Genomic DNA, 72,089 nt, shown 5'->3' on the forward strand with positions numbered 1-72,089 from the left:
TTAAAAAGAAAACTATACATACAAAAACTGCTACAAATAATTTAAATTTGTATAAAATAAATAATACAAAAATATAAAATAAGGCAAATTGGTATTGAAATACATATACAAATATACATGCGTAAAATAATGTAAATTTGTTTTAAAATATATAAAACAAATACATTAAATAACGTAATGTATAAAAAATAAATACAAAAACACAAATAGAATAATGTAAAATCGTATCAAAATAAATATACTGAATATTAATAAAATAATGTAAATTTAAGGAAAATAAAGATGCAAATACCTATAAAATCACGCATTTTTTTATAAAAATATATATACAAAAATACACATAAAAAAATTAATTTGTATTAAAATAAATATACAAATACACATACACAATAAGGTAAATCTGTATTGAAAATAGATATGCAAAATACATATAAAACAATGTAAATTTGTTTCAAAAATATATATACGAATACACATAAAATAACGTAGATTTGTATAAAATATATATACAAAATACATAAATATGAAGTAAATACTAAGAAAAATGTATAAAATATACATAAAATAATGTAAATTGCATCAAAATAAATAAACAAAATACTAATAAAGAATGTGTATTTGTATAAATATAAATATACAAAATACATAAAATAACGTGTAAATTTGTATAAAATTATATACAAAATACACAGAAATTATTAAATTGTATGAAAATAGATATACAAAATACAGATAAAATAAGCTAAATTTGAATTGAAATGTATATAGAAATACATAAAATAATGTAAATTTGTATCAAAATATTTATAAAATACATATAATAACGTAAATTTGTTTAAAATATATAAACAAAATATACATTAAGTAATGTAAATACGTATAAAAATATGTACAAAATACACATATAATCATGTAATTGTATCAAATTAAATAAAACAAAATATAAATAAAATAATGTAAATTGTAAGGAGAAAACATATACAAATACATATAAAAATAACGCTAATTTCTATAAAATATATGTCCAAAAATGAACGTAAAATAAATTAACTTTGGATAAAAATATATACATACAAAACACACATTAAATAATGTAAATGTACATAAATAAATCCTAAATTTGTATAAAACTATATACAAAATACACAAAATAATTTAAATTTGTATGAAAGAAATATACGAATACACATAAAATTAGGTTAATTTGTATTGAAATACATATACAAAATACATATAAAATAATGTAAATTTGAAAGAAAATATATAAACAAATACACATATAATAACGTAAATTTGTATGAAATATATAATCAAAATACATTAAATAATGTAAATATGTATAAAAAATATATACAAAACACAAATAGAATAATATAAAATGTATCAAAATATATACACAGAATATTAATAAAATAATGTAAATTTGTATGAAAATTAAGATGCAAAATACCTATAAAATAACGTATTTTTATAAAAATATTGATACTAAAATACACATAAAATATTTGAATTTGTATCAAAATAAATATACAAAATGCACATACAATAAGGTAAATTTGTATTGAAATAGATATGCAAAATACATATAAAATAATGTAAATTTGTTTCAAAATATATATCGAATACACATAAAAAACGTAGATTTCTAAATACATACAAAATACATAAAATTAAGTAAATACGTATAAAAAATGTATAAAATACACATAAAATAATGTAAATTGAATAAAGGTAAATAAACAATATAATAATAAAAGAATGTATTTGTATAAATATAATATACAAAATGCAAAAATAAAATAACGTAAATTTATATAAAACTATATACATAAAATAACGCAAATTTCTATAAAATATAAGTACAAAATGAATATTAGATAAATTTGCATAAAAATATATATACAAAACACACATTAGATAATGTAAATGAGTATAAAATACACATAAAATACCTATGAAATAATCTAAATTGTATCGAATTAAATTAAAAATACTAATAAAATAATGTACTTGGATGAAAATATATATAAAATACACATAAAATAACCTAAATACAAATACAAATATACACATAAAATAATTTAAAATTGAATGAAATAAATATGCAAAATAAACATAAAATAAGGTAAATTTGTAAATGAAATATAAAATACACATATATAAATAATGTAAATTTGTATGAAATATATATACAAATACACATTAAATAACATGAATTTGTATAAAATTTGTATCAAAATATACTTATACACACAATAAAATAACGTAATTTTTTATGAAATGTATATACAAAATACACATAAAATAATTAAATACGTAGAAAATATATATACAAAAAACATAAAATAGTGTAAATATATGAAAATATATAAACAAATACACATAAAATAATGTAAATTTAGATAAAAATATATACAAAATTAATATTAAATAATGTAAATATATATATAAAAAAAATATACACAAAACACATAGAATAATGTTAAATCGTATCAAAATAAATAAAGAGAATATCAATAAAATAATGTAAATTTGTATGAAAATAAAGATGCAAAATATCCATATAACGCATATTTGCATAAAAATATATAAAATACATACAAAAATAATTAAATTTGTATTAAAATAAATATACAAAATGCACGTACAATAAAGTAAATTTATTGAAATAGATATGCAAAATACATTAATAATGTAAATTTGTATCAAAAAATATATATGAATACTATAAATAGAGTAAATTTCTATGAAAATATACATACAAAATAGATATACAAAATACATATAACTAGTTAAATTTGTATTTAAATACATGTACAAAAACTCATAAAATAATGTATATTTGTATGAAATGAAAACAAATACATTTTATATAAAATATATATACAAAATACATATATAATAATTTAAAATCATATCAAATAAATACACAGAATATCAATAAAATAATGTAAATTTGTATGAAAATAAAGATGCAAAATACCCATAAAATATAGCATATTTTTATAAAAATACATATACAAAACACACATAGATTAATCAAATTTGTATTAAAATTAATATACAAAATGCACATACAATAAGGTAAATTTGTATTAAAAAATATGCAAAATACATATAAAACAATGTAAATTTGTTTCAAAATATATATACGAATACACACAAAATAACGCAGACTTCTATAGAAATATATATACAAAATACACTTTGAAATAATGTAAATATGTATAAAAATATATATACAAAATACACATTAAATAATGTTAATTGTGTCAAAATAAATAAACAAAATATCATAAAAGAATGTGTATTTGTATGAAAATAGATATACAAAATACACATAAAATAACCTAAATTTGTATAAAACTATATACAAAAATACACAAAATAATTTAAACTTGTATGAAAATAAATATACAAAAACATAAAATTAAAATAAGTTATTAATTTTATGTGTATTTTGTATATATATTTTTATAGAAATTATTTTTTATTTGTATTCGTATATATATTTGAAAAAATTTACATTCTTTTATATGTATTTTGCATATCTTTCAATACAAATTTACCTTATTGTATGTGCATTTTGTATATTTATTTCAAAGCAAATTGAAATATTTTTTCTGTATTTTGGTATATATTTTTTTATAAGATTACGAAAATTTGAATAAAAATATATACGAAAAAACAAAAAAATATATTTCAATTTGTATTAAAATAGATATACAAAATACACATATAATTAGTTAAATTTGTATTTAAATACATGTACAAAAATACATAAAATAATGTAAATTTGTATGAAATGAAAACAAATTCATATAAAATTTGCGTAAAAATAAATAAACAAAATATCAATAAAAGAATGTGTATCTGTATGAAAATAGATATACAAAATACACATAAAATAACCTAAATTTGTATCAAACTGTATACAGAAATACACAAAAATATTTTAAATTTGTATGAAAATAAATATACAAAATACACATAAAATTAGGTAAATTTGTATTGAAATACATACACAAAATTACATAAAATAATGTAAATTTGAATGAAAATACATAAACAAATACACTTAAAATAACGTAAATTTGTATAAAAAATATGTACAAAACACAAATAGAATAATGTAAAATCGTATCAAAATAAATACACAGAATATTAATAAAATAATGTAGATTTTTATATATATAAAGAAGCAAAATACAAATAAAATTACTCATTTATAAAAATATATATACCAAAATACAAATCAAAAAATTAAATTTGTATTAAAATAAATATACAAAATACACATACAATAATGTAAATTTGTATTGAACTAGATATGCAAAATACATACAAAACAATGTAAATTTGTTTCAAAATATATATACGAATACACATAAAATAACGTAGATTTCTATAAAAATATATACAAAATACATTTTATGTATTGTATGTATTGAAAGAGATTTTTTATGTATTGAAAGAGATATTCAAAAATACATATAAAACAATGTAAATCTGTTTCAAAATATATATACGAATACACATAAAATAAAGTAGATTTTATAGAAATATATATACAAAATACATATGAAATTATGAAAATAGTATAAAAATATATATACAAAATACATATCAAATAATGTAAAAAGTCAAAATATATAAACAAAATATCATGAAAAGAATGTATTTGTATGAAAATAGATAATAGATAATAAATTTGTATAAAATATATATGCAAGAAACACATTAAATAATGTAAATATGTATAAAAAGTATATACAAAAACAAATAGAATAATGTAACATCGTATCAAAATAAATACACTGAATATTAATAAAATTATGTAAATTTGTAAGAAAATAAAATGCAAATTTACAAAATAGCGCATTTATAAAATATATATACCAAAATACACATAAAATATTTAAATTTGCATTGAAATAAATATACAAAATGCACATACAATACGGTAAATTTGTATTGAAAGAGATATGCAAAAATACATATAAAACAATGTAAATTTGTTTCAAAATATATATACGAATGCAAATAAAAAACGTAGATTTCTATAAAATATATATACAAAATACACATAAAATTAAGTAAATACGTATAAAAATGTATACAAAATACACATAAAATAATGTAATTTGAATTAAAATTAATGTAAATTTTAATTAAAATATAAAAACAAATACACTTGAAATAACGTAAATTTGTATAAAATATATATGCAAGATACACATTAATTAATGTAAATGTGTATAAAAAAAATATATCTACAAAAAACAAATAGAATAATGTAAAATCGTATCAAAATATATACACAGAATATCAATAAAATAATGTAAATTTGTATGAAAATAAAGATGCAAAATTCAAAATTATCGTATTTTTATAAAAATATATATACCAAAATACACATAAAATATTTAAATTTGTATTGAAATAAATATACAAAATGCATATACAGTAAGGTAAATTTGTATTAAAAGAGATATTCAAAATACATATAAAACAATGTAAATTTGTTTCAAAATATATATACGAATACATAAAATAAAGTAGATTTCTATAGAAATATATATACAAAAACATATGAAATTATGTAAATACGTATAAAAATATATATACAAAATACATATCAAATAATGTAAATTGTGTCAAAATAAATAAACAAAATATCATGTAAAGAATGTATTTGTATAAAATAGATAATAGATAATAAATTTGTATAAAATATATATGCAAGATACTATTAAATAATGTAAATATGTATAAAAAAGTATATACAAAAACAAATAGAATAATGTAAATTGTATCAAAATAAATACACTGAATATTAATAAAAATGTAAATTTGTATGAAAATAAAGATGCAAAATTCTACAAAATAGCGTATTTTATAAAAATATATATACCAAAATACACATAATATATTTAAATTTGTATTGAAATAAATATACAAATGCACATACAATAAGGTAAATTTGTATTGAAAGAGATATGCAAAATACATATAAAACAATGTAAATTTGTTTCAAAATATATATACGAATACAAATAAAAACGTAGATTTCTATAAAAATATATATACAAAATACATAAAATTAAGTAAATACGTATAAAAAATGTGTATTTGTAAAATTATATTTATACAAAATACACATAAAATATCGTAAATTTGTATACAACTGTATACAAAAATACACAGAAGTAATTAAATTTGTATGAAATTATATATACAAAATACAGCTAAAATTAGCTAAATTGGAATTGAAATGTAAGGACCAACTACAGAAAATAATGTAAATCTGTATCAAAATATTTATACAAATACATATAATAACGTAGATTTGTTTAAAAATAAACAAACACACATTAAGTAATGTAAATACGTATAAAAATATGTACAAAATACATATAATCATGTAACTGTATCAAAATTAATAAACAAAATAGCAATAAAATAATGTAAATTTGTATGAGAAAACATATACAAATAACGCAAATTTCTATAAAAATATATATACAAAATGCACATAAATATATATATATATATATATATATATATATATATATATATATATATATATATATATATATATATATATATATATATATATATATATATATATATATATATATATATACAAAATAGACACTAAATATTGTAAATGGGTACATAAAATAAAATAAATTTGTATATAAATATATACAAAAATACACACAAATAATTTAAATTCGTTTGAAAAGAAATGTACAAAGTACACATAAAAATAGGTAAATTTGTATTGAAATACATATACAAAATACACATCAAATAATGTAAATTTGAATGAAAATATATAAACAAATACACTTAAAATAACGTAAATTTGTATAAAATATATATGCAAGAAACACATTAAATAATGTAAATTTGTATAAAAAAATATACAAAAACAAATAGAATAATGTAAAATCGTATCAAAATAAATACACAGAATATCAATAAAATAATGTAAATTTGTATGAAAATAAAGATGCAAAATTTCCAAAAATTATCGCATTTTTTATAAAAATATATTTACCAAAATACACATAAAATATTTAAATTTGTATTGAAATAAATATACAAAATGCATATACAGTAAGGTAAATTTGTATTGAAAGAGATATTCAAAATTACATATAAAACAATGTAAATTGTTTCAAAATATATATACGAATACACATAAATAAAGTAGATTTCTATAGAAATATATATACAAAATACATATGAAATTATGTAAATACGTATAAAAATATATATACAAAATACATATCAAATAAAGTAAATTGTGTCAAAATAAATAAACAAAATATCATGAAAAGAATGTATTTGTATGAAAATAGATAATAGATAATAAATTTGTATAAAATATATATGCAAGATACACATTAAATAATGTAAATATGTATAAAAAGTATATACAAAAACAAATAGAATAATGTAACATCGTATCAAAATAAATACACTGAATATTATTAAAATAATGTAAATTTGTATGAAAATAAAGATGCAAAATTCTACAAAATAGCGCATTTCTTATAAAAATATATATATCAAAATACACATAAAATATTTAAATTTGCATTGAAATAAATATACAAAATGCACATACAATAAGGTAAATTTGTATTGAAAGAGATATGCAAAAATACATATAAGACAATGTAAATTTGTTTCAAAATATATATACGAATTCAAATAAAAAAAAATGGATTTCTATAAAAAATATATATACAAAATACACATAAAATTAAGTAAATACGTATAAAAAAATGTATACAAAATACACATAAAATCATGTAATTTCGAATTAAAATAAATGTAAATTTGAATGAAAATATAAAAACAAATACACTTAAAATAACGTAAATTTGTATAAAATATATATGCAAGATACATATTAAATAATGTAAATGTGTATAAAAAAATATATACAAAAAACAAATAGACTAATGTAAAATCATATCAAAATAAATACACAGAATATCAATAAAATAATGTAAATTTGTATTAAAATAAATATTCAAAATTACAAAAAAATATAATTTTTTATAAAAATATATATAAAAAAATAAAAATAAAATATTTAAATTTTTATTTAAATAAATATAAAAAATGCATATACAGTAAGGTAAATTTGTATTAAAAGAGATATTCAAAAATACATATAAAACAATGTAAATTTGTTTCAAAATATATATACGAATACACATAAAATAAAGTAGATTTCTATAGAAATATATATACAAAATACATATGAAATTATGTAAATACGTATAAAAATATATATACAAAATACATATCAAATAATGTAAATTCGTGTCAAAATAAATAAACAAAATATCATGAAAAGAATGTGTATTTGTATAAAAATAGATAATAGATAATAAATTTGTATAAAATATATATGCAAGATACTATTAAATAATGTAAATATGTATAAAAAGTGTATATAAAAACAAATAGAATAATGTAAACTGTATCAAAATAAATACACTGAATATTAATAAAATAATGTAAATTTGTATGAAAATAAAGATGAAAATTCTATAAAATAGCGCATTTTATAAAAATATATATATACCAAAATACACATAAAATATTTAAATTTGTATTGAAATAAATATACAAAATGCACATACAATAAGGTAAATTTGTATTGAAAGAGATATGCAAAATACATATAAAACAATGTAAATTTGTTCCAAATATATATACGAATACAAAAAAAAAGTAGATTTCTATAAAAATATATATACAAAATACACATAAAATTAAGTAAATACGTATAAAAAATGTATACAAAATACACATAAAATAATGTAAATTGATTTAAAATAAATAAACAAAATACTAATACAAGAATGTGTATTTGGATAAATATAAATATACAAAATACATATACAAAATAAACATAAAATAAGGTAGATTTGTAATAAAATATATGTACAAAATACACATAAAATAATGTAAATTTATATGAAAATATATATACAAATACACATAAAATACCATGAATTTGTATAAAATATATATTCAAAATAAATATTAAATGATGGAAAAGCGTATAAAATATATATACAAAGTACATATAAAACAATGTAAATTGTATCAATATAAATCAACAAAATATTAATATATATATATATATATAATATATATATATATATATATATATATATATATGAAAATAAATTTACAAAATACACATAATATAACTAAAATATGTATTAAAATATATACAAAATACATAGAAATAATTTGAGTTTGTATGAAAATAGATATTCAAAATACACATAAAACTAGGTAAATTTCTTTTGAAATGTATATACAAAATAAGCTAAAATATTGTAAATTTGTGTCAAAATATATAAACAAATACACATAAAATAACGTAAATTTGTATGAAAATATATACAAAATACACATAGAATAATGTCAATTGTATCAAAATGAATGAGCAGAATATCAATAAAATAATGTATATTTGTATGAAAATAAAGATCCAAAATACCCTAAAAATAAAGCATATGTTTATAAAAATACTGATACAAAAATACATATCGAATAATTAAATTTGTATTAAAATTAATATACAAAATGCGTATATAATAAGGTAAATTTGTATTAAAAAATTATGCAACATACATGTTTACTCACACAAATTTATATTATTTCATTGGTATTTTGTTTATTTATTTTGATACGAATTACATGATTATATGTCTATTTTGTACATATTTTTTATACGTATTTACATCATTTAATGTGTATTTTGTTTATATATTTTTATACAAAATTACGTTATTATATGTGTATTTGTATAAATATTTTGATACAAATTTATTTTATTTCATGTATTTTGTATATATATTTCAATTCAAATTTAGTTTATTTTGTGTGTATTTTGTATATATTTTCACAAATTTAATTACTTCTGTGTATTTATGTATATAGTTTTACGTTTATTATTTATGTATTTTGTATATTTATATTTATACAAATTCACATTCTTTTATTGGTATTTTGTTTATTTATTTTGATACGAATTTACATTATTTTATGTATTTTGTATACATTTTTATATGTATTTACTTAATTTTATGTGTATTTTGTATATATATTTATAGAAATTACGTTATTTTATGTGTATTCGTATATATTTTGAAACAAATTTATATTACTTTATATGTATTTTGCGTATCTATTTCAATACAAATTTAACTTATTGTAAGTTTTTTTTATATTTTTATTTTAATACAAATCTTAAAATACAAAAATGAGTTATTTTAAGGGTATTTTGCCTCTTTATTTTCATACAAATTTACATTATTTTATTAATATTCTGTGTATTTATTTTGATACGATTTTACATTATTCTATTTGTGTTTTGTATATATTTTTTATCCAAATTTACGTTATTTTAAGTGTATTTGTTTATGTATTTTCATTCAAATTTACATTATTTTATGTGTATTTTGTATATGTATTTTAAAAACAAATTTACCTAATTTTATGTGTATTTTGTATATTTATTTTCATACAAATTTAAAATATTTTTGTGTATTTTTGTATATAGTTTGATACAAATTTAGGTTATTTTATATGCTTTTTGAATATCTATTAAATATATATACAAAATACATATGAAATTATGTAAATACGTATAAAAATATATATACAAAATACATATCAAATAATGTAAATTCGTGTCAAAATAAATAAACAAAATATCATGAAAAGAATGTGTATTTGTATGAAAATAGATAATAGATAATAAATTTGTATAAAATATATATGCAAGATACACATTAAATAATGTAAATATGTATAAAAAAGTATATACAAAAAACAAATAGAATAATGTAAAATCGTATCAAAATAAATACACCGAATATTAATAAAATAATGTAAATTTGTAGGAAAATAAAGATGCAAAATTCCCATAAAGTAGCGCATTTCTTATAAAAATATATATACCAAAATACACATAAAATTTTTAAATTTGTATTGAAATAAATATACAAAATGCATATATAATAAGGTAAATTTGTATTGAAAGAGATATGCAAAAATACATATAAAACAATGTAAATTTGTTTCTAAATATATATACGAATACAAAAAAACGTAGATTTCTATAAAAATATATATACAAAATACACATAAAATTGAGTAAATACGTATAAAAAAATGTATTCAAAATACACATAAAATAATGTAAATTCGAATTAAAATAAATAAACAAAATACCAATAAAAGAATGTGTATTTGGATAAATATAAATATACAAAATACACATACAAAATAAACATAAAATAAGGTAGATTTGTAATAAAATATATGTACAAAATACACATACAATAATGTAAATTTATATGAAAATATATATACAAATACACATAAAATACCATGAATTTGTATAAAAATATATATTCAAAATAAATATTAAATAATGTAAGAGCGTATAAAAAAATATATACAAAGTACAGGTAAATTTGTATGAAAATTAAGATGCAAAATACCTATAAAATAACGCATTTTTTTTTAAATTATTGATACCAAAATACACATAAAATATTTGAACTTGTATTAAAATAAATATACAAAATGCACATACAATAAGGTAAATTTGTATTGAAATAGATATGCAAAATACATATAAAATAATGTAAATTTGTTTCAAAATATATATACGAATACACATAAAATAACGTAGATTTCTATAAAAATACATATACAAAATACATATAAAATTAAGTAAATACGTATAAAAAAATGTATACAAAATACACATAAAATAATGTAAACTTGCAAAAATGAAAATAAACAATATACCAATAAAAGAATGTGTATTTGTATAAATATAAATATACAAACTGCACATAAAATAACGTAAATTTATATAAAACTATATACATAAAATAACGCAAATTTCTATAAAAATATATGTACAAAATGAACATAAAATAAATTTTCATAAAAATCTATATAAAAAAAAAACATTAGATAATTTATAGGAGTATAAAAATATGTATACAAAATAACTATGAAATAATCTAAATTAGTATCGAATTAAATTAAGAAATACAAATAAAATAATGTAATTTTGGATGAAAATATATATACAAAATACACATAAAATAACCTAAATACAAATACAAATATACACATAAAATAATTTAAAATTGAATGAAATAAATATACAAAATAAACATAAAATAAGGTAAATTTGTAATGAAATATATGAAAAAATACACATAAAATAATATAAATAATATGAATTTGTATAAAATTTGTATCAAAATATATGTTTATACACACAATAAAATAACGTAATTTTTTTTATGAAAATGTATATAAAAAATACACATAAAATAATTTAAATACGTAGAAAAATATATATACAAAAAACACATAAAATAATGTAAATTTGTATGAAAATATATAAACAAATACACATAAAATAATGTAAATTTGGATAAAATATATATATAAAATGAACATTAAATAATGTAAATAAGTATAAAAAATATATATACAAAATACACATAGAATAATGTGAAATCGTATCAAAATAAATAAAGAGAATATCAATAAAATAATGTAAATTTGTATGAAAATAAAGATGCAAAATATCCATATAATAACGCATATTTGCATAAAAATATATATACAAAAATACATATAAAATAATTAAATTTGTATTAAAATAAATATACAAAATGCACGTACAATAAAGTAAATTTGTATTGAAATAGATATGCAAAATACACATTAATAATGTAAATTTGTATCAAAATATATATACGAATACTAATAAAATAGAGTAAATTTCTATGAAAATATACATACAAAATAGATATACAAAATACACATATAACTAGTTAAATTTGTATTTAAATACATGTACAAAAAACACATAATATAATGTAGATTTGTATGAAATGAAAACAAATACATTTTATATAAAATATATATACAAAATACACATAGAATAATGTAAAAACATATCAAAATAAATACACAGAATATCAATAAAATAATGTAAATTTGTATGAAAATAAAGATGCAAAATACCCATAAAATAAAGCATATTTTTATAAAAATACATATACAAAAATACACATAGATTAATCAAATTTGTATTAAAATTAATATACAAAATGCACATACAATAAGGTAAATTTGTATTTGAAAAATATGCAAAATACACATAAAAACAATGTAAATTTGTTTCAAAATATATATACGAATACACATAAAATAACGCAGATTTCTATAGAAATATATATACAAAATACACTTGAAATAATGTAAATACGTATAAAAATATATATACAAAATACACATTAAATAATGTTAATTCGTGTCAAAGTAAATAAACAAAATTTCATGAAAAGAATGTGTATTTGTATGAAAACTATATACAAAAATACACAAAAATAATTTAAACTTGTATGAAAATAAATATACAAAAAACATATAAAAATAGGTAAATTTGTATTGAAATACATATACAAAATACACATAAAATAATGTAAATTTGAATGAAAATACATAAACAAATACACTTAAAATAACGTAAATTTGTATAAAAATATATATATACAAAACACAAATAGAATAATGTAAAATCGTATCAAAATAAATACACAGAATATTAATAAAATAATGTAAATTTGTATGAAAATAAAGAAGCAAAATACCCATAAAATAACGCATTTTTTTTAAATATATATACAAAAATACACAAAAAATTTATTTGTATTAAAATAAATATACAAAATACACATACAATAAGGTAAATCTGTATTGAAATAGATATGCAAAATACATATAAAACAATGTAAATTTGTTTCAAAATATATATACGAATACACATAAAATAACGTAGATTTGTATAAAATATATATACAAAATACACATAAAATGAAGTAAATACGTATAAAAAAATGTATACAAAATACATAAAATAATGTAAATTGTATCAAAATAAATAAACAAAATAATTAAAAGAATGTGTATTTGTATAAATATAAATACACAAAATACACATAAAATAACGTAAATTTGTATAAAACTATATACAAAAATACACAGAAGTAATTAAATTCGTACGAAAATAGATATACAAAATACAGATAAAATAAGCTAAATTTGAATTGAAATGTATATACAAAATACATAAAATAATGTAAATTTGTATCAAAATATTTATAAAAATACATATAATAACGTAAATTTGTTTAAAAATATATAAACAAAATACACATTAAGTAATGTAAATACGTATAAAAAATATGTACAAAATACACATATAATCATGTAATTCGTATCAAACTAAATAAACAAAATAGCAATATAATAATGTAAATTTGTATGAGTAAACATATACAAATACATATAAAATAACGCTAATGTCTAAAAAATATATGTCCAAAAATGAACGTCAAATAAATTAACTTTGGATAAAAATATATATACAAAACACACATTAAATAATGTAAATGCGTACATAAAATAACCTAAATTTGTATAAAACTATATACAAAAATACACAAAAAATAATTTAAATTTGTATGAAAAGAAATATACAAAATACACATAAAATTAGGTTAATTTCTATTGAAATACATATACAAAATACACATAAAATAATGTAAATTTGAAAGAAAATATATAAACAAATACACATATAATAACGTAAATTTGTATGAAATATATATACAAAATACACATTAAATAATGTAAATATGTATAAAAAATATATACAAAACACAAATAGAATAATGTAAAATCGTATCAAAATATATACACAGAATATTAATAAAATAATGTAAATTTGTATGAAAATTAAGATGCAAAATACCTATAAAATAACGCATTTTTTATAAAATTATTGATACCAAAATACACATAAAATATTTGAATTTGTATCAAAATAAATATACAAAATGCACATACAATAAGGTAAATTTGTATTGAAATAGATATGCAAAATACATATAAAATAATGTAAATTTGTTTCAAAATATATACGAATACACATAAAATAACGTAGATTTCTATAAAATACATATACAAAAACACATAAAATTAAGTAAATACGTATAAAAAATGTATACAAAATACACATAAAATAATGTAAATTGTATAAATATAAATAAACAATATAGTAATAAAAGAATGTGTATTTGTATAAATATAAATATACAAAATGCACATAAAATAACGTAAATTTATATAAAACTATATACATGAAATAACGCAAATTTCTATAAAATATATGTACAAAATGAACATAAAATGAATTTGCATAAAAATATATATACAAAACACACATTAGATAATGTAAATGAGTATAAAAATATGTATACAAAATACCTATGAAATAATCTAAATTCGTATCGAATTAAATTGAGAAAATACTAATATAATAATGTAATTTTGGATGAAAATATATATACAAAAAACACATAAAATAACCTAAATACAAATACAAATATACACAAAATAATTTAAAATTGAATGAAATAAATATACAAAATAAACATAAAATAAGGTAAATTTGTAATGAAATATATGAAAAAATACACATAAAATAATATAAATTTGTATAAAAATATATATACAAATACACATTAAATAACATGAATTTGTATAAAATTTGTATCAAAATATATACTTATACACACAATAAAGTAACGTAATTTTTTATGAAAATGTATATACAAAATACACATAAAATAATTTAAATACGTAGAAAAATATATATACAAAAAACACATAAAATAATGTAAATATGTATGAAAATATATAAACAAATACACATAAAATAATGTAAATTTGGATAAAATATATATACAAAATGAACATTAAATAATGTAAATATGTATAAAAAAATATATACAAAAAACACATAGAATAATGTTAAATCGTATCAAAATAAATAAAGAGAATATCAATAAAATAATGTAAATTTGTATGAAAATAAAGATGCAAAATATCCATATAATAACGCATATTTGCATAAAAATATATATACAAATCACATATAAAATAATTAAATTTGTATTAAAATAAATATACAAAATGCACGTACAATAAAGTAAATTTGTATTGAAATAGATATGCAAAATACACATTAATAATGTAAATTTGTATCAAAATATATATACGAATACGAATAGTGTAAATTTCTATGAAAATATACATACAAAATAGATATACAAAATACACATATAACTAGTTAAATTTGTATTTAAATACATGTACAAAAAACACATAAAATAATGTAGATTTGTATGAAATGAAAACAAATACATTTTTTAAAAATATATATACAAAATACACATAGAATAACTATAAATCCTATCAAAATAAATACACAGAATATCAATAAAGAAGAAAATAAAGATGCAAAATACCCATAAAATAAAGCTTATGTTTATAAAAATATATATACAAAAATACACATAGATTAATCAAATTTGTATTAAAATTAATATACAAAATGCACATACAATAAGGTAAATTTGTATTGAAAAAATATGCAAAATACACATAAAACAATGTAAATTTGTTTCAAAATATATATACGAATACACATAAAAAACGCAGATTTCTATAGAAATATATATACAAAATACACTTGAAATAATATAAATACGTATAAAAATATATATACAAAATACACATTAAATAATGTTAATTCGTGTCAAAATAAATAAACAAAATATCATGAAAAGAATGTGTATTTGTATGAAAATAGATATACAAAATATACATAAAATAACCTAAATTTGTATAAAAATATATACAAAAATACACAAAAATAATTTAAACTTGTAAAATAGGTAAATTTGTATTGAAATACATATACAAAATACACATAAAATAATGTAAATTTGAATGAAAATATATAAACATATAGACTTAAAATAACGTAAATTTGTATCAAATATATATACAAAAAAACATTAAATAATGTAAATATGTATAAAAAAAATATATACAAAACACAAATAAAATAATGTAAAATCGTATCAAAATAAATACAGAAAATATTAATAAAATAATGTAAATTTGTATGAAAATTAAGATGCAAAATACCCATAAAATAACGCATTTTTTATAAAAATATATATACGAAAAAACATAAAATATTTGATTTTGTATTAAAATAAATAGATACACAAAATACACATAAAATAAGCTAAATTTGAATTGAAATATATATAAAATACATAAAATAATGTAAATTTGTATCAAAATACTTATACAAATACACATATAATAACGTAAATTTGTATAAAAATATATAAACAAAATACACATTAAATAATGTAAATACGTATAAAAAATGTACAAAATACACAAATAATCATGTAATTCGTATCAAAATAAATAGACAAAATACCAATAAAATAATGTAAATTTCTATGAGAAAACATATACAAAATATACATAAATAACGTAAATATCAATAAAAATATATATAATATAATATATTTTTATACATATTTAAAATATTTAATGTATATTTTGTATATATATTTTATCCAAATTTACGTTATTTTATATGTATTTGTTTATATATTTTAATACAAATTTACATTATTTTATGTGAGTTTTGTATATGTATTTCAATACAAATTTGCCTAACTTTATGTGTATTTTGCATATCTATTTTCAAACAAATTTAAATTATTTTTGTGTATTTTTGTATATATTTTTATACAAATTTTAGTTATTTTATTTGTTTTTTGTATATATATTTTCCTACAAATATACATTCTTTTATTGGAATTTTGTGTATTTAATTTTTTACGAATTTACATTATTTTATGTGTATTTTGTATATATATTTTTCTACGTATTTAAATTATTTTATGTGTATTTTATATATACATTTTCATAAAAATTTACGTTATTTTATTGTGTGTATTCGTATATATTTTGAAACAAATTTTATACAAATTCATGTTATTTTATGTATTTGTATATATATTTTCATACAAATTTATATTATTTTATGTGTATTCTTACATATATTTTATTACAAATTTACCTTATTTTATGTTTATTTTGTATATTTATTTCATTTAATATAATCAAATTTAAATTTATTGTATATGCATTTTGTATATTAATTTTAATACAAATTTAATTATTCTATGTGTATTTTTCCATATGTATTTTTATAAAAATATGCTTTATTTTATGGGTATTTTGCATCTTTATTTTCATACAAATTTACGTTATTTTATTGATATTCTGCTCATTCATTTTGATACGATTTGACATTATTCTATGTGTATTTTGTATATATTTTTCATACAAATTTACGTTATTTTATGTGTATTTGTTTATATATTTTGATACAAATTTACAATATTTTATGGGTATTTTGTATATATATTTCAAAAGAAATTTACCTAGTTTTATGTGTATTTTGAATATCTATTTTCATACAAACTCAAATTATTTTTATGTATTTTTTATATATTTCAATACAAATTTTAGTTAGGTTATGTGTATTTTGTAAATCTATTTTCATTCAAATATATATTATTTTATTGGTATTTTGTTCATTTATATTGATACGAATTTACATTATTTTATATGTACTTCGTATATATATTTTAATACGCATTTACGTTATTTAATATTTATTTTGAATATATAATTTTATACAAATTCATGGTACTTTATGTGTATTTGTATATATTTTCATATAAATTTACATTATTTTATGTGTATTTTGTTCATATATTTCATTACAAATTTACCTTTATTTTATGTTTATTTTGTATGTGTATTTTGTACATTTATATTTATACAATACACGTTTTTATTGGTATTTTGTTTATTTATTTTGTTTCGAATTTACATTATTTTATGTGTATTTTGTTTACATTTTTATACGTATTTACTTAATTTTATGTATTTTGTATATATATTTTATAGAAATCGTTATTTGATTTGTATTCGCATATATTTTGAAACAAATTTACATTGTTTATATGTACAATAAGGTAAATTTGTATTGAAATAGATATGCAAAATACATATAAAGCAATGTAAATTTGTTTCAAAATATGTATACGAATACACATAAAATAACGTAGATTTCTATAAAATATATATACAAAATACACTAAAATGAAGTAAATACGTATAAAAAATGTATGCAAAATACACATAGAATAATGTAAAATTGTTTAAAAAAAAAATAAACAGAATATAAATAAAAGAATGTGTATTTGTATAAATATAAATATACAAAATACACATAAAATAACGTAAATTTATATAAAACTATATACAAAAATACACAAAAGTAATTAAATTTGTATGAAAATATATTCAAAATACACAAAATAAGCTAAATTTGAATTGAAATATATAGACAAAATACATGAAATAAAGTAAATTTGTATCAAAATATTTATACAAATACACATATAATAACGTAAATTTGTATGAAAATATATAAACAAAATACACATTAAATAATGTAAATACGTATAAAATGTGTACAAAATACACATATAATCATGTAATTGTATCAAAATAAATAAACAAAATACCAATAAAATAATATAAATTTGTATGAGTAAACGTATAAAAATAAATGTACAAAATACACATACAAAATAAACATAAAATAAGGTAAATTTGTAATGAAATATATGTACAAAATACATAAAATAATGTAAATTTATATGAAAATATATATACAAATACACATAAAATATGAATTTGTATAAAATTATACATTCAAAATAAATATTAAATAATGTAAATGCGTATAAAATATATATAAAAGTACATAAAATAATGTAAATTGTATCAATATAAATCAACAAAATAATAAAATAATATATATTTGAATGAAAATAGATTTACAAAATACACATAACATAACTAAAATTTGTATTGAAATATATACAAAATACATATAAATAATTTGAGTTTGTATGAATAGATATTCAAAATACACATAAAACTAGGTAAATTTCTTTTGAAATATATATACAAAATACCTATAAATATTGTAATTTGTGTCAAAATATATAAACAATACACAAAATAACGTAATTTGTATGAAAATATATACAAAATACACATAGAATAATGTCAAATCGTATCAAATGAATGAGCAGAATATCAATAAAATAACGTAAATTTGTATGAAAATAAAGATGCAAAATACCCATAAAATAAAGATATTTTTATAAAATACATATACAAAAATTTACATTATTTGATATGTATTTTGTATATATATTTTATACGTATTTACATAATTTCATATGTATTTTGTATATATATTTCAATAGAAATCTACTTATTTTATGTGTATTCGTATATATATTTTGAAACAAATTTACATTGTTTTATATGTATTTTGAATATCTCTTTAATACAAATTTACCTTTACTGTATATGCATTTTGTATATTTATTTCAATACAAATTTAAATATTTTATGTGTATTTTGGTATATATATTTTATAAAAATGCGAAAATTTTGGGAATTTTGCATCTTTATTTTCATACAAATTTACATTATTTTATTGATATTCTGTGTATTTATTTTGATACGATTTTACATTATTCTATTTGTTTTTGTATATATTTTTTATACACATTTACATTATTTAATGTGTATCTTGCATATATATTTTATACAAATTTACGTTATTTTAAGTGTATTTGTTTTATATTTTCATTCAAATTTACATTTATTTTATTCGAAATTACATTATTTTATGTGTATTTTGTATACATTTTTTATACGTATTTACTTAATTTTATGTGTATTTTGTATATATATTTTATAGAAATCTACGTTTTTTTATTTGTATTCGTATATATATTTTGAAACAAATTTACATTGTTTTATATGTATTTTTGCATATCTCTCTCAATACAAATTTACCTTATTGTATGTGCATTTTGTATATTTATTTCAATGCAAATTTAAATATTTTATGTGTATTTTGGTATATATATTTTTATAAGAAATGCGCTATTTAATGGGAATTTTGCATCTTTATTTTCATACAAATTTACATTATTTTATTAATATTCGGTGTATTTATTTTGATACGATGTTACATTATTCTATTTGTTTCTTGTATATACTTTTTTATACATATTTACATTATTTAAAGTGTATCTTGTATATATATTTTATACAAATTTATTATCTATTATCTATTTTCATACAAATACACATTCTTTTCATGATATTTTGTTTATTTATTTTGACACGAATTTACATTATTTGATATGTATTTTGTATATATATTTTATACGTATTTACATAATTTCATATGTATTTTGAATATATATTTCTATAGAAATCTACTTTATTTTATGTGTATTCGTATATATATTTTGAAACAAATTTACATTGTTTTATATGTATTTTTGAATATCTCTTTCAATACAAATTTACCTTACTGTATATGCATTTTGTATATTTATTTCAATACAAATTTAAATATTTTATGTGTATTTTGGTAAATATATTTTTTTAAAAAATGCGATAATTTTTTGGGAATTTTGTATCTATATTTTCATACAAATTTACATTATTTTATTGATATTCTGTGTATTTATTTTGATACGATTTTACATTATTCTATTTGTTTTTGTATATATTTTTTATACACATTTACATTATTTAATGTGTATCTTGCATATATATTTTATACAAATTTACGTTATTTTAAGTGTATTTGTTTATATATTTTCATTCAAATTTACATTATTTGATGTGTATTTTGTATATGTATTTCATACAAATTTACCTAATTTTATGTGTATTTTGTATATTTCTTTTCAAACAAATTTAAATTATTTTGTGTATTTTGTATATAGTTTTATACAAATTTAGGTTATTTTATGTACGCATTTACTTTATTTAGTGTGTGTTTTGTATATATATTTTATGCAAATTTACTTTATTTTATGTGCATTTTGTATATATTTTATAGAAATTTGCGTTATTTGTATATGTTTTCATACAAATTTACATTATTTTATTGCTATTTTGTTTATTTATTTTGATACGAATTACATGATTATATGTGTATTTTGTACATATTTTTTATACGTATTTACATTACTTAATGTGTATTTTGTTTATATATTTTTAAACAAATCTACGTTATTATATGTATTTGTATAAATATTTTGATACAGATTTACATTATTTTATGTATTTTGTATGTACATTTCAATTCAAATTTAGCTTATTTTAGCTGTATTTTGTATATATATTTTCACAAATTTAATAACTTCGTGTATTTTTGTATATAGTTTTATACAAATTTACGATATTTTGTGAATTTTGTATATTTATATTTATACAAATACACTTTCTTTTACTAGTATTTTGTTTATTTATTTTGATACGATTTTTATGTGTATTTTGTATTCATTTTTTTATACGTATTTACTTCATTTTATGTGTATTTTGTATATATATTTATAGAAATCAACGTTATTTTATGTGTATTCGTATATATATTTTGAAACAAATTTACATTGTTTTATATGTATTTTGCATATATATTTCAATACAAATTTACCTTATTGTATGTGCATTTTGTATACTTATTTTAATACAAATTTTAATATTTTATGTGTATTTTGGTATATATATTTTATAAAAATGCGTTATTTTATGGAATTTTGCATCTTATTTTCACACAAATTTACATTATTTTATTAATATTCGTGTATTTATTTTGATACGAATTTACATTATTCTATTTGTGTTTTGTATATATATTTTTCATACATATTTACATTATTTAATGTGTATTTTGTATATATATTTGATACAAATTTACGTTATTTTAAGTGTATATGTTTATATATTTTCATTCAAATTTATATTATTTTATGTGTATTTTGTATATGTATTTCAGTACAAATTTATTTAATTTTATATGTATTTTGTATATTTATTTACATACAAATTTAAACTATTTTTGTGTATTTTTTATATATTTTTACAGGAATATGAATTTTATATTATGTAAATTTGTATATATAAATATATATACAAAATGAACATTAAATAATGTAAATATATATATAAAAATATATATACAAAAAACACATAGAATAATGTTAAATCGTATCAAAATAAATAAAGAGAATATCAATAAAATAATGTAAATTTGTATGAAAATAAAGATGCAAAATATCCATATAATATCGCATATTTGCATAAAAATATATACAAAAATACATATAAAATAATTAATTTTGTATTAAAATAAATATACAAAATGCACGTACAATAAAGTAAATTTATATTGAAATAGATATGCAAAATACACATTAATAATGTAAATTTGTATCAAAATATATATACGAATACTCATAAAATAGAGTAAATTTCTATGAAAATATACATACAAAATAGATATACAAAATACACATATAACTAGTTAAATTTGTATTTAAATACATGTCCAAAAACACATAAAATAATGTAGATTTGTATGAAATGAAAACAAATACATTTTATATAAAATATATATACAAAATACATTAAATAATGTAAAATCATATCAAAATAAATACACAGAATATCAATAAAATAATGTAAATTTTTATAAAAATAAAGATGCAAAATACCCATAAAATAAAGCATATTTTTATAAAAATACATATACAAAAATACACATAGATTAATCATATTTGTATTAAAATTAATATACAAAATGCACATACAATAAGGTAAATTTGTATTGAAAAAATATGCAAAATACACATAAAACAATGTAAATTTGTTTCAAAATATATATACGAATACACATAAAATAACGCAGATTTCTATAGAAATATATATTCAAAATACACTTGAAATAATGTAAATACGTATAAAAATATATATACAAAATACACATTAAATAATGTTAATTCTTGTCAAAATAAATAAACAAAATATCATGAAGAGAATGTGTATTTGTATGAAAATAGATATAGAAAATACACATAAAATAACCTAAATTTGTATAAAACTATATACAAAAATACACAAAAATACTTTAAACTTGTATGAAAATAAATATACAAAAAACATATAAAATTAGGTAAATTTGTATTGAAATACATATACAAAATACACTGAAAATAATGTAAATTTGAATGAAAATATATAAACATATAGACTTAAAATAACGTAAATTTGTATCAAATATATATACAAAAAAAACATTAAATAATGTAAATATGTATAAAAAAATATATACAAAACACAAATAAAATAATGTAAAATCGTATCAAAATAAATACAGAAAATATTAATAAAATAATGTAAATTTGTATGAAAATTAAGATGCAAAATACCCATAAAATAATGCATTTTTTTTAAATATATATACGAAAAAACATAAAATATTTGATTTTGTATTAAAATAAATAGATATACAAAATACTCATAAAATAAGCTAAATTTGAATTGAAATATATATACAAAATACATAAAATAATGTAAATTTGTATCAAAATACTTTTACAAATACACATATAATAACGTAAATTTGTATAAAAATATATAAACAAAATACTCATTAAATAATGTAAATACGTATAAAAAAAATGTACAAAATACACAAATAATCATGTAATTCGTATCAAAATAAATAGACAAAATACCAATAAAATAATGTAAATTTCTATGAGAAAACATATACAAATACACATAAATAACGCAAATATCAATAAAAATATATATAATATAATATATTTTTAAACATATTTAAAATATTTAATGTATATTTTGTATATATATTTTATCCAAATATACGTTATTTTATATGTATTTGTTTATATATTTTCATACAAATTTACATTATTTTATGTGAGTTTTGTGTATGTATTTCAATACAAATTTGCCTAACTTTATGTGTATTTTGCATATCTATTTTCAAACAAATTTAAATTATTTTTGTGTATTTTTGTATATATTTTGATACAAATTTTAGTTATTTTATTTGTTTTTTGTATATATATTTTCCTACAAATATACATTCTTTTATTGGAATTTTGTTTATTTAATTTTTTACGAATTTACATTATTTTATGTGTATTTTGTATATATATTTTTCTACGTATTTAAATTATTTTATGTGTATTTTATATATACATTTTCATACAAATTTACGTTATTTTATGTGTATTTGTTTATATATTTTGACACAAATTTACAATATTTTACGGGTATTTTGTATATATATTTCAAAAGAAATTTACCTAGTTTTATGTGTATTGTGAATATCTATTTTCATTCAAACTCAAATTATTTTTATGTATTTTTGTATGTATTTCAATACAAATTTTAGTTAGGTTATATGTATTTTGTAAATCTATTTTCATTCAAATATATATTATTTTATTGGTATTTTGTTGATTTATATTGATACGAATTTACATTTTTTATATGTACTTTGTATATATATTTTTATACGCATTTACATTATTTAATATTTATTTTGAGTATATAATTTTATACAAATTCATGGTATTTTATGTGTATTTGTATATATATTTTCATATAAATTTACATTATTTTATGTGTATTTTGTACATATATTTCATTACAAATTTACCTTATTTTGTTTATTTTGTATGTGTATTTTGTACATTTATATTTATACAAATACACATTCTTTTATTGGTATTTTGTTTATTTATTTTGTTTCGAATTTACATTATTTTATGTGTATTTTGTTTACATTTTTTTATACGTATTTACTTAATTTTAAGTGTATTTTGTATATATATTTTTATAGAAATCTACGTTATTTTATGTGTATTCGTACATATATTTTGAAACAAATTTACATTGTTTTATATGTACAATAAGGTAAATTTGTATTGAAATAGATATGCAAAATACATATAAAGCAATGTAAATTTGTTTCAAAATATGTATACGAATACACATAAAATAACGTAGATTTCTATAAAAATATATATACAAAATACACATAAAATGAAGTAAATACGTATAAAAAATGTATACAAAATACACATAAAATAATGTAAATTCGTATCAAAATAAATAAACAAAATACCAATAAAAGAATGTGTATTTGTATAAATATAAATATACAAAATACACATAAAATAACGTAAATGTATATAAAACTATATAAAAAATACACAAGTAATTAAATTTGTATGAAAATATATACAAAACACACACAAAATAAGCTAAATTTGTATTGAAATAAAGTAAATTGGTATCAAAATATTTATGCAAATACACATATAATAACGTAAATTTGTATGAAAATATATAAACAAAATACACATTAAATAATGTAAATAGTATAAAAAAATGTGTACAAAATACACATATAATCATGTAATTCGTATCAAAATAAATAAACAAAATACCAATAAAATAATATAAATTTGCATGAGTAAACGTGTATAAATATAAATGTACAAAATACACATACAAAATAAACATAAAATAAGGTAAATTTGTAATGAAATATATGTACAAAATACTCATAAAATAATGTAAATTTATATGAAAATATATATACAAATACACATAAAATACCATGAATTTGTATAAAATTATATATTCAAAATAAATATTAAATAATGTAAATGCGTATAAAAATATATATAAAAAGTACATATAAAATAATGTAAATTCGTATCAATATAAATCAACAAAATACCAATAAAATAATATATTTTTGAATGAAAATAGATTTACAAAATACACATAACATAGCTAAAATTTGTATTGAAATATATACAAAAATATATAAAAATAATTTGAGTTTGTATGAAAATAGATATTCAAAATACACATAAAACTAGGTAAATTTCTTTTGAAATATATATATACAAAATACCCATAAAATATTGTAAATTTGTGTCAAAATATATAAACAAATACACATAAAAGAATGTCAAATCGTATCAAAATGAATGAGCAGCATATCAATAAAATAACGTAAATTTGTATGAAAATAAAGATGCAAAATACCCATAAAATAAAGCATATTTTTATAAAATACATATACAAAAATACACATAGAATAATTAAATTTGTATTAAAATTAATATACAAAATGCATATACAATAAGGTAAATTTGTATGTATTGAAAAATATGCAAAATACACATAAAAGTGTAAATTTGTTAAAAATCTATATACGAATACACATAATATAACGTAGATTTCTATAGAAATATATATACAAAATACACATGAAATGATGTAAATACGTATAAAAATATATATACTAAATACACATTAAATAATTTAAATTCTCGTCAAAATAAATAAACAAAATATCAATAAAAGAATGTGTATTTGTATGAAAATAGATATACAAAATACTCATAAAATAACCTAAGTTTGTATAAAACTATATAAAAAAATACACAAAAATAATTTAAATTTGTATGAAAATAAATATACAAAATACACATAAAATTAGGTAAATTTGTATTGAAATACATATACAAAATACACATAAAATAATGGAAGTTTGAATGAAAATATATAAACATATACACTTAAAATAACGTAAATTTGTATCAAATATATATACAAAATACTAATTAAATAATGTAAATATGTATAAAAAAATATATTCAAAACACAAATAAAATAATGTAAAATCGTATCAAAATAAATACACAGAATATTAATAAAATAATGTAAATTTGTATGAAAATAAAGATGCAAAATAGCCATAAAATAACGCATTTTTTATAAAAATATATATACCAAAATACACATAAAATATTAAAATTTGTATTAAAATAAATATAAAAAATGCACATACTGTAAGGTAAATTTGTATTGAAATATATATGCAAAATACATATAAAACAATGTAAATTTGTTTCAAAATATATATACTAATACACATAAAATAACGTTGATTTCTATAAAAATATATACAAAATACACATAAAATGAAGTAAATACGTATAAAAAAATTAATACAAAATACACATAAAAATCGTATCAAAATAAATAAACAAAATACTAGTAAAAGAAAGTGTATTTGTATAAATATAAATATACAAAATTCACATAAAATATCGTAAATTTGTATAAAACTATATACAAAAACACACAGAAGTTATTAAATTTGTATGAAAATATATATACAAAATACAGCTAAAATAAGCTAAATTTGAATTGAAATGTACATACAAAATACATAAAATAATGTAAATCTGTATCAAAATATTTATACAAATACATATAATAACGTAGATTTGTTTAAAAATATATAAACAAAATACACATTAAGTAATGTAAATACGTATAAAAAATATGTACAGAATACACATATAATCATGTAATTCGTATCAAAATAAATAAACATAATAGCAATAAAATAATGTAAATTTGTATGAGAAAACATATAAATAACGCAAATTTCTATAAAAATATATGTACAAAAATGCACATAAAATAAAGTAAATTAGCATAAAAATATATATACAAAACACACACTAAATAAAGTAAATGCGTACATAAAATAACCTAAATTTGTATAAAACTATATACAAAAAAACACAAAAATAATTTAAATTTGTTTGAAAAGAAATATACAAAATACACATAAAATTAGGTAAATTTGTATGAAATACATATACAAAATACACATCAAATAATGTAAATTTGAATGAAAATATATAAACAAATACACTTAAAATAACGTAAATTTGTATAAAATATGTATGCAAGATACACATTAAATAATGTAAATGTGTATAAAAAAATATATACAAAAAACAAATAGAATAATGTAAAATCGTATCAAAATAAATACACAGAATATCAATAAAATAATGTAAATTTGTATGAAAATATAGATACAAAATTCCCAAAAATTATCGCATTTTTTATTTAAATACATTTACCAAAATACACATAAAATATTTAAATTTGTATTGAAATAAATATACAAAATGCATATACAGTAAGGTAAATTTGTATTGAAAGAGATATTCAAAAATACATATAAAACATTGTAAATTTGTTTCAAAATATATATACGAATACACATAAAATAAAGCAGATTTCTATAGAAATATATATACAAAATACATATAAAATTATGTAAATACGTATAAAAATATATATACAAAATACATATCAAATAATGTAAATTCGTGTCAAAATAAATAAACAAAATATCATGAAAAGAATGTGTATTTGTATGAAAATAGATAATAGATAATAAATTTGTATAAAATATATATGCAAGATACACATTAAATAATGTAAATATGTATAAAAAAGTATATACAAAAAACAAATAGGATAACGTAACATCGTATCAAAATAAATACACCGAATATTAATAAAATAATGTAAATTTGTATGAAAATAAAGATGCAAAATTCCCATAAAATAGCGCATTTCTTATAAAAATATATATACCAAAATACACATAAAATATTTAAATTTGCATTGAAATAAATATACAAAATGCACACACAATAAGGTAAATTTGTATTGAAAGAGATATGCAAAAATACATATAAAACAATGTAAATTTGTTTAAAAATATATATACGAATACAAATAAAAAAAAAGTACATAACTATAAAAAAATATAAAAAAAATACACATAAAATTAAGTAAAAACTTAAAAAAATAGTATAAAAAATACACAAAAAATAATGTAATTTCGAATAAAATAAATGTAAATTTGAATGAAAATATAAAACAAATACACTTAAAATAACGTAAATTTGTATAAAATATATATGCAAGATACACATTAAATAATGTAAATGTATAAAAATATATACAAAATAATAGAATAATGTAAAATAGTATGAAAATAAATACACAGAATATCAATAAAATTATGTAAATTTGTATGAAAATAAAGATGCAAAATTCGAATAAATTTTTGCATTTTTTTTAAAAATATATATACCAAAATACACATAAATATTAAAATTTGTATTGAAATAAATATACAAAATGCATATACAGTAAGGTAAATTTGTATTAAAAGAGATATTCAAAAATACATATAAAACAATGTAAATTTGTTTCAAAATATATATACTAATACACATAAAATAAATAATATATCTATTCAAATATATAAACAAAACATATGAAATTATGTAAATACGTATAAAATATATATAAAATACATATCATATTTTTTTAATTTTTGTATATGTATTTTTATATAATTATTCTTTTTTTTATTGGTATTTTTCATATTTATTTTTATTAATATTTACGTTATTTTATTTTTTTTATGCTCATTCATTTTGACCCGTTTTGACATTATTCTATGTGTATTTTGTATATATTTTCATACAATTTAAGTTATTTTATGTGTATTTGTTTATATATTTTGACACAAATTTACAATATTTTATGGGTATTTTGTATATATATTTCAAAAGAAATTTACCTAGTTTTATGTGTATTTTGAATATCTATTTTCATACAAACTCAAATTATTTATATGTATTTTGTATATATTTCAATACAAATTTTAGTTATGTTATGTGTATTTTGTAAATCTATTTTCATTCAAATATATATTATTTTATTGGTATTTTGTTGATTTATATTGATACGAATTTACATTATTTTATATGTACTTTTATATATTTTTATACGCATTTACATTATTTAATATTTATTTTGAATGTATAATTTTATACAAATTCATGGTATTTTATGTGTATTTGTATATATATTTTCATATAAATTTACATTATTTTATGTGTATTTTGTACATATATTTCATTACAAATTTACCTTATTTTATGTTTATTTTGTATGTGTATTTTGTACATTTATATTTATACACGTTTACTCATACAAATTTATATTATTTTATTGGTATTTTGTTTATTTATTTTGATACGAATTACATGATTATATGTGTATTTTGTACACATTTTTATACGTATTTACATTATTTAATGTGTATTTTGTTTATATATTTTCATACAAATTTACGTTATTATATGTGTATTTGTATAAATATTTTGATACAAATTTACTTTATTTCATATATTTTGTCTATATATTTCAATTCAAATTTAGCTTATTTTGTGTGTATTTTGTATATATTTTCATACAAATTTAATTACTTCTGTGTATTTTTGTATATAGTTTTATATAAATTTACGTTATTTTAAGTGTATTTTGTATATTTATATTTATACAAATACACATTCTTTTATTTATATTATGTTTATTTATTTTGATACGAATTTACATTATTCTATGTGTATTTTGCATACATTTTTTATACGTATTTACTTCATTTTAGGTGTATTTTGTATATATATTTTTTATAGAAATCTACGTTATTTTATGTGTATTCGTATACATATTTTGAAACAAATTTACATTGCTTTATATGTATTTTGCATATCTATTTCAATACAAATTTACCTTATTGTACATATAAGACAATGTAAATTTGTTTCAAAATATATGTACGAATACAAATCAAATAACGTCGATTTCTATAAAAATATATATACAAAATACACATAAAATTAAGTAAATACGTATAAAAAAATGTAAACAAAATACACATAAAATAATGTAAATTCGAAACAAAATAAATAAACAAAATACCAATAAAAAACGTGTATATGTATAAATATAAATGTACAAAATACACATACAAAATAAACATAAAATACGGTAAATTTGTAATGAAATATATGAACAAAATACACATAAAATAAAGTAAATTTATATGAAAATATATATACAAATACACATAAAATACCATGAATTTGTATAAAATTATATATTCAAAATAAATATTAAATAACGTAAATGCGTATAAAAATATATATACAAAGTACATATAAAATAATGTAAATTCGTATCAATATAAATGAACAAAATACCAATAAAATAATATATATTTGAATGAAAATAGATTTACAAAATACACATAACCTAACTAAAATTTGTATTGAAATATATACAAAAATACATAAAAATAATTTGTGTTTGTATGAAAATAGATATTCAAAATACATATAAAACTAGGTAAATTTCTTTTAAAATATATATACAAAATACCCATAAAATATTGTAAATTTGTATCAAAATATATAAACAAATACACATAAAATAACGTAAATTTGTATGAAAAATATATACAAAATACACATAGAATAATGTCAAATCGTATCAAATGAATGAGCAGAATATCAATAAAATAACGTAAATTTGTATGAAAATAAAGATGCAAAATACGCATAAAATAAAGCATATTTTTATAAAAATACATATGGAAAAATACACATAGAATAATTAAATTTGTATTAAAATTAATATACAAAATGAATATACAATAAATTTAAATTTGATTATATTAAATGAAATAAATACAAAATAAACATAAAAAAAGGTAAATTTGTAATAAAATATATGTAAGAATACACATAAAATAATATAAATTTGTATGAAAATATATATACGAATACACATAAAATAACATGAATTTGTATAAAATTTGTTTCAAAATATATACGAATACACACAATAAAATAACGTAAATTTTTATGAAAATGTATATATAAAATACACATAAAATAATTTAAATACGTAGAAAAATATATATTCAAAATACACATAAAATAATGTAAATTCGTAAAAAATTAAATACACAAAATTCCAATAAAAGAATGTATATTTGTAGGAAAATATGTATACAAAAAACAAATAAAATAACTAGAATTTGTATAAAAATATATACAAAAATACACAAAAATAATTTAAATTTGTTTGAAAATAGATATGCAAAATACACATAAAGTTAGGCAAATTTGTATTGAAATACATATACAAAACTCACATAAAATAATGTAAATTTGTATTAAAATATATAAACAAATACATATAAAATAACGTAAATTTGGATAAAATATATATACAAAATATACATTAAATATTTTAAATATGTATAAAAATATATTATATTATATATATTTTTATTGATGTTTGCGTTATTTATGTATATTTTGTATATGTTTTCTCATAGAAATTTACATTATTTTATTGGTATTTTGTCTATTTATTTTGACACGAATTACATGATTATTTGTGTATTTTGTACATTTTTTTTATACGTATTTACATTATTTAATGTGTATTTTGTTTACATATTTTTATACAAATTTACGTTATTATATGTGTATTTGTATAAGTATTTTGATACAAATTTACATTATTTTATGTATTTTGTATATATATTTCAATTCAAATTTATCTTATTTTATGTGTATTTTGTAAATCTATTTATTTTAATACAAAATCAAATATTTTATGTTTTTTCGTATATATATTTTTATAAAAAATGCGTTATTTTATGGGTATTTTGCATCTTAATTTTCATACAAATTTACATAATTTTATTAATATTTTCTGTTTTTATTTTGATACGATTTTACATTATTTTATTTGTGTTTTGTATATATTTTTTTATACATATTTACATTATTTAATGTTTTTTTGTATATATATTTGATACAAATTTACGTTATTTTAAGTCTATATGTTTATATATTTTCATTCAAATTTACATTATTTTATTTGTATTTTGTATATGTATTTCAATACAAATTTACCTATTTTTATATGTTTTTTGTATATTTATTTTCATACAAGTTTAAATTATTTGTGTATTTTTGTATATAGTTTTATACAAATTTAGGTTATTTTATGTGTATTTTGTATATCTATTTTCATACAAATACACATTCTTTTCATGATATTTTGTTTATTTACTTTGACACGAATTAACATTATTTAATGTGTATTTTGTATATATATTTTTATACGTATTTACATTATTTCAAGTGTATTTTGTATATATATTTCTATAGAAATCTGCGTTATTTTATGTGTATTCGTATATATATTTTGAAACAAATTTACATTGTTTTATGTGTATTTTGCATATTTTTCAATACAAATTTACCTTATTGTATGTGCATTTTGTATATTAATTTTAATACAAATTTGATTAATCTATGTGTATTTTTGTATATGTATTTTCATAAAAATATGCTTTATTTTATGGGTATTTTGCATCTTTATTGTCATACAAATTTACATTATTTTATTGATATTCTGTGTATTTATTTTGATATGTTTTTACATTATTCTATGTGTATTTTGTATATATATTTTATATAAAATGTATTTGTTTTCATTTCATACAAATCTACATTATTTTATGTGTTTTTTGTACATGTATTTAAATACAAATTTAACTAGTTATATGTGTATTTTGTATATCTAATTTGTATGTATATTTTCATAGAAATTTACTCTATTTTATGAGTATTCGTATATATGTTTTGATACAAATTTACATTATTAATGTGTATTTTGCATATCTATTTCAATACAAATTTACTTTATTGTACGTGCATTTTGTATATTTATTTTAATACAAATTTAATTATTTTATATGTATTTTTGTATATATATTTTTATGCAAATATGCGTTATTATATGGATATTTTGCATCTTTATTTTCATACAAATTTACATTATTTTATTGATATTCTCTTTATTTATTTTGATACGATTTAACATTATTCTATGTGTTTTTTGTATATATTTTTTTTATACATATTTACATTATTTAATGTTCATTTTGTATATATATTTTATCCAAATTTACATTATTTTATGTGTATTTGTTTATATATTTTCATACATATCTACATTATTTTATGTGTTTTTTGTATATATATTTTTCTACGTATTTAAATTATTTTATGTGTATTTTGTATATACATTTTCATAAAAAAATTACGTTATTTTATTGTGTGTATAAGTATATATTTTGATACAAATTTTATACAAATTCATGTTATTTAATGTGTATTTGTATATATATTTTCATACAAATTTATATTATTTTATGTGTATTTTTTCATATATTTCATTACAAATTTACCTTTTTTTATGTTGATTTTGTATATTTATTTCATTCAATTTTAAATTATTTTATGTGTATATTTGTATTTGTATTTAGGTTATTTTATGTGTATTTTGTATATATATTTTCATCCAAAATTACATTATTATATTGGTATTTTCTTAATTTAATTCGATACGAATTTAGATTATTTCATAGGTATTTTGTATACATATTTTTATACTCATTTACATTATCTAATGTGTGTTTTGTATATATATTTTATGCAAATTTATTTTATGTTCATTTTGTTCATATATTTTTATAGAAATTTGCGTTATTTCATGTATATAGTTTTATATAAATTTACGTTATTTTATTTGCATTTTGTATATTTATATTTTTACATATTCACATTCTTTTATTGATATATTGTTTATTTATATTTATACAATTTACATTATTTTATGTGTATTTTGTATACATTTTTTTATACGTATTTACTTAATTTTATGTGTTTTTTGTATATATATTTTTATAGAAATCTACGTTATTTTATGTGTATTCGCATATATATTTTGAAACAAATTTATATTATTTTATATGTATTTTGCATATCTATTTCAATACAAATTTACCTTATTGTATGTGCATTTTGTATATTTATCTTGATACAAATTCAAATATTTTATGTGTATTTTGGTATCAATAGTTTTATAAAAAATGCGTTATTTTATAGGTATTTTGCATCTTAATTTTCATACAAATTTACATTATTTTATTAATATTCTGTGTATATATTTTGATACGATTTTACATTATTCTATTTGTGTTTTGTATATATTTTTTATATACATATTTACATTATTTAATGTGTATTTTGTATATATATTTCATACAAATTTACGTTATTATATGTGTATTTGTTTATATATTTTCTTTCAAATTTACATTATTTTATTTGTATTTTGTATATGTATTTCAATACAAATTAACCTAATCTTACGTGTTTTTTGTATATTTTTTTTCATACAAATTTAAATTATTTTTGTATATTTTTGTATATAGTTTTATACAAATTTAGGTTATTTTATGTACGCATTTACATTATTTAATGTGTGTTTTGTATATATATTTTTATCCAAAGTTAATTTATTTTACGTTCATTTTTGGACATATATTTTTATAGAAATTAGCGTTATTTTATATGTATTTGTATATGTTTACTCATACAAATTTACATTATTATATTGCTATTTTGTTTATTTAGTTTGATACGAATTACATGATTATATGTGTATTTTGTACATATTTTTTATACGTATTTACATTACTTAATGTGTATTTTGTTTATATATTTTTAAACAAATTTACGTTATTATATGTATTTTTATAAATATTTTGATACAAATTTACATTATTTTATGTATTTTGTATGTACTTTTCAATTCAAATTTTGCTTATTTTAGCTGTATTTTGTATATCTATTTTCATACGAATTTAATTACTTCTGTGTATTTTTGTTTATAGTTTTATACAAATTTACATTATTTTATGTGTATTTTGTATATTTATATTTATACAAATACACATTCTTTTATTGGTATTTTGTTTATTTATTTTGATACGAATTTACATTATTTTATGTGTATTTTGTATACATTTTTTTATACTTATTTACTTCATTTTACGTGTATTTTGTATATATATTTTTATACAAATCTACGTTATTTTATGTGTATTCGTATATATATTTTGAAACAAATTTACATTGTTTTATATGTATTTTGCATATCTATTTCAATACAGATTTACCTTATTGTATGTGTATTTCGTATATATATTTTAATGCAAATAATTTTTTTTGTGTATTTTTGTATATATATTAAAAAAAATGCGTTATTTTATGGGAATTTTGCTTCTTTATTTTCATACAAATTTACATTATTTTATCAATATTCTGTGTATTTATTTTGATACGATTTTACATTATTCTATTTGTGTTTTGTATATATTTTTTTATACAAATTTGCGTTATTTTAAGTATATTTGTTTATGTATTTTCATTCAAATTTACATTATTTTATGTGTATTTTGTATATGTATTTCAATACAAATTTACCTATTTCTATATGTTTTTTGTATATTTATTTTCATACAAGTTTAAATTATTTTTGTGTATTTTTGTATATAGTTTTATACAAATTTAGGTTATTTTATGTGTATTTTGTATATATATTTTCATACAAATACACATTCTTTTCATGATATTTTGTTTATTTACTTTGACACGAATTAACATTATTTAATGTGTATTTTGTATATATATTTTTATACGTATTTACATTATTTCAAGTGTATTTTGTATATATATTTCTATAGAAATCTGCGTTATTTTATGTGTATTCGTATATATATTTTGAAACAAATTTACATTGTTTTATGTGTATTTTGCATATTTTTTAAATACAAATTTACCTTATTGTATGTGCATTTTGTATATTAATTTTAATACAAATTTGATTAATCTATGTGTATTTGTGTATATGTATTTTTATAAAAATATGCTTTATTTTATGGGTATTTTGCATCTTTATTTTCATACAAATTTACATTATTTTATTGATATTCTGTGTATTTATTTTGATATGTTTTTACATTATTCTATGTGTATTTTGTATATATATTTTATATAAAATGTATTTGTTTTCATTTCATACAAATCTACATTATTTTATGTGTTTTTTGTACATGTATTTAAATACAAATTTAACTAGTTATATGTGGATTTTGTATATCTATTTTGTATGTATATTTTCATAGAAATTTACTCTATTTTATGAGTATTCGTATATATATTTTGAATCAAATTTACATTATTAATGTGTATTTTGCATATCTATTTCAATACAAATTTACTTTATTGTACGTGCATTTTGTATATTTATTTTAATACAAATTTAATTGTTTTATATGTATTTTTGTACAAATTTTTATGCAAATATGCGTTATTATATGGATATTTTGCATCTTTATTTTCATACAAATTTACATTATTTTATTGATATTCTCTTTATTTATTTTGATACGATTTAACATTATTCTATGTGTTTTTTGTATATATATTTTTTATACATATTTACATTGTTTAATGTTCATTTTGTATATATATTTTATCCAAATTTACATTATTTTATGTGTATTTGTTTATATATTTTCATACAAATTTACATTATTTTATGTGTGTTTTGTATATATATATTTCTACAATTTAAGTTATTTTATGTGTATTTTGTATATACATTTTCATAAAAAAATTACGTTATTTTATTGTGTGTATAAGTATATATTTTGATACAAATTTTATACAAATTCATGTTATTTAATGTGTATTTTTTCATATATTTCATTACAAATTTACCTTATTTTATGTTTATTTTGTATATTTATTTCATTCAATTTTAAATTATTTTATGTGTATACTTGTATTTGTATTTAGGTTATTTTATGTGTATTTTGTATATATATTTTCATCCAAAATTACATTATTTTATTGGTATTTCTTAATTTAACTCGATACGAATTTAGATTATTTCATAGGTATTTTGTATACATATTTTTATATTCATTTACATTATCTAAAGTTTGTTTTGTATATATATTTTTATGCAAATTTATTTTATGTTTATTTTTGTACATATATTTTTATAGAAATTTGCGTTATTTTATGTATATAGTTTTATATAAATCTACGTTATTTTATGTGCATTTTGTATATTTATATTTATACAAATACACATTCTTTTATTGGTATATTGTTTATTTACATTTATACGAATTTACATCATTTTATGTGTATTTTGTATACATTTTTTTATACGTATTTACTTAATATTATGTGTATTTTGAATATGTATTTTTATAGAAATCTACGTTATTTTATGTGTATTCGTATATATATTTTGAAACAAATTTACATTATTTTATATGCATTTTGCATATCTATTTCAATACAAATTTACCTTATTGTATGTGCATTTTGTATATTTATTTTAATACAAGTTCAAATATTTTATGTGTATTTTGGTATCAATAATTTAAAAAAAAAATGCGTTATTTTATAGGTATTTTGCATCTTAATTTTCATTTTATATGTACTTTGTATATATATTTTTATACGCTCTTACATTATTTAATATTTATTTTGAATATATATTTTTATACAAATTCATGGTATTTTATGTGTATTTGTATATATATTTTCATATAAATTTACATTATTGTATGTGTATTTTGTACATATATTTTATCACAAATCTACCTTATTTTATGTTTATTTTGTATGTGTATTTTGTATATTTATATTTATCCAAAAACACATTCTTTTATTGGTATTTTGTTTATTTATTTTAACTCGAATTTATATTATTTTATGTGTATTTTGAATACATTTTTTTATACGTATTTACTTAATTTTATGTGTATTTTGTATATATATTTTTATAGAAATCTACGTTTTTTTTTTGTATTCGTATATATATTTTGAAACAAACTTACATTGTTTTATATGTATTTTTGCATATCTCTTTCAATACAAATTTACCTTATTGTATATGCATTTTGTATATTTATTTCAATACAAATTTAAAAATTTTATGTGTATTTTGGTATATATATTTTTATAAGAAATGCGCTATTTTATGGGAATTTTGCATCTCTATTTTCATACAAATTTACATTATTTGATTAATATTCGGTGTATTTATTTTGATACGATTTTACATTACTCTATTTGTTTTTTGTATATACTTTTTTATACATATTTACATTATTTAATGTGTATCTTGCATATATATTTTATACAAATTTATTATCTATTATCTATTTTCATACAAATACACATTCTTTTCATGATATTTTGTTTATTTATTTTGACACGAATTTACATTATTTGATATGTATTTTGTATATATATTTTTATACGTATTTACATAATTTCATATGTATTTTGTATATATATTTAATAGATATTCAAAAAGCATATAAAATAACCTAAATTTGTATCAAACTATATACAAAAATACACAAAAATATTTTAAATTTGTATGAAAATAAATATACAAAATACACATAAAATTAGGTAAATTTGTATGGAAATACATATACAAAATACACATAAAATAATGTAAATTTGAATGAAAATACATAAACAAATACACTTAAAATAACGTAAATTTGGATAAAAAAATATATACAAAACACAAATAGAATAATGTAAAATCGTATCAAAATAAATACACAGAATATTAATAAAATAATGTAAATTTGTATGAAAATAAAGAGGGAAAATACCCGTAAAATAACTCATTTTTGTATTGTAAGATTTGTATTAAAATAAAAATATAAAAAACACTTACAATAAGGTAAATTTGTATTGAAATAGATACGCAAAATACATATAAAGTAATGTAAATTTGTTTAAAAATATGTATACGAATACACATAAAATAACGTAGATTTCTATAAATAAATATATACAAAATACACATAAAATTAAGTAAATACATATAAAAAAATGTATACAAAATACACATAAAATAATGTAAATTCGTATCAAAATAAATAAACAAAATACCAATAAAAGAATGTGTATTTGTATAAATATAAATATACAAAATACACATAAAATAACGTAAATTTATATAAACTATATACATAAATAAACATAAGTAATTAAATTTGTATGAAATATATACAAAATACACACAAAATAATCTAAATTTGAATTTAAATATATATATACAAAATAAATCAAATAAATTAAATTTGTATCAAAATATATTAAACAAATTTACATATAATAAATTAAATTTTTATTAAAATATATAAACAAAATACAAATTAAATAATTTAAATACGTATAAAAAAATTTGTACAAAATACACATATAATCATGTAATTCGTATCAAAATAAATAAACAAAATACCAATAAAATAATATAAATTTGTATGAGTAAACGTGTATGTTGCATATTTTTTCAATACAAATTTACCTTATTATATACGCATTATGTATATTAATTTTAATACAAATTTAATTATTCGATGTGTATTTTTGTATCTGTAATTTTATAAACATATGCTTTATTTTTTGGGTATTTTGCATCTTTATTTTCATACAAATATACATTATTTTATTGATATTCTGCTCATTCATTTTGATACGAATTGACATTATTCTATGTGTATTTTGTATATATTTTTCATACAAATTTACGTTATTTTATGTGTATTTGTTTATATATTTTGACACAAATTTACAATATTTTATGGCTATTTTGTATATACATTTCAAAAGAAATTTACCTAGTTTTATGTGTATTTTGAATATCTATTTTCATACAAACTCAAATTATTTCTATGTATTTTTGTATATATTTTAATACATATTTTAGTTATGTTATGTGTATTTTGTAAATTTATTTTCATTCATATATATATATATATATATATATATATATATATATATTATTTTATTGGTGTTTTGTTGATTTATATTGATACGAATTTACATTATTTTATATGTACTTTGTATATATATTTTTATACGCTTTTCCATCATTTAATATTTATTTTGAATATATATTTTTATACAAATTCATGGTATTTTATGTGTATTTGTATATATATTTTCATATAAATTTACATTATTTTATGTGTATTTTGTACATATATTTTATTACAAATCTACCTTATTTTATGTTTATTTTGTATATGTATTTTGTATATTTATATTTATCCAAATACACATTCTTGTATTGGTATTTTGTTTATTTATTTTAAATCGTATTTACATTATTTTATGTGTATTTTGTTTACATTTTTGTATACGTATTTACTTAATTTTATGTGTATTTTGTATATATATTTTTATAGAAATCTTTTTTTATTTGTATTCGTATATATATTTGGAACAAATTTACATTGTTTTATATGTATTCTGCATATCTCTTTCAATACAAATTTACCTTATTGTATGTGCATTTTGTATATTTATTTCAATACAAATTTAAATATTTTATGTGTATTTTGGTATATATATATTTTTATAAGAAATGCGCTATTTTATGGGAATTTTTCATCTTTATTTTCATACAAATTTACATTATTTTATTAATATTCGGTGTATTTATTTTGATACGAGTTTACATTATTCTATTTGTTTTTTATATACACTTTTTTATACATATTTACATTATTTAATGAGTATCTCGCATATATGTTTTATACAAATTTATTATATATTATCTTTTTTCTACTATTAAACTTTCTTTTCATGATATTTTGTTTATTTATTTTGACACGAATTTATATTATTTGATATGTATTTTGTATATATATTTTTATACGTATTTACATAATTTCATATGTATTTTGTATATATATTTCTATAGAAATCTACTTTATTTTATGTGTATTCGAATATATATTTTGAAACAAATTTACATTGTTTTATATGTATTTTTGAATATCTTTTAATACAAATTTACCTTACTGTATATGCATTTTGTATATTTATTTCAATATAAATTTAAATATTTTATGTGTATTTTGGTATATATATTTTTATAAAAAATGCGATAATTTTTTGGGAATTTTGCATCTTTATTTTCATACAAATTTACATTATTTTATTGATATTCTGTGTATTTATTTTGATACGATTTTACATTATTCTATTTGTTTTTTGTATATATTTTTTTATACACATTTACATTATTTAATGTGTATCTTGCATATATATTTTATACAAATTTACGTTATTTTAAGTGTATTTGTTTTTATATTTTCATTCAAATTTACATTTATTTTAATTCGAAATTACATGATTTTATGTGTATTTTGTATACATTTTTTTATACGTATTTACTTAATTTTATGTGTATTTTGTATATATATTTTTTATAGAAATCCATTTTTTTTTATTTAAATTCGTATATATATTTTGAAACAAATTTACATTGTCTTATATGTATTTTTGCATATCTCTTTCAATACAAATTTACCTTATTGTATTTCCATTTTGTATATTTATTTCAATGCAAATTTAAATATTTTATGTGTATTTTGGTATATATATTTTTATAAGAAATGCACTATTTTATGGGAATTTTGCATCTTTATTTTCATACAAATTTACATTATTTTAATAATATTCGGTGTATTTATTTTGATACGATGTTACATTATTCTATTTGTTTTTTGTATATACTTTTTTATACATATTTACATTATTTAATGTGTATCTTGCATATATATTTTATACAAATTTGTTATCTATTATCTATTTTCATACAAATACACATTCTTTTCATGATATTTTGTTTATTTATTTTGACACGAATTTACTTTATTTGATATGTATTTTGTATATATATTTTTATACGTATTTACATAATTTCATATGTATTTTGTATATATATTTCTATAGAAATCTACTTTATTTTATGTGTATTCGTATATATATTTTGAAACAGATTTACATTGTTTTATATGTATTTTTGAATATCTCTTTCAATACAAATTTACCTTACTGTATATGCATTTTGTATATTTATTTCAATAGAAATTTAAATATTTTATGTGCGATAATTTTTGGAAATTTTGCATCTTTATTTTCATACAAATTTACATTATTTTATTGATATTCTGTGTATTTATTTTGATACGATTTTACATTATTCTATTTGTTTTTTGTATATATTTTTTTATACACATTTACATTATTTAATGTGTTTCTTGCATATATATTTTATACAAATTTACGTTATTTTAAGTGTATTTGTTTATATATTTTCATTCAAATTTACATTATTTGATGTGTATTTTGTATATGTATTTCAATACAAATTTACCTCATTTTATGTGTATTTTGTATATTTCTTTTCAAACAAATTTAAATTATTTTTGTGTATTTTTGTATATAGTTTTATACAAATTTAGGTTATTTTATGTACGCATTTACATTATTTAGTGTGTGTTTTGTATATATATATATATATATATATATATATATATATATATATATATATATATATATATATATATATATATATATATATATATATATATATATATATATATATATATATATATATATATATTTATGCAAATTTACTTTATTTTATGTGCATTTTTGTACATATATTTTTATAGAAATTTGCGTTATTTGTATATGTTTTCTCATACAAATTTACATTATTTTATTGCTATTTTGTTTATTAATTTTGATACGAGTTACATGATTATATGTGTATTTTGTACATATTTTTTATACGTATTTACATTACTTAATGTGTGTTTTGTTTACATATTTTTAAACAAATCTACGTTATTATATGTATTTGTATAAATATTTTGATACAGATTTACATTATTTTATGTATTTTGTACGTACATTTCAATTCAAATTTAGCTTATTTTAGCTGTATTTTGTATATATATTTTCATACAAATTTAATTACTTCTGTGTATTTTTGTATACAGTTTTATACAAATTTACGATATTTTATGTGTATTTTGTATAAATATAATTTTACAAATACACATTTTTTTATACGTATTTACTTAATTTTATGTGTATTTTGTATATATATTTTTATAGAAATCTACGTTTTTTTATTTGTATTCGTATATATATTTTGAAACAAATTTACATTGTTTTATATGTATTTTTGCATATCTCTTTCAATACAAATTTACCTTATTGTATGTGCATTTTGTATATTTATTTCAATACAAATTTAAATATATTATGTGTATTTTGGTATATATATTTTTATAAGAAATGCGCTATTTTATGGGAATTTTGCATCTTTATTTTCATACAAATTTACATTTTTTATTAATATTCGGTGTATTTATTTTGATACGAATTTACATTATTCTATTTGTTTTTTGTATATACTTTTTTATACATATTTACATTATTTAATGAGTATCTTGCATATATATTTTATACAAATTTATTATCTATTATCTATTTTTATACAAATACACATTCTTTACATGATATTTTGTTTATTTATTTTGACACGAATTTACATTATTTGATATGTATTTTGTATATATATTTTTATACGTATTTACATAATTTCATATGTTTTTTGTATATATATTTCTATAGAAATCTACTTTATTTTATGTGTATTCGTATATATATTTTGAAACAAATTTACATTGTTTTATATGTATTTTTGAATATCTCTTTTAATACAAATTTACCTTACTGTATATGCATTTTGTATATTTATTTCAATACAAATTTAAATATTTTATGTGTATTTTGGTATATATATTTTTATAAAAAATGCGATAATTTTTGGGAATTTTGCATCTTTATTTTCATACAAATTTACATTATTTTATTGATATTCTGTGTATATATTTTGATACGATTTTACATTATTCTATTTGTTTTTTGTATATATTTTTTATACACATTTACATTATTTAATGTGTATCTTGCATATATATTTTATACAAATTTACGTTATTTTAAGTGTATTTGTTTTTATATTTTCATTCAAATTTACATTTATTTTAATTCGAAATTACATTATTTTATGTGTATTTTGTATACATTTTTTTATGCGTATTTACTTAATTTTATGTGTATTTTGTATATATAATTTTATAGAAATCTACGTTTTTTTATTTGTATTCGTATATATATTTTGAAACAAATTTACATTGTTTTATATGTATTTTTGCATATCTCTTTCAATACAAATTTACCTTATTGTATGTGCATTTTGTATATTTATTTCAATGCAAATTTAAATATTTTATGTGTATTTTGGTATATATATTTTTATAAGAAATGCGCTATTTTATGGGAATTTTGCATTTTTATTTTCTTACAAATTTACATAATTTTATTAATATTCGGTGTATTTATTTTGATACGATGTTACATTATTCTATTTGTTTTTTGTATATACTTTTTTATACATATTTACATTATTTAATGTGTTTCTTGCATATATATTTTATACAAATTTATTATCTATTATCTATTTTCATACAAATACACATTCTTTTCATGATATTTTGTTTATATATTTTGACACGAATTTACATTATTTGATATGTATTTTGTATATATATTTTTATACGTATTTTCATAATTTCATATGTATTTTGTATATATATTTCTATAGAAATCTACTTTATTTTATGTGTATTCGTATATATATTTTGAAACAGATTTACATTGTTTTATATGTATTTTTGAATATCTCTTTCAATACATAAAAAATCTCTTTCAATACATACAATACATAAAATGTATTTTGTATATATATTTTTATAGAAATCTACGTTATTTTATGTGTATTCGTATATATATTTTGAAACAAATTTACATTGTTTTATATGTATTTTGCATATCTATTTCAATACAAATTTACCTTATTGTATGTGTTTTTTGTATATTTATTTTAATACAAATTTAATTTTTTGATGTTTATTTTGGTATATATATTTTTATAAATGCGTTATTTTATGGGTATTTTGCTTCTTTATTTTGATACAAATCTACATTATTTTATTAATATTCTGTGTATTTATTTTGATACGATTTTACATTATTCTATTTGTGTTTTGTACATATTTTTTTTATACAAATTTACGTTATTTTAAGTGTATTTGTTTATGTATTTTCATTCAAATTTACATTATTTTATGTGAATTTTGTGTATGTATTTCAATACAAATTTACCTAATTTTATGTGTATTTTGTATATTTATTTTCATACAAATTTAAAATATTTTTGTGTATTTTTGTATATAGTTTGATACAAATTTAGGTTATTTTATGTGTATTTTGTATATCTATTTTCATACAAATACACATTCTTTTATTGATATTTTGTTTATTTATTTTGACGCGAATTTTCTGTGAATTTGTTTTCATTTCATACAAATTTACATTATTTTATGTGTATTTTGTACATGTATTTAAATACAAATTTAACTAATTATATGTGTATTTTGTATATCTATTTTCATACAAATTGAAATTTTTTTTTTTTTTTGTATATATTTTTATTCAAATTTTCGTAATCTTATAAAAATATATATATCAAAATACACATAAAATATTTAAATTTGCATTGAAATAAATATACAAAATGCACATACAATAAGGTAAATTTGAATTGAAAGAGATATGCAAAAATACATATAAAAGAATGTAAATTTTTTTCAAAATATATATACGAATACAAATAAAAAAACGCAGATTTCTATAAAAATATATATACAAAATACACATAAAATTAAGTAACTTATTTTAATTTTATGTTTTTTGTATATTTATTTTCATACAAGTTTAAATTATTTTTGTGTATTTTTGTATATAGTTTTATACAAATTTAGGTTATTTTATGTGTATTTTGTATATCTATTTTCATACAAATACACATTCTTTTCATGATATTTTGTTTATTTATTTTGACACGAATTAACATTATTTAATGTGTATTTTGTATATATATTTTTATACGTATTTACATTATTTCAAGTGTATTTTGTATATATATTTCTATAGAAGTCTGCGTTATTTTATGTGTATTCGTATATATATTTTGAAACAAATTTACATTGTTTTATATGTATTTTGCATATTTTTTTAATACAAATTTACCTTATTGTATGTGCATTTTGTATATTAATTTTAATACAAATTTGATTAATCTATGTGTGTTTTTGTATATGTATTTTTATAAAAATATGCTATATTTTATGGGTATTTTGCATCTTTATTTTCATACAAATTTACATTATTTTATTGATATTCTGTGTATTTATTTTGATATGATTTTACATTATTCTATGTGTATTTTGTATATATATTTTATATAAAATGTATTTGTTTTCATTTCATACAAATCTACATTATTTTATGAGTTTTTTGTACATGTATTTAAATACAAATTTAACTAGTTATATGTGTATTTTGTATATCTATTTTGTATGTATATTTTCATAGAAATTTACTCTATTTTATGAGTATTCGTATATATTTTTTGATACAAATTTACATTATTAATGTGTATTTTGCATATCTATTTCAATACAAATTTACTTTATTGTACGTGCATTTTGTATATTTATTTTAATACAAATTTAATTATTTTATATGTATTTTTGTATATATATTTTTATGCAAATATGCGTTATAATATGGATATTTTGCATCTTTATTTTCATACAAATTTACATTATTTTATTGATATTCTCTTTATTTATTTTGATACGATTTAACATTATTCTATGTGTTTTTTGTATATATTTTTTTATATATATATTTACATTATTTAATGTTAATTTTGTATATATTTTTTATCTAAATTTACATTATTTTATGTGTATTTGTTTATATATTTTCATACATATTTACACCATTTTATGTGTTTTTTGTATATATATTTTTCTACGTATTTAAATTATTTTATGTGTATTTTGTATATACATTTTCATAAAAAAATTACGTTATTTTATTGTGTGTATAAGTATATATTTTGATACAAATTTTATACAAATTCATGTTATTTAATGTGTATTTGTATATATATTTTCATACAAATTTACATTATTTTATGTGTATTTTTTCATATATTTCATTACAAATTTACCTTATTTTATGTTTATTTTGCATATTTATTTCATTCAATTTTAAATTATTTTATGTGTATATTTGTATTTGTATTTAGGTTATTTTATGTGTATTTTGTATATATATTTTCATCCAAAATTACATTATTTTATTGGTATTTTTTAATTTAATTCGATATGAATTTAGATTATTTCATAGGTATTTTGTATACATATTTTTATACTCATTTACATTATCTAATGTGTGTTTTGTATATATATTTTTATGCAAATTTATCTAATGTTCATTTTTGTACTTATATTTTTATAGAAATTTGCGTTATTTTAGGTATATAGTTTTATATAAATTTACGTTATTTTGTATTTTTGCATTTTGTATATTTATATTTATACAAATACACATTCTTTTATTGGTATATTGTTTATTTACCTTTATTCGAATTTACATTATTTTATGTGTATTTTGTATACATTTTTTATACGTATTTACTTAATTTTATGTGTATTTTGTATATGTATTTTTATAGAAATCTACGTTATTTTATGTGTATTCGCATATATATTTTGAAACAAATTTACATTATTTTATATGTATTTTGCATATCTATTTCAATACAAATTTACCTTATTGTATGTGCATTTTGTATATTTATTTTGATACAAATTCAAATATTTTATGTGTATTTTGGTATCAATAATTTTATAAAAATGCGTTATTTTATAGGTATTTTGCATCTTAATTTTCATACAAATTTACATTATTTTATTAATATTCTGTGTATATATTTTGATACGATTTTACATTATTCTATTTGTGTTTTGTATATATTTTTTATACATATTTACATTATTTAATGTGTATTTTGATTATATATTTCATACACATTTACGTTATTATATGTGTATTTGTTTATATATTTTCTTTCAAATTTACATTATTTTATGTGTATTTTGTATATGTATTTCAATAGAAATTAACCTAATTTTATGTGTATTTTGTAAATTTCTTTTCATACAAATTTAAATTATTTTTGTGTATTTTTGTATATAGTTTTATACAAATTTAGGTTATTTTATGTACGCATTTACATTATTTAATGTGTGTTTTGTATATATATTTTTATCCAAAGTTAATTTATTTTACGTTCATTTTTGGACATATATTTTTATAGAAATTAGCGATATTTTATATGTATTTGTATATGTTTTCTCATACAAATTTACATTATTTTATTGCTATTTTGTTTATTTAGTTTGATACGAATTACATGATTATATGTGTATTTTGTACATATTTTTTATACGTATTTACATTACTTAATGTGTATTTTGTTTATATATTTTTAAACAAATTTACGTTATTATATGTATTTTTATAAATATTTTGATACAAATTTACATTATTTTATGTATTTTGTATATACATTTCAATTCAAATTTAGCTTATTTTATCTGTATTTTGTATATCTATTTTCATACGAATTTAATTACTTCTGTGTATTTTTGTATATAGTTTTATACAAATTTACGTTATTTTATGTGTATTTTGTATATTTATATTTATACAAATACACATTCTTTTATTGGTATTTTGTTTATTTATTTTGATACGAATTTACATTATTTTATGTGTATTTTGTATACATTTTTTTATAAGTATTTTCTTCATATTTTCGTGTATTTTGTAAATATATTTTTATAGAAATCTACGTTATTTTATGTGTATTCGTATATATATTTTGAAACAAATTTACATTGTTTTATATGTATTTTGCATATCTATTTCAATACAGATTTACCTTATTGTATGTTTTTGTATATTTATTTTAATACAAATAAATTTTTTATGTGTATTTTTGTATATATATTAAAAAAAAATGCGTTATTATATGGGTATTTTGCTTCTTTATTTTCATACAAATTTACATTATTTTATTAATATTCTGTGTATTTATTTTGATACGATTTTACATTATTCTATTTGTGTTTTGTATATATTTTTTTATACAAATTTACGTTATTTTAAGTGTATTTGTTTATGTATTTTCATTCAAATTTACAGTATTTTATGTGTATTTTGTATATGTATTTCAATACAAATTTACCTAATTTTATGTGTATTTTGTATATTTATTTTCATACAAATTTAAATTATTTTTATGGTTTTTTGTATATAGTTTTATACAAATTTATGTTATCTTATGTGTATTTTGTATATTTATTTTCATACAAATACACATTCTTTTATTGACATTTTGTTTATTTATTTTGACGCGAATTTATATTATTTAATGTGTATTTTGTATATATATTTTTATACGTATTTACATCCTTTCATGTGTATTTTGTATATTTATAAAAAATGCGTTATTTTATGGGTATTTTGCATCTTTATTTTCATACGAATTTACATTATTTTATTTACATTCTGTGTATTTATTTTAATTCGATTTTACATTATTCTATTTGTGTTTTTGTATATATATTTTTTATACATATTTACTTTATTTAATGAGTATTTTTTATATATATTTTATACAAATTTATGTTATTTTAAAAATATTTGTTTATATATTTTCATTCAAATTTACATTATTTTATGTGTATTTTGTATATGTATTTCTTTACAAATTTACCTAATTTTATGTGTATTTTGTATATTTATTTTCATACAAATTTAACTTATTTTTGTGTATTTTTATATATAGTTTTATACAAATTTACGTTATTTTATGTGTATTTTGTATATGTATTTTCATAGAAATACACATTCTTTTATTGATATTTTAATTATTTATTTTGACACGAATTTACATTATTTAATGTGTATTTTCTATATATATTTTTATACGTATTTACAACATTTCATGTGTATTTTGTATATATATTTCTATAGAAATCTACGTTATTTTATGTGTATTCGTATATATATTTTGAAACAAATCTACATTATTTTATGTGTATTTTGTATATATATTTCATTATAAATTTGCCTTATTTTAAGTTTATTATTATATCTATTTTCATTCAAATTCAAATCATTTTATGTGTATATATTTATTTGTATTTACGTTATTTTATGTGTATTTTCTATATATATTTTCATTCAAAATTACATTATTTTATCGGTATTTTGTTCATTTATTTCGATACGAATTTAGATTATTTCATGTGTATTTTCTATACATATACATATAGAGTAAATTTCTATGAAAATATATATTCAAAATACATATAAAATTATGTAAATGAGTATAAAAATATATATATCAAATACACCTAAAAAAATGAAAATTCGTATCAAAATAAATAAATAAAACTCCGATAAAAGAACGTATATTTGTAGGAAAATAAATATACAAAATACACATAAAATTACGAAAATTTGAATAAAAATATATACAAAAATACTCAAAATTAATTTCAATATGTATGAAAATAGATATACAAAATACACATATAATTAGTTAAATTTGTATTTAAATACATGTACAAAGTTCACATAAAATAATGTACATTGGTATAAAATAGATATACAAAATATACATAGAATAATGTAAAATCGTATCAAAATAAATACACAGAATATCAATAAAATAATGTAATTTTGTATGAAAATAAAGATGCAAAATACCCATAAAATAAAGCATATTTTATAAAATACATATACAAAATACACATAGAATAGCTAAATTTGTATTAAAATTAATATACAAAATGCACGTACAATAAGGTAAATTTGTATTGAAAAAATATGCAAAATGCACATAAAACAATGTATATTTGTCACAAAATATTTATACGAATACACATAAAATAACGTATATTTCTATAGAAATGTATATACAAAATACACATGAAATGACGTAAATACGTATAAAATATATATACACAATACATTAAATAATGTAAATTCGCATCAAAATAAATAAACAAAATATCAATTAAAGAATGTGTATTTGTATGAAAATAGATATGCAAAATACACATAAAATATTGTAAATTTGTATAAAACTCTATACAAAAATACACAAAAAATAATTTAAATTTGTATAAAATATATATACAAAATACACATGAAATTAGGTAAATTTCTATTGAAATACATATACAAAATACACATAAAATAATATAAATTTGAATAAAAATATATAAACAAATACACTTAAAATAACGTAAATTTGTATGAAATATATATAGAAAATGCACATTAAATAATGTAAATATGTATAAAAAAATATATACAAAACACAAATAGAATAATGTAAAATAGTATCAAAATAAATACACAGAATATTAATAAAATAATGTAAATTTGTATGAAAATAAAGATGCAAAATACCCATAAAACAACGCATTTTTTATGAAAATATATATACCAAAATGCACATAAAATATTTAAATTTGTATTACAATAAATATACAAAATGCACATACAATAAGGTAAATTTGTATTGAAATAGATATGCAAAATACATATAAAACAATGTAAATTTGTTTCAAAATATACATACGAATACACATAAAATAACTTAGATTTCTATAAAATATATATACAAAATACACATAAAATGAAGTAAATACGTATAAGAAAATGTATACAAAATACACATAAAATAATGTAAATTCGTATCAAAATAAATAAACTAAATGCCAAAAAAAGGTTTACTTGTATAAATATAAATATACAAAATACACATAAAATAACGTAAAATTGTATAAAACTTAATACAAAATAAACAAAATAATTGAATTTGTATAAAATAGATATACAAAAGACACATAAAATAAGCTAAATTTGAATTGAAATAAATATAGAAAATACATAAAATAATGTAAATTTGTATCAAAATATATATTCAAATACACATATAATAACGTAAATTTGTATAAAAATATATAAACAAAATACACATTAAATAATGTAAATACGTATAAAAGATATGTACGTAATGTAAAATTTATAAAATTAAAGATGCAAAATACCCATAAAATATCTCATATTTAAAAAAAAAAAATACAAAATAAAAATAAAATAATTAAATTTTGATTAAAATAAATATACAAAATACACATACAATAAGGTAGATTTTTATTGAAATAGATATGCAAAAATCACATAAAATAATGAAATTTTTTTATGAAAATATATACGAATACACACAATAAAATTACGTAAATATTTATGAAAATATATATACAAAATACACATTAAATAATTTAAATACAGAAAATATATATACAAAATACATAAAATAATGTAAATTCGTATCAAAATAAATAAACAAAATTTCCTCTAAAAGAATGTATATGTAGGAAAATATATATACAAAATACAAATAAAATTAAAAAATTTGTATAAAAGAATACAAAAATACACAAAATAATTTAAATTTGTTTGAAAATAGATATGCAAAATACAAATGAAATTAGGCAAATTTTTTTTGAAATACATATACAAAATACACATAAAATAATGTAAATTTGTATGAAAATATATAAAGAAATACACATAAGATAACGTAAATTTCCATAAAATATATGTACAAAATATACATTAAATAATGTAAATATGTCTAAAAATATATATACAAAATACACAGAATAACGTAAAATCGTATCAAAATAAATAAACAGACAATCAATAAAATAATGTAAATTTGTATGAAAATAAAGATGCAAAATACCCACATAATAACGCATATTTGTTTAAAAATATATACAAAATACACATAAAATAGTTAAATTTGCATCAAAATAAATATACAAAAGGCACATACAATAAAGAAAATTTGTATTGAAATAGATATGAAATACACATAAATAATGTAAATTTGTATCAAAATATATATACGAATACACATAAAATAGAGTAAATTTCGATGAAAATATATATTCAAAATACATATAAAATTATGTAAATAAGTATAAAAATATATATATCAAATACACCTAAAATAATAAAAATTCGTATCAAAATAAATAAACAAAATTCCGATAAAAGAACGTATATTTGTAGGAAAATAAATATACAAAATTCACATAAAATTACGAAAATTTGAATAAAAATATATACTAAAATACACAAAATTAATTTCAATTTGTATGAAAATAGATATACATAATACACATATAATTAGTTAAATTTGTATTTAAATACATGTACAAAATACACATAAAATAATGTAAATTTGTATGAAATGAAAACAAATTCACATAAAATAACGTTCATTTGTATGAAATATATATACAAAATATACATAGAATAATGTAAAATCGTATCAAAATAAATACACAGAATATCAATAAAATAAGGTAAATTTGTATGAAAATAAAGATGCAAAATACCCATAAAATAAAGCATTTTTTTATGAAAATACATATACAAAAATACACATAGAATAATTAAATTTGTATTAAAATTAATATACAAAATGCACGTACAATAAGGTAAATTTATATTGAAAAATATGCAAAATGCACATAAAACAATGTATATTTGTTTCAAAATATATATACGAATACACATAAAATAACATATATTTCTATAGAAATATATATACAAAATACACATGAAATGACGTAAATACGTATAAAAATATATATAAACAATACACATTAAATAATGTGAATTCGCGTCAAAATAAATAAACAAAATATCAATAAAAAATGTGTATTTGTATGAAAATAGATATACAAAATACACATAAAATATTTTAAATTTATATAAAACTATTTTTATTAAAATATATATACCAAAATAATAAAATATTTAAATTTGTATTACAATAAATATACAAAATGCACATACAATAAGGTAGATTTATATTGAAATAGATATGCTAAATACATATAAAACAATGTAAATTTGCTTCAAAATATATATACCAATACACATAAAATAACGTAGATTACTATAAAAATATATATACAAAATACACATTAAATGAAGTAAATACGTATAAGAAAATGTATACAAAGTACATATAAAATAATTAAATTTGTGTTAAAATAAATGTACAAAATACACATACAATAAGGTAAATCTATATTGAAATAGATATGCAAAATAAACATAAAATAATGTAAATTTGAATCAAAACATATACGAATACACACAATAAAATAACGTAAATTTTTATGAAAATATATATAAAAAATACACATAAAATAATGTAAATACGTAGAAAAATATATATACAAAATACACATAAAATTATGTAAATTCTTATGAAAATAAATGAACAAAATTCCACTAAAAGAATGTATATTTGTAGGAAAATATAAAAACAAAATACAAATAAAATAACTAAAATTTGTATAAAATATATAAAAATACATAAAAATAATTTAAATTTATTTGAAAATAGATATGCAAAATACACATAAAATTAGGCAAATCTGTATTGAAATACATATACAAATTACACATAAAATATTGTAAATTTGTATGAAAATATATAAACAAATACACATAAAATATCGTAAATTTATATAAAATATATATACAAAATATACATTAAATAATGTAAATGTGTATAAAAATATATATACAAAATACACGTAGAATAATGTAAAATCGTATCAAAATAAATAAACAGAATATCAATAAAATAAAGTAAATTTGTATGAAAATAAAGATGCAAAATACCCAAATAATAACGCATATTTTACAAAATACACATAAAATAATTAAATTTGTATTAAAATAAATATACAAAATACACATACAATATGGTAAATTTGTATTGAAATAGATATGCAAAATAAACATAAATAATGTAAATTTGTATCAAAATATATATACGAATACCCATAAAATAGAGTAAATTTCTATGAAAATATATATTCAAAACACAAATAAAATGATATAAATAAGTATAAAATATACATATCAAATACACCTAAAATAATGTAAATTCGTATAAAAATAAATAAACAAAACAACGATAAAAGAACGTATATATGTAGGAAAAAAATATACAAAATATATTTGTATAAAAATATATACAAAAATACACAAAATTAATTTCAATTTGTATGAAAATAGATATACAAAATACTCATATAATTAAATAAATTTGTATTTAAATACATGTACAAAATATACATAAAATTAGATAGATTTGTATTGAAATACATATACAAAATACACATAAAATAATATTTAAATTTGAATGAAAATATATAAAAAATACACCTAAAATTACGTAAATTTGTATAAAATATATATAAAAAATACACATTAAATTATGTAAATATGTATAAAAAATATATATACAAAACACAAATAGAATAATGTAAAATAGTATCAAAATAAATACACAGAATCTTAATAAAATAATGTAAATTTGTATGTAAATTAAGATGTAAAATACCCATAAAGAAACGCATTTTTTTATAAAAATATATATACCAAAATACACATAAAATATTTGAATTTGTATTAAAATAAATATACAAAATGCACATACAATAAGGTAAATTTGTATTGAAATAGATATGCAAAATACATATAAAACAATGTAAATTTGTTTCAAAATATATATACGAATACACACAAAATAACGTAGATTTCTATAAAAATATATACAAAATACACATAAAAAGAAGTAAATACGTATAAACAAATGTATACAAAAAACACATAAAATAATGTAAATTCGTATCAAAATACCAATAAAAGAATGTGTATTTGTATAAATATAAATATACAAAATACACATAAAATAACGTAAATTTGTATTAAACTATATACAAAAATACACAGAAGTAATTAAATTTGTATGAAAATATATATACAAAATAAAAATAAAATAAGCTAAATTTGAATTGAAATGTATATACAAAATACATAAAATAATGTAAATTTGTATCAAAATATTTACACAAATACACATTTAATAACGTTAATTTGTTTAAAAATATATAAACAAAATACACATTAAATAATGTAAACACGTATAAAAAATATGTACAAAATACACATATAATCATGTAATTCGTATCAAAATGAATAAACAAAATAGCAAAAAAAAAAAAATAATAATAAATGGTCTATTCATTTGTAGGAAGCCATTAAATAATGTAAACTCGCGTCAAAATAAATAAACAAAATATCAATAAAAGAATGTGTATTTGTATAAAACTAGATATCGAAAATACACATAAAATAACCTAAATTTGTATAAAACTATATACAAAAAAACACAAAAATAATTTAAATTTGTATAAAATAAATATACAAAATACACATAAAATTAGGTAAATTTGTATTGAAATACATATACAAAATACATTTAAAATAATGTAAATTTGAATGAAATTATATAAAGAAATACACTTAAAATAACGTAAATTTGTATAAAATATATATAAGAAATACACATTAAATTATGAAAATATGTATAAAAAAATATATACAAAACACAAATAGTATAATATAAAATCGTATCAAAATATATACACAGAATATTAATAAAATAATGTAAATTTATATGAAAACTAAGATGCAAAATACCTATAAAATAACGCATTAATTTTAAAATTATATATACTAAAATACACAAAATATTTGAATTTGTATTAAAATAAATATACAAAATGCACATACAATAAGGTAAATTTGTATTGAAATAGATATGCAAAATACATATAAAACAATGTAAATTTGTCTCAAAATATATATATACGAATACTCATATAATAACGTAGATTTCTATAAAAATATATATACTAAATACACATAAAATTAAGTAAATACGAATAGAAAAAGTACACAAAATACACATAAAATAATGTAAATTCGTATAAATATAAATAAACAAAATACCAATAAAAGAATGTGTATTTGTATAAATATAAATATACAAAATGCACATAAAATAACGTAAATTTGTATAAAACTATATACAAAATACACAGAAGTAATTAAATTTGTATGAAAATAGATATACAAAATACACACAAAATAAGCTAAATTTGAATTGAAATATTTTCAACAAATACACATATAATAACGTAAATTTGTATAAAAATATATAAACAAAATACACATTAAGAAATGTAAATACGTATACAAAATATATGTACAAAATACACAAATAATCATGTCACTCGTATCAAAATAAATAAACAAAAAACTAATTAAATAATGTCAATTTGTATGAGAAAACATATACAAAATACACATAAAATAACGCAAATTTCTATAAAAATATATGTACAAAAATGCACATAAAATTAATTTGCATAAAAAATATATATACAAAACACACATTAGATAATGAAAATGAGTATAAAAATATGTATACAAAATACCTATAAAATAATCTAAATTCGTATCGAGTTAAATTAAGAAAATAACAATAAATTAATGTAATTTTGGATGAAAATATATATAGAAAACACACATAAAATAACCTAAATACAAATACAAATAAACACATTAAATAATTTAAAATTGAATGAAATAAATATACAAAATAAACATAAAATAAGGTAAATTTGTAATAAAATATATGTAAGAATACACATAAAATAATATAAATTTTTATTAAAATATATATAAAAATAAAAATAAAATAAAATTAATTTTTATAAAATTTTTTTAAAAATATATACGAATACACACAATAAAATAACGTAAATTTTTATGAAAATGTATATATAAAATACACATAAAATAATTTAAATACGTAGAAAAATATATATACAAAATACACATAAAATAATGTAAATTCGTAAAAAATTAAATACACAAAATTCCAATAAAAGAATGTATATTTGTAGGAAAATATATATACAAAAAACAAATAAAATAACTAAAATTTGTATTAAAATATATACAAAAATACACAAAAATAATTTAAATTTGTTTGAAAATAGATATGCAAAATACACATAAAGTTAGGCATATTTGTATTGAAATACATATATAAATATATATATATATATATATATATATATATATATATATATATATATTTATATATATATATATATATATATATATATATATATATATATATATATATATATATATATATATATATATATATATATATATATATATATATATATATATATATATATATATATATATATATATATATATATATATATATATATATATATATATATATATATATATATATATATACAAATTATACATTAAATATTTTAAATATGTATAAAATATATTATATTATATATTTTTTATTGACATTTGCGTTATTTATGTGTATTTTGTATATGTTTTCTCATAGAAATTTACATTATTTTATTGGTATTTTGTCTATTTATTTTGATACGAATTACATGATTGTTTGTGTATTTTGTACATTTTTTATACGTATTTACATTATTTAATGTGTATTTTGTTTATATATTTTTTACAAATTTACGTTATTATGTGTATTTTTATAAGTATTTTGAAAAAAATTTACATTATTTTATGTATTTTGTATATATATTTCAATTCAAATTTAGCTTATTTTATGTGTATTTTGTATATCTATTTTAATACAAATTTAATTACTTTTATGTATTTTTGTACATAGTTTTATAAATTTACGTTATTTTATGTATTTTGTATATTTATATTTATACAAACACACATTCCTTTTATTAGTATTTTGTTTATTTATTTTGATACGAGTTTACATTATTTTATGTGTATTTTGTATACATTTTTTTATACGTATTTACTTAATTATATGTGTATTTTGTATATATATTTTTATAGAAATCTACGTTATTTTAGGTGTATTCCTTTATATATTTTGAAACAAATTTACATTGTTTTATATGTATTTTGCGTATCTATTTCAATACAAATTTACCTTATTGTATGTGCATTTTGTATACTTATTTTAATACAAAATCAGATATTTTATGTGTTTTCGTATATATATTTTTATAAAAAATGCGTTATTTTATGGGTATTTTGCATCTTAATTTTCATACAAATTTACATTATTTTATTAATATTTACATTATTCTATTTGTGTTTTGTAAATATGTATAAATATATATAAAAAACACAAATAGAATAATGTAAAATCGTATCATAATAAATACATAGAATGTAAATAAAATAATGTAAATTTGTATGAAAATAAAGATGCAAAATACCCATAAAATAACGCATTTTTTATAAATATACAAAATACACATGAAAGGATGTAAATACGTATAAATATATATATACCCAAAATACACATTAAATAATGTAAATTCCTGTCAAAATAAATAAACAAAATATCAATAAAAGAATGTGTATTTGTATGAAAATATATATACAAAATACACATAAGATAACATAAATTTGTATAAAACTATATACAAAAATACACAAAAATAATTTATATTTGTATGAAAATAAATATACAAAATACACATAAAATTAGGTAAATTTGTATTGAAATACATATACAAAATACACATAAAATAATGGAAATTTGAATGAAAATACATAAACAAATACACTTAAAATAACGTAAATTTGAATAAAAAAATATATACAAAACACAAATAGAATAATGTAAAATCGTATCAAAATAAATACACAGAATATTAATAAAATAATGTAAATTTGTATGAAAATAAAGATGCAAAATATCCATAAAATAACGCATTTTTTTATAAAAATATATTTATACAAAAATACACATAAAAAAAATTATTTGTATTAAAATAAATATACAAAATACACATACAATAAGGTAAATCTGTATTGAAATAGATATACAAAATACACATCAATAATGTAAATTTGTATCAAAATATATTTACGAATACTCATAAAATAGAGGAAATTTCTATGAAAATAAAATAATGTAAGTTTGTATGAAAATAAAGATGCAAAATTCCCATAAAATAGCGCATTTCTTATAAAAAATATATATACCAAAATACACATAAAATATTTAAATTTGAATTGAAATAAATATACAAAATGCACATACAATAAGGTAAATTTATATTTGAAAAATATATTTTATACAAATAAATATATGTATATATGAAGTAAAAATGTATAAAAAATGTATAGAAATACACATGAAATAATCTAAATTCGTATCGAAATAAATGAACAAAATACCGATAAAATAATGTGTATTTGAATGAATATATATATAGAAAATACACATAAAATAACGTATATAAAAATATATACAAATACACATAAAATAATTTGAATTTGAATGAAAATAGATATAAAAATAAACATAAAATAAGGCAAATTTGTAATGAAATATATATACAAAATACATAAAATAATGTAAATTTGTAGATTTGTTTCAAAATATATATACGAATACACTTAAAATAACGTAGATTTCTATAAAATATATATACAAAATACACATGAAATGATGTAAATACGTATAAAAAATATATACAAAATACACATTAAATAATGTAAATTCGTCAAAATAAATAAACAAAATACCAATGAAAGAATGTGTATTTTTATAAATATAAAGATATAAAATACACATAAAATAACGTAAATTTGTATAAAACTATATACAAAAATACAAAAAAAGTTATTAAATTTGTATGAAAATAGATATACAAAATACACATAACATAAGCTAAATTTTAATTGAAATATATATACAAAATACATAAAATAATGTAAATTTGTATGAGAAAATATATACAAATACACATAAAATAACGTAAATTTATATAAAATATATAAACAAAATACACATTAAATAATGTAAATATGTATAAAAATATATACAAAATACACATATAATCATGTAATTCGTATCAAAATAAATAAACAAAATACCAATGAAATAATATAAATTTGTATAAAAAAACATATACAAATACAGAAATAATCAAGTCATTCGTATCAAAATAAATAAACAAAAAACTAATTAAATAATGTAAATTTGTATGAGAAAACATATACAAAATACACATAAAATATCGTTTTAAGTTTCTATAAAAATATATGTACAAAAATGCACATAAAATTAGTTTGCATAAAAAATATATATACAAAACACACATTAGATAATGTAAATGAGTATAAAAATATGTATACAAAATACCTATGAAATAATCTTAATTCGTATCGAGTTAAATTAAGAAAATAACAATAAAATAATGTAATTTTGGATGAAAATATATATAGAAAACACACATAAAATTACCTAAATACAAATACAAATATAAACATTAAATAATTTAAAATTGAATGAAATAAATATACAAAATAAACATAAAATAAGGTAAATTTGTAATAAAATATATGTAAGAATACACATAAAATAATATAAATTTGTATGAAAATATATATACAAATACATATAAAATAACATGAATTTGTATAAAATGTTTCAAAATATATACGAATACACACAATAAAATAACGTAAATTTTTATGAAAATGTATATATATAATACACATAAAATAGTTTAAATACGTAGAAAAATAAATATACAAAATACACATAAAATAATGTAAATTCGTAAAAAATTAAATACTCAAAATTCCAATAAAAGAATATATATTTGTAGGAAAATATATATACAAAAAACAAATAAAATAACTAAAATTTTTATAAAAATATATACAAATATACACAAAAATAATTTAAATTTGTTTGAAAATAGATATGCAAAATACACATAAAGTTAGGCAAATTTGTATTGAAATACATATACAAAACTCACATCAAATAATGTAAATTTGTATGAAAATATATAAACAAATACATATAAAATCACGTAAATTTGGATAAAATATATATATACAAAATATACATTAAATATTTTAAATATGTATAAAATATATTATATTATATATATTTTTATTGATTTTTGCGTTATTTATGTGTATTTTGTATATGTTTTCTCATAGAAATTTACATTATTTTATTGGTATTTTGTCTATTTATTTTGATACGAATTACATGATTATTTGTGTATTTTTTACATTTTTTTTATACGTATTTACATTATTTAATGTGTATTTTGTTTATATATTTTTATACAAATTTACGTTATTATATGTGTATTTGTATAGGTATTTTGATACATATTTACATTATTTTATGTATTTTGTATATATATTTCAATTCAAATTTAGCTTATTTTATGTGTATTTTGTATATCTATTTATTTTAATACAAAATCAAATATTTTATGTTTTTTCGTATTTATATTTTTATAAAAAATGCGTTCTTTTATGGGTATTTTGCATCTTAATTTTCATACAAATTTACATTATTTTATTAATATTTTCTGTATTTATTTTGATACGATTTTACATTATTTTATTTGTGTTTTGTATATATTTTTTTATACATATTTACATTATTTAATGTTTTTTTTTAAATATATATTTGCTACAAATTTATGTTATTTTAAGTCCATATGTTTATATATTTTCATTCAAATTTACATTATTTTCAGTGTATTTTGTATATGTATTTCGATACAAATTTACCTAATTTTATATGTTTTTTGTATATTTATTTTCATACAAGTTTAAATTATTTTTGTGTATTTTTGTATATAGTTTTATACAAATTTAGGTTATTTTATGTGTATTTTGTATATCTATTTTCATACAAATACACATTCTTTTCATGATATTTTGTTTATTTATTTTGACACGAATTAACATTATTTAATGTGTATTTTGTATATATATTTTTATACGTATTTACATTATTTCAAGTGTATTTTGTATATATATTTCTATAGAAATCTGCGTTATTTTATGTGTATTCGTATATATATTTTGAAAAAAATTTACATTGTTTTATGTGTATTTTGCATATTTTTTTAATACAAAATTACCTTATTGTATGTGCATTTTGTATATTAATTTTAATACAAATTTGATTAATCTATGTGTATTTTTGTATATGTATTTTTAAAAAAATATGCTTTATTTTATGGGTATTTTGCATCTTTATTTTCATACAAATTTACATTATTTTATTGATATTCTGTGTATTTATTTTGATATGATTTTACATTATTCTATGTGTATTTTGTATATATATTTTATATAAAATGTATTTGTTTTCTTTTCATACAAATCTACATTATTTTATGTGTTTTTTGTACATGTATTTAAATACAAATTTAACTAGTTATATGTGTATTTTGTATATCTATTTTGTATGTATATTTTCATAGAAATTTACTCTATTTTATGAGTATTCGTATATATATTTTGATACAAATTTACATTATTAATGTGTATATTGCATATCTATTTCAATACAAATTTACTTTATTGTACGTGCATTTTGTATATTTATTTTAATACAAATTTAATTATTTTATATGTATTTTTGTATGTATATTTTTATGGATTTTTTGCATCTTTATTTTCATACAAATTTACATTATTTTATTGATATTCTCTTTATTTATTTTGATACGATTTAACATTATTCTATGTGTTCTTTGTATATATTTTATATATATTTACATTATTTAATGTTAATTTTGTATCTATTTTTTATCCAAATTTACTTTATTTTATGTGTATTTGTTTATATATTTTGATACATATTTACACTATTTTAAGTGTTTTTTGTATATATATTTTTCTACGTATTTAAATTATTTTATGTGTATTTTGTATATACATTTTATTTTATTGTGTGGATAAGTATATATTTTGATACAAATTTTATACAAATTCATGTTATTTAATGTGTATTTGTATATATATTTTCATACAAATTTATATTATTTTGTGTATTTTTTCATATATTTCATTACAAATTTACCTTATTTTATTTTTATTTTGTATTTTTATTTCATTCAATTTTAAATTATTTTATGTGTATATTTGTATTTGTATTTAGGTTATTTTATGTGTATTTTGTATATATATTTTCATCCAAAATTACATTATTTTATTGGTATTTCTTAATTTAATTCGATACGAATGTAGATTGTTTTACAGGTATTTTGTATACATATTTTTTTACTCATTTACATTATCTAATGTGTGTTTTGTATATATATTTTTATGCAAATTTATCTAATGTTTATTTTTGTACATATATTTTTATAGAAATTTGCGTTATTTTATGTATATAGTTTTATATCAATTTACGTTATTTTATTTGCATTTTGTATATTTATATTTATACAAATACACATTCTTTTATTGGTATATTGTTTATTTACATTTATACGAATTTACATTATTTTATGTGTATTTTGTATACATTTTTTATACGTATTTATTTAATTTTATGTGTATTTTGCATATGTATTTTTATAGAAATCTACGTTATTTTATGTGTATTCGTATATATATTTTGAAACAAACTTACATTATTTTATATGTATTTTCCATATCTATTTCAATACAAATTTACCTTATTGTATGTGCATTTTGCATATTTATTTTAATACAAGTTCAAATATTTTATGTGTATTTTGGTATCAATAATTTTATAAAAAAATGTGTTATTTTATAGGTATTTTGCATCTTAATTTTCATTTTATAATGTAATTTGTATATATATTTTTATACGCTCTTACATTACTTAATATTTATTTTGAATATAACTTTTTATAGAAATTCATGGTATTTTATGTGTATTTGTATATATATTTTCATATAAATTTACATTATTGTATGTGTATTTTGTACATATATTTTATTACAAATATACCTTATTTTATGTTTATTTTGTATGTGTATTTTGTATATTTATATTTATCCAAATACACATTCTTTTATTGGTATTTTGTTTATTTATTTTAATTCGAATTTACATTATTTTATGTGTATTTTGAATACATTTTTTTTATACGTATTTACTTAATTTTATGTGTATTTTGTATATATATTTTTATAGAAATCTACGTTTTTTTATTTGAATTCGTATATATATTTTGAAGCAAATTTACATTGTTTTATATGTATTTTTGCATATCTCTTTCAATACAAATTTACCTTATTGTATATGCATTTTGTATATTTATTTCAATACAAATTTAAAAATTTTATGTGTATTTTGGTATATATATTTTTATAAGAAATGCGCTATTTTATGGGAATTTTGCATCTTTATTTTCATACAAATTTACATTATTTTATTAATATTCGGTGTATTTATTTTGATACGATTTTACATTATTCTATTTGTTTTTTGTATATACTTTTTTATACATATTTACATTATTTAATGTGTATCTTGCATATATATTTTATACAAATTTATTATCTATTATCTATTTTCATACAAATACGCATTCTTTTCATGATATTTTGTTTATTTATTTTGACACGAATTTACATTATTTGATATGTATTTTGTATATATATTTTTATACGTATTTACATAATTTCATATGTATTTTGTATATATATTTAATAGATATTCAAAAAACACATAAAATAACCTAAATTTGTATCAAACTATATACAAAAATACACAAAAATATTTTAAATTTGAATGAAAATAAATATACAAAATACACATAAAATTAGGTAAATTTGTATGGAAATACATATACAAAATACATATGAAATAATGTAAATATGAATGAAAATACATAAACAAATACACTTAAAATAACGTAAATTTGGATAAAAAAATATATACAAAACACAAATAGAATAATGTAAAATCGTATCAAAATAAATACACATAATATTAATAAAATAATGTAAATTTGTATGAAAATAAAGATGCAAAATTCCCATAAAATAGCGCATTTTTTTTTTTATAAAAATATATATAAAAATACATAAAAAAAAATAAGATTTGTATTAAAATAAATATATAAGAAACACTTACAATAAGGTAAATTTGTATTGAAATAGATACGCAAAATACATATAAAGCAATGTAAATTTGTTTCAAAATATGTATACGAATACACATAAAATAACGTAGATTTCTATAAATATATATATACAAAATACATAAATTAAGTAAATACGTATAAAAAATGTATACAAAATACACATAAAATAATGTAAATTCGTATCAAAATAAATAAACAAAATACCAATAAAAGAATGTGTATTTGTATAAATATAAATATACAAAATACACATAAAATAACGTAAATTTATATGAAACTATATACATAAATACACAGAAGTAATAAAATTTGTATGAAAATATATACAAAATACACACAAAATAAGCTAAATTTGAATTGAAATATATTTACAAAATACATGAAATAAAGTAAATTTGTATCAAAATATTTATACAAATACACATATAATAACGTAAATTTGTATGAAAATATATAAACAAAATGCACATTAAATAATGTAAATACGTATAAAAAAAATGTGTACAAAATACACATATAATCATGTAATTCATATAAAAATAAATAAACTAAATACCAATAAAATAATATAAATTTGTATGAGTAAACGTGTATGTTGCATATTTTTTCAATACAAATTTACCTTATTATGTACGCATTTTGTATATTAATTTTAATACAAATTTAATTATTCGATGTGTATTTTTGTATCTGTATTTTTATAAACATATGCTTTATTTTTTGGGTATTTTGCATCTTTATTTTCATACAAATATACATTATTTTATTGATATTCTGCTCATTCATTTTGATACGAATTGACATTATTCTATGTGTATTTTGTATATATTTTTCATATAAATTTACGTTATTTTATGTGTATTTGTTTATATATTTTGACACAAATTTACAATATTTTATGGCTATTTTGTATATACATTTCAAAAGAAATTTACCTAGTTTTATGTGTATTTTGAATATCTATTTTCATACAAACTCAAATTATTTCTATGTAATTTTGTATATATTTTAATACATATTTTAGTTATGTTATGTGTTTTTTGTAAATTTATTTTCATTCATATATATATATATATATATATATATATATATATATATATATATATATATATATATATATATATATATATATATATATATATATATATATATATATATATATATATATATATATATATATATATATATATTATTTTATTGGTGTTTTGTTGATTTATATTGATACGAATTTACATTATTTTATATGTACTTTGTATATATATTTTTATACGCTTTTACATTATTTAATATTTATTTTGAATATATATTTTTATACAAATTCATGGTATTTTATGTGTATTTGTATATATATTTTCATATAAATTTACATTATTTTATGTGTATTTTGTACATATATTTTATTACAAATCTACCTAATTTTATGTTTATTTTGTATATGTATTTTGAATATTTATATTTATCCAAATACACATTCTTTTATTGGTATTTTGTTTATTTATTTTAAATCGAATTTACATTATTTTATGTGTATTTTGTATACATTTTTTTATACGTATTTACTTAATTTTATGTGTATTTTGTATATATATTTTTATAGAAATCTACGTTTTTTTTATTTGTATTCGTATATATATTTTGAAACAAATTTACATTGTTTTATATGTATTTTGCATATCTCTTTCAATACAAATTTACCTTATTGTATGTGCATTTTGTATATTTATTTCAATACAAATTTAAATATTTTATTTGTATTTTGTTATATATATTTTTATAAGAAATGAGATATTTTATTGTAATTTTGCATCTTTATTTTCATACAAATTTACATTATTTTATTAATATTAGTTGTATTTATTTTGATACGATTTTTCATTATTCTATTTGTTTTTTGTATATACTTTTTTATACATATTTACATTATTTCATGTGTATCTTGCATATATATTTTATACAAATTTATTATCTATTATCTATTTTCATACAAATACACATTCTTTTCATGATATTTTGTTTATTTATTTTGACACGAATTTACATTATTTGATATGTATTTTGTATATATATTTTATTCTTATTTACATAATTTCATATGTATTTTGTATATATATTTCTATAGAAATCTACTTTATTTTAAGTGTATTCGTATATATATTTTGAAACAAATTTACATTGTTTTATATGTATTTTTGAATATCTCTTTCAATACAAATTTACCTTACTGTATATGCATTTTGTATATTTATTTCAATACAAATTTAAATATTTTATGTGTATTTTGGTATGTATATTTAAAAAAATGCGATAATTTTTTGGGAATTTTGCATCTTTATTTTCATACAAATTTACATTATTTTATTGATATTCTGTGTATTTATTTTGATACGATTTTACATTATTTTATTTGTTTCTTGTATATATTTTTTTATACACATTTACATTATTTAATGTGTATCTTGCATATATATTTTATACAAATTTACGTTATTTTAAGTGTATTTGTTTATATATTTTCATTCAAATTTACATTATTTGATGTGTATTTTGTATATGTATTTCAATACAAATTTACCTTATTGTATGTGTATTTTGTATATTTATTTCAATACAAATTTAAATATATTATGTGTATTTTTGTATATAGTTTTATACAAATTTAGGTTATTTTATGTACGCATTTACATTATTTAGTGTGTGTTTTGTATATATATTTTTATGCTAATTTACTTTATTTTATGTGCATTTTTGTACATATATTTTTATAGAAATTTGTGTTATTTGTGTTATACAAATTTACATTATTTTATTGCTATTTTGTTTATTTATTTTGATAAGAATTACATTATTATATGTGTATTTTGTACATATTTTTTATACGTATTTACATTACTTAATGTGTATTTTGTTTATATATTTTTAAACAAATCTTCGTTATTATATGTATTTGTATAAATATTTTGATACAGATTTACATTATTTTATGTATTTTGTATGTACATTTCAATTCAAATTTAGCTTATTTTAGCTGTATTTTGTATATATATTTTCATAAAAATTTAATAACTTCTGTGTATTTTTGTATATAGTTTTATACAAATTTACGATATTTTATGTGAATTTTGTATATTTATATTTATACAAATACACTTTCTTTTACTAGTATTTTGTTTATTTATTTTGATACGATTTTTATGTATATTTTGTATTCATTTTTTTATACGTATTTACTTCATTTTATGTGTATTTTGTATATATTTTTATAGAAATCAACGTTATTTTATGTGTATTCGTATATATATTTTGAAACAAATTTACTTTGTTTTATATGTCTTTTATATCCAAATATAAATTTTACAGTATGTGCATTTTTATTTTTATATTTATTTTATACAAATTTTAATATTTTATGTATTTTGGTATAAATATTTTTTATAAAATGTTTTTTTAAAAATGCGTTTTATAGCTATTTATTTTCATACAAATTTACATTATTTTATTAATATTCTGTGTATTTATTTTGATACGATTTTACATTATTCTATTTGTGTTTTGAATATATTTTTTATACATATTTACATTAATTTAATGTATTTTGTATATATATATTTTATACAATTTTACGTTATTTTAAGTGTATTTGTTTATATATTTTCATTCAAATTTACATTATTTTAAGAATATTTTGTATATGTATTTAAATACAAATTTACCTAATTGTATGTGTATTTTGTATATTAATTTTCATACAAATTTAATTATTTTATGTGTATTTTTGTATATATTTTTATAAAAATTTTTTATTTTATTTGTATTTTGCATATATATTTTCAAACAAATTTACATTCTTTTATTAAAATTTTGTTTATTTATTTTGATACGAATTTATATTATTTTATGTGTATTTTGTATATATTTTTTATGTATTTACATTATTTTATGTGTATTTTGTATATATATTTCATAAAATTTACGTAATTTTATGTGTATTCGGCTATATTTTGCTAAAAATTTACATTATTTTATGAGTATTTTGCATATCTATTTCAATAAAGTTTACCTTATTGTGTGTGTATTTTGTATATTTATTTTAATACAAATTTAATTATTTTATGGGTATTTTGTATATATTTTTTTACAAATATAAGATATTTTATGGGTATTTTGCATCTTTATTTATATATATTTTTACATTACATATTTATTTTATACGCATTTACATTATTTAATGTGTATTTGTATATATATTTTCATATAAATTTACATTATTTTATGTGTATTTTGTACATATATTTCATTACAAATTTACCTTATTTTATATGTATTTTGTACATTTATATTTATACACGATTACTTATACAAATTTATATTATTTTATTGGTATTTTGTTTATTTATTTTGATACGAATTACATGATTATATGTGTATTTTGTACATATTTTTAATACGTATTTATATTATTTAATGTGTATTTTGCTTATACATTTTCATAAAAATTTACGTTATTATATGTATATTTGTATAAATATTATGATACCAATTTACTTTATTTAATGTATTTTGTATATTTATTTTAATTAATATTTAGCTTATT

The sequence above is a fragment of the Eriocheir sinensis genome, chromosome 66 (assembly GCF_024679095.1).
Source record: "Eriocheir sinensis breed Jianghai 21 chromosome 66, ASM2467909v1, whole genome shotgun sequence".
Lineage (NCBI taxonomy): Eukaryota > Metazoa > Arthropoda > Malacostraca > Decapoda > Varunidae > Eriocheir > Eriocheir sinensis.